Below are 71,205 nucleotides of genomic sequence, written 5' to 3'. Positions count from 1 at the left end.
AAACTGAAAGTATTTATTTATAGCACTCTGATAGTGTTCGTCTCAGCTGGGATGCAGCAGCTGTGTGTGTGTGTGTGTGTGTGTGTGTGTGTGTGTGTGTGTGTGTGTGTGTGTGTGTGACAGAGGGAGGTGTCAGATTCTTCTAGAGGATAAAATATGGATTTGATCACGTCTCAGAAAGTCCGACGTTGATTTCCCTCAGACGTGTGTCATCTGAACGTCTCACGCTTAGACGAGGGACATGCTCTGCGCAGGAACTGGCCTACAGCCCTGTTGACCTTACAGCTGGCGTAGCCTCGACTCATTTTGTGGCCCTCCAAATTCTCCTGCGACAAACCCAGTTTTATTAAAGATGATGTGAAGTTCGTGAAGACTCTCAGTCAGCTATCCATGTGTGCTGTGGTGTGGTCAAAGTTTGTCTGTTCACATCCCGCTTTCCCGTTACGACACATCTCGGTGGTGTTAATAAAATGACACCTCCTCAGTTCACCTCAGACTCACACCTATAAGGTAAACTCACTTTACCTTCTGGAAGCTACTGTATTTGTTTTTGTCTATAAATGTCATCCAGACACCTGACTTGGGTCCTAATTTGGAATAAGACAAATGAAATGCTGTCTTCAGATTTAATTTACAAAGGGTGGGACAGCGCCTCACTTCAGGAGTCCTCCATGGCCATTCCAAGTTTCCTCGTCTGCGTTCGGACAGACGAGGAAACAGAATTGTTTGATAACAACTAATCCTTTTCATTCTTTCTGAATCGAAATAATGGAAATTTGAGGCAGGTAAATGCCTTGCACACACACACACACAAGCAGACACACACACATACAAAGCAGTGTCATGAACAATGCAAGGGCTGCTTGACAGTCTTTGTCACATGATTACTTGCTTGTTCACACAGTTTTATGAGAAACAATGTTCCAGGCTTTGTTTAACACGTGATCTCCCAAGATTCCATATGAAGGTGTGTCTTTGAGACAGTTCTGTAGACAGTTCTGTTGAGCCTAATGGACTGGGGGCTGCTCCCCCCAATCCATCTATCCATCCACCCACTAGAATAATGACAGTTACCTAGACTTCTGGGAGCTCAGCTAGCGTTGTGAGGTGCTGCCTCCATTCATATGGTTCCCATCAGAACTGCTGGAAGAAGGAGACAGAGGCCAGGTGTGAAGATATATATAGCTTGTCTATAAATACTGCTGCAGAGTTTCTCACTTTGTACTGAGACGTTCTCATGGCTGGAAAAAAACCATAGCTGCTGGAGATGCTGATTCATTGACTGTATTAATGTGAGATGAATAAAGATGTAAAACACATGATATCTATACCGTGATATCTGTATATCTTCTTTACAGTTTGGCCTTTCTACCAGTTCATTTCACTTTGTCAGAGGCTGATAACAAGAAGTGATTAGAAACCCGTAACTGAACATATCAGCCATTAAAGGCCTTCAGGAAACAGCCTCTATTTGTATGGACCGCCTGTGTGCAGAACACGATTACATGCTTCATGAGACAGCATCTTGTTTTTGAAGTCTGGGTTTTGTTGATGATGTGAACATGTGATGAGCCAATCCACAGACATCAAAATGTTAATTTAGGCCAGGATAAAAATGTTCATGTTAAATGACGTCAGTTGAATGAGTTGTGTGTCCTTACGGAGCCACGATTCAGGATTCGTTACCCGAGCGGCGAAGCACATCTGGGTGCTGTGTCAGCTTTGTCACCACTGCTGCCAAGAGTTCATTCAAGAGTAATGAGGCCTGGTGGACCGGCTCAAGCAGTTATGTGAGAAGTGCATTATTTAGCACGAACATTGTCTGGGTCAGTGAACTGACACTGGTTGAACTACAGGACATTAGCTGGTTCAGAAACAGGCTGTCATTACTATTCGTTTCTCTCTGTTTAATGCAGGATCTTTTCTTTTACTCCCCAGCTTGTCACATGCTATCCACAGCTCACTCTTGATTTCCACAGCTGAACCATTGCAGAAAAATAATTGGGCGATCCAATAATCCTGATGGCCGTTAGAGAAAAAGGATTACTTAGTCAAAACATCAGAATGTTTGAAGTAAGAATGATGTATTTAACTAATGATGTAAAGCAGAACCTGGGCTCCTGTGAATAACATTATAAACCAAATGTCTCCTTTCTACGAACGTTATTAAGCTGATTAGAAGATAAGACAGACTTGAAGACTTTCGTCTGTGTTTTTGTGCTTTCTGGGGTCCATTCATGGTGTCAGCCACATCAGCAGAGTATTAAAGACGTCCCTGAACCTACAACACTCCTCAGCCACTCCTAGTGGATCAAAGATAGATGAATAGATTAACTTTATTGATCCCAAACTGGGAAATTCCTGATCCTGAGCGAGTCCCAAACCAAAGAAGCTGGATAATCCCTCCAGTGCCGGACGTTAATCTGGTGCTTCCTGTCAGGCTTGCATGTGGATTTGAGTTATTATTGTTTGTCGGTGTTGCTGAGAAATGCCACAGATGATTGCTTTGACCAAATTGCTGTCACAGGAACCGTTTTCATGGCGGCTTTGTGTTTTGGACTGATAGCCTGGACATCAGTCACCAACAGCCCATGTGCTGCAAATTCACCAATTTCAGTTCCAGGAAATAGCAGCAACAAAAGAAACAAACTGAGGTTTTTGCAGCAGTAAATGTTGGAGACCAACCTGTCTTCTAAGTCTGGCTGGGCAGGATCACCTTCCCAAAGCAACAACATTGTCGTATTTTGCCAACATCTCGAGTCTCTTGTTTCAGAGGCAAACGAGGAGAGGCGGTGTGGCCGGGGTTATGTAGGAGCTCATCTACTAACAATTCCATTACCGCCTGCCACACCGGTCGTGCAGCATTCTTGAGAAGTGTTTAGATTCTGTTGGGTTTCTTTTGTTTCTTTGTCCCCAGAACCTGAACACAATAGGACTTATTAGCCGGTTGGACATAGCAGTTTGCTATAGCGTCTTCCTCACTCACAGACAAACGTATACGACTTTGTCTCCACGCTGATGCCGTTGGCCACATTGATCGCTGCCACGTGGCTCTCTGGGCTTGCACTAGGAGCTAGTATGACTAAGCCACTGTGGCTCAGTTTAAAAGAATTGAGCAAGCCACAAAAAGCCACACTCTATGTCCAAGACAGTGGCACACAGGTGGACCACCAACGTTCAGCGTGGGGGGGGTTTGGGGGGCCTCCCCCGGGAAATTTTTTAGAAAAAGGGGTTTGTTTTCCTGCATTCTGAGGGCAAAATCTTCTGTTCAGTTTCCCTACAAAAATACACTAAAGTCAACAGTTCAAGCTGAACTATCTTTATTTCTGTCCTACTTTATGCAGGTATGAATGTGAGATTCAACAATTGAAAACTTGCTTTCAATATGTGAAGATACAGTCATACAAAATATTACTCAATGTTTACTTGTAAGTTTTACTTAGACTAGAAGACATTTTAATTTGACCACCACCAACACCATTGGTATGCCATAGTTTATTTTATTTTATTTTTTTAAATTCAATAACATGATTTTTCATTTCAATTTAAAAAGGCATATAAAATGGCAAGCGAGGCGGCGGAAGTAGTGGCGCTAGCACCGCTAGCTAGCGGAAATAGCGAGCGCTAGCGAAATAGCGAGCGCTGCTCGCTAGCGAAATAGCGAGCCTCGCTCTCTAGCGAAATGGCGAGTGCCGCTCCCGATCGAAAAAGTTGTAAGTTTTAGCCTTTTTTCTACAATCTATTATTTTTACAGTCACAGAAACAGAGAGACATTAGACTTGGCTGCTCATATTACTGTATTTCATATTTAACACCCACATGAAGCAAATTGAGGACCTTGAAGTGTTGTAGAGGTCATTCTACCCACTCATGTCAATCCCAACATGCAGCTTAGACTATCAAGTCCAAAAGATGGGCCATGTTATCTTCGTGCTATTATTTCTCCACCTTGCCAGCTATTAGTTTAGTATCGTAAAAACCGGGACAAATCACTCCAGTGGAGTGGAACTGACTTCCTCTGGAAGCTGAGTGCAATCTTAGATTTGAATGTCTTCTGTGGGTGAATGTGTGGGTCAGCTTTGTAAGTGTTGAAACTGTGCATAAACACTTGGTTGAAGACATTTCTGTCTTGCAGAGTAATAAACTCTGTCTCCTAAACATTGTCTACATGCCGCTGATGTCATCTGAGATGCTCTGAGTGGGAGGCATGTGTGATGACTTGCAGAAATACCCACACTGTGCGGTTATTCAGAGGCAAACACCAGGAACGCCGTCACCCAGTTGTGTTGTGCTTTCGGAGCACTTGCATTTTGGAGACGGGGAGCATGACATGAGGAAATTTACTGCTGGAGTCATTCTGATGTTTGCCTGTGTATACATTCACCTGATGAGACATAAAGAGATACAACCCAGTTACTCTGCAGAGGGGCAGTTCTGCTTTCAGTTTCTATGGAGCTCCTGATGAAGTCGTGCAGGTGGTGGTCACGTCATGAGCTTCTTCACGTCAGGAGCCCTGAGTTTCTCAGCATGATGCCTAATTAAGTAGTTAAAGCAAGGAGACGGTTGATGGTTGCATCTTGTCCTGTGGTGACATTGATGATACATCCACTGATATTTACTGTTAATCACCAGCTAATCATAAGTATTTTCAAAATAAAAACATGTTAAGTTTGGCGTCACTGCCTAAAACTATGCTGAAGGATGCATGAGTCTCTCTGTCGATATAAAGTTTGACATATTGTTCTGGGTGAATATTTTCTCTGGGACAGAAATGTAGAGAAACCTGAGCGTTACATTTCTTTATTAAAAAAAGATATTTACAAGCTCATAAATGCAAGATACCAATTTTAACCATGTTTCCTACATAACTAGAGTGTTGTCTGCTTGAGCTTCAGTGAGAGTGATTGTTCACGCCTCACTGGGCTTGCTCTGGCCATTCGCCACTTCGCCATATGCGAAGTAAATTCCATATGGCTACAAGGTTTTTAGCTTGTGTAGCCAGAGTGGCGTTCTTCTTATAGGAAAAAAAGTCTAAAACTTACAACTTTTTTGGACTGGCGAAAATCCCCGAGCGATAACATAAGAAAACAAACGGGTCACTCTGGCTATTTCCGCATGCCGACGGAAATAGCCAAATTGACCCGAACGCTCCCGATCATTAAATATGCACTCGGCTCATGACAGCCTCTCGCCCAATAAAAAAAAAAGGATTCTTTTTTTACAAGCTAAACCCACGAATTGGTGTACGACAAGGCGAGGACGATCGATCGAAAGAAAATGAGAATAGAGTGTGTTATAGTAGATTTTGTGTTAAAATTCTAATTGAACAACAAATGGTGAATGCTGAGGGGGTAGGAGTGGTGACAGACCAATCAGAAGGTAAATGAAAGATATTATCAATACTTTTTTGTAGTCTTAGACTTTTGATACCTATGACCGGCAGGAATAACCAGCTATGCATTTAAATGTGTATGATCACCCCGCTTGCTATTTTATATGCCTTTTTAAATTGAAATGAAAAATCATATTATCGAATTAAAAACAAAACTTAACTATGGCATACCAATGGTGTTGTCCAAGTCAAAGTTAAAATGTCTTCTAGTCCAAGTAAACATTGAGTAATACCAAGAATCAAATTTATTAAAATCAAAGTGTCTAAGTCAGTGGTTCTTAACCTTGTTGGAGGTACTGAACCCTGCCGGTTTCATATGCTCACTCACCAAACCCTTCTTTAGTAAAAAAAAAGTTGTTTTTTTCAAATTTGAGACATAAGTATATGTTTTACTGGTGTATTTAATGAATTGTGCATTAATGTCACCTTTTTCAAAGAACAAAACCAAGACAGTGCTAAGGGGGCGTGTCATCACGAATTGACACGATGTCTCAAACGTACACAGTGATTCGTGTATGTTCGTTTTGTCTTGACCTCCGTCGCCGCCGAATGGGATACCGACTCACGAACACCTAGGGTTCGATCGAACCCAGGTTAAGAACCACTGGTCTAAGTCAAAGTTAAAATGTCTTTTAGTCTAAGTAAAACTTACAAGTAAACATTGAGTAATATTTTGTGTGACTGTATCTTCACATAGTGAATGCAAGTTTTCAATTGTTCAGTCTAACATTTATACCTGCATGAAGTAGGACAGAAATAAAGATAGTTAAGCTTGAACTATTGACTTTAGTGTATTCTTTTAGGTAAACTGTACAGAAGATTTTGCCCTCAGGAGGCGGGAAAACAACCCCATTTTCTAAAAAATTTTCCGGGGGGGGCCCCGGACCCTCACTGTGGGGGGTATCCCCCCAACGGCCCCCCACAACGAGCATGGTTTTGCACCCCCCAAAAATTTAAAACTTGCATTCACTATGTGAGATACAGTCATACAAAATATTACTCTGTTTACTTGTAAGTTTTACTTGGACTAGAATACATTTTAACTTTGACTTGGACACTATGATTTTAATAAATTTGATTTTTGGTATTACTCAATGTTTACTTTTAAGTTTTTACAGGCTATTATAGCAAGTCGCTGTCTTGGACACAAAATTTGGCTTTTTGTGGCTTACTCAATTCGTTTACACTGAGCCACAGTGGCTTAGTCATACTACCTCCTAGTGCAAGCCTAGCCTCAGGCTTCATATTACAGGTTCTGATCGGCATCCTATATCCATGCTCTTTATGACTTATGTAAATTTTTAGCACTAGTAAAATGCAAATAATCATGGTGGTAAACTTTTAAAATTCTATCAGCTTTTTTTACGAAGCAGGAAATGCCTTGGACTCGTTAGGTTTCGAGGTTGCATTCAGGTGAGAAACATTGAATGTGAACTTGAGTCAGCAATCTAATTTAAACTAGTCTCTATAAGAATGCTTTCATTTATGAATTCAGGACCTTCTTGGAGATGATTGGTCCATTTCACAAAGCAGGTTTAACATAGCCTGAGCTTAACCTGTGGTTCTTGTTTGACTTACCCTGAACCTGTAAACCAGGGTTTGTGGTTTCACAAAGGCTGCTCAGGGTTAGTTTTATCAACCCAGAGTAAGTTCACCCACAGTTTAACAGGTGCAACACACGAGTCACCAGGACGACAGACAAGAAGTGCTCAGAGTACTTTACGGCAGTCAAAGTACAGATTTTAATCTATGCATATAAAGACTTTGCATACATTTTTGGAAGAAAGAGCAACACAATGACAGCAAAGAAGAGGGCGATGGCATGGGAGTCAATGCGTCAGTTTAAATGTAGTCTGCTGCAATCACAATAAAAGTTACGGAGGGAAATGGCTTGAATTTTGGTGTGTTAACTTATTTCATTTAGGCACAATCCCACAGGGGAGGAGCGCACTTGGCAGCAGCTGAGAATGAAGTATAAGAACATTGTTCAGACAGGTCAGACTTCTGTATCATCTCATGGGGATAACTCCTTATTTTCATTGTTTGATGTGCGTGATGCTTGTCAACATGAACCGTTACCATCTCCGATAGCAGGCAAGTGGACGGGGTCATCATCGGGGTCTTGTTTGTGTGGTAGGTTGTTGTTCTCCTCTGATAGAGGCAATAGTATGAAGAACAAAACAGTTATGTGACAGGCCCCCTCAGGAATCATCCTGGGGTGACGTAGGCACTGGAAACGGGCTTTCAGCAGACCTATGGTCATTTCCACTTGGGCTCTCGTCTTGCAGTGAACCCTGTTGAAATTCTGTTGGGGGCCTTAGACCAGTGTAATGGGTCAGCAACCTTGGTTACTATGGGTAACACCTGTCCTTCAGATAAAAGCCATTAAATTCTCTAAGCCATCAAAGTCTCTGCTGATGTATAATATATTAGTGGGAGAACAGGGACAAGTGAGTTATTACAAACAACTAAGTTCACCAGGTAAGACTCACCCTACATCTTAGTCATAACCTGACCCATACCACTTTGCCTCCACATCAGAAATGTAGTCTGCAGCATCACATATGATCCAGAAGACCGATGTTAGTTTATCTATGATGGAGTCTTTTATCACGCCCTGTGCCAGCTGAGATAGGCTCCAGCTCCCCGTGACCCGCTGCGGCGAATGAAGCGGCAGGAAATGAATGAATGAGTCTTTTATCATAAAGTCCTGTGTATTCTGTGAGTTCCACATTTATTAATAACTTTATCTTTGTTATGCTAGGGTATTATTGTTATTTTTAATATTTTTGATATTGTTCCCTTTCCCCTTATGTCTCAATTTTCTTTGATGTTTATTCTCCCTGTTTTTGTTTGTCTCAATGATGCTGCAACATGTGAATTTCCCAGGTTGGATGGAGTTTGCATGTTCTCTCCATGTCTGCGTGGGTTCTCTCTGGGTTCTCTGGCTTCTTCCCACCTCCATGAACATGCACTTCAGGTTAATTGGCTGGTCCCAAATTGTCTGTATGTGTAAATGTGTGCATGTTTGTGTGCGTCTCTTTGTGGCTCCGCGGCATACTGATATTACGCCCGGAGTTTCCCCCGCCTCAAGCCCAAGCGAGTTGGCATAGGCTCCAGCTCCTTGCGACCCGCCACAGCGGATGAAGTGGTAGAAGATGAATGAATGCGGATCATTAAAGTATATCTTAACATGTTGAAACAGTAATCAACATACATGTACCTGCACATTTCTGCTGTGGACTTCCTGTTCACATCATCAGCCTCATTATGTGAGTGAGCCTTAATGGGAATGTGGGTGCCATCTATGCAGCCAATTACATTGGGAAATCCTAAAAGAAAATTAAAGTGACTAATCCAAGTCTGAGGTTACAACACAATGTCATCAAGAGAATATACCGTATTTTCCGCACTATAAGGAGCACCTAAAAGCCTTAAATTTTCTCATAAACCCGTGGTGCGCCTTATAATCCGGTGCGTCTTATATATGGATTAATATTCATGTTAATATTGGGTAAAAACATAATCGCTGAAAAAAAGCCGGCAGTCTGGCCGCCAGTCATGCTGCACTCCGCCACCAGAGGAGCCCCGTCACAAGGCACTCGGGCCTACTCCCCCTAACAACGGTAGTCAAGGGGCATCACCGAAGTCCTGGCTCTGACTGAACTGCTCTCAGACGGTAGAGCAGACTGTAGGAGCACCGGTGATTACGTAGCAAAACAGAGGGAACGTTCAACAGTTCTATTAATAAAGGTTGACTGACTGACTGATGTCAGTATTTCCTAACTATTTGGCGTCGGATATAACCCACTTTAAACTTAATTGGTCTGAAAAATGCCATCGTGCTGTCATCTGGAATCTAGTGACGGTCCATTCTATTAGTCTGTCGAAACACACGGAGAAACTGGTATAAAGGTGAATGAAAGACCCTCAAAGCTGAACTTCCAGCCTTTTCTGAAATTTCAAGAGCAGTCAGTGCTAGACGAAGGTGCCAACAGGTGTGCTGCATTGATTTTCAAATGTAGTTGATAGCTCTGGGCGGGCGGCGCAGGGGCGCATTCAGGCTTGTGTATTCTGTCTGCAGAGACGTGCTGTGAGATTCACAGCGGTGAGACACCGACGTTAAAGTCAGTTCTAGGAGTAAAACAGCGTAATATTTGCCAGTAAATTATCAGCCTGACATTAAAAACTAGTTAAAAAATTGTTTAGGACACACAGGAGCAAATAGCTGCACCTCACCTCCGACTGGACTACCGATCGATCGAAACAATATTAATTAATAAACGAAGACGAACGTCGGAGCTTAAATATCTGCTTCGAACTTCAGATCAGGAAATAATCCGCTCTGTTCGCACTGACTGCACTCGTAATGAATTTAACCAGTTTTTAATGTCAGTTTTCTTAATATGCGTGTTGACTTCTTTCTAAGATGGCAAAGGGATCAAGTGATCAGGTTTCCTTGATGAGGATCAGAATGGCTTATTGACATAACAATAGGGGCCATTCAAAGGTAGTCAGGAAGTCATGAATACAATCATGACTGCCTGAGCAGCGCAGCTCTATCTAGTGGACGGATTGCACAACTACAGCCGCTACAGATTATCAAATAAATTGTATTTATATTTATTGTGTGCGCCTTATAATCCGGTGCGCCTTATATATGAAATAAATTATAAAACAACCAAATTATTGAGGGTGCGCCTTATAGTCCAGTGTGCCTTATAATGTGGAAAATACTGTAATTACAAATTAATTTATCAGATTTCTACATCGTTCACCTGGAGTCCTGTGAAACTCCTTCTTGATGATTCTGACGGGTTTAAATCTCCAAGGAAATTGACAAACTGAGCTAAAGGCCGTTTCAAGGCGAGGCATACTGAGCATCTTCCACATTGTATAGAAAACTACCGTTTGCAAGAATCTACATTAAACGTAGTGCTACACACTGTTGGGATGTGAGAGAATGACTGATTTGTTCTGCTGCAGATGTGATGATGAATTAGGTCGTGGATGTGTCTGATCAATCGGGAAATGACCCGGTACCAATCATAAAGATGACTGTCTGGATATGACGGGATATCTGAACACAATGCAATTCTGAGTTAATGCTGCACCTCCATCAATGGGATGGAGGTTCAGTTACCTCACTTCGTGAAACAGATTAGGGTTACTCTGACTCTGGGTTATGTTACCTTCCTTTATGAAACCGGAAACCCTGGGTTTCCCTCATTTCGGGGTTAGCATACCCAGGGTTTAACTAAACCTGCTTTGTGAAACGGACCCGATATGTGCAAACAATAAATGCCTATTCCCCCCATGTTATCACTTACCCTGTTGTGTTGTTTACAAATCCTCCTGCATTCTTGGAGACTTGTAGGTCCAGATGAAATCCAGTGGGCTGTCCCCAACAATGACCTCATTGTGTTGCTGCTGGCTGAAGGGACAGTGGTGGCTGGCGGACTGCCTGGCTGGCTTTAAAGCTCACTCGTGACCCATGTGACAATGAGTGGCCAAGTTGGGTCTGCATGGGAGTTAGACAGCATGACCTCATATCACAGCTATTGTTCGTGCAAGGCACAAGAATGCCGTTGCCACATGTCAACATGCTATTACCGCGTTTCTGTTTTCGTTTCCAGAGGATGCTACACAGATGTTGGAAAGAGACCTTGCATTCTGATGTAACAGGAAGTCTTACCTGTTTATCAGTAAAATATTCTATATAGTCAATACACCAGTTATTAACTGGATGCTGTGTACCTCAAAAATGTCTGACATATTCTAATGAAGTGTTTGAAATGAGGTAGAGTACAGATTAGCAAAGACTTCATTCCTATGTGATTTTATTGTAGAATGTGTTTGTGTACGATCCTCATCCTGGGATGGATAGGCCTTGACTATCTCACCATTGATAGGGAATGACCATTGATACTGAATGATTGACAGCTTTCCTGCGTTCACACCTTGGAACATTTTTTTTTTGTAATTTCATCAGAATCAGATTTATCTCCAGGCATGTGGAAAACAAGTCTGATGTGTGTGCTGCTCTGAAGTACGCCACAATCATTTCATTGACAGATACAACGCTGCATCTGTTCAGCGCCCACCAGGCACACATGGAAACACATTCTGTCTGAGAACAGCATCATTAACATAAACTGGCGGCAGTCATCTTTTGCTTTTTAGATAACTCCTTTCAGTGGAGTGCGTTTGTCTCAGGATACAGACAATCTTTTTTTTTCATCTCTTAGCCTTAACAGATCACTGTTAAGGCTAACTATGATGGAGTCTTAACAGATCACTGTTAAGGCTAAGTGGGATCACTTAACAGTAAAGTGATCCCAGGTCCTTCATGTGCATGGAGACTGGTTTATACAGTCGGACCTTGAGATACGAGTTTAATCCGTCCAGTCACTGAGCTCGTAAGTCAAACATTTAATATACTTACTATAAATTTATTTTAATCTGTTCCAACCTTGATAAAACATCCTCCAACCCTCTAAATTATTTTAAAAAAAAAAATTATCTGCCATATATTTATTGACCAATAGATACGTAGACTTTACCTTTTAATTCAGTATGAGTTATGTCAAATAACTCGTACGTCGAGCAGCTCGTATCTCAGGGTACTACTGTATTCGGAAAAACACCGACTTCTAGATGAACTGCTTCTCATTTAGTGTCTTGTTTTTCTTTCTTTTCAGTGGGAGCACTGCGATGACTAGCCAGCATCCTAGCCATGCAGAGAGTCCTCACTCCACAAAGAAACAGCAGCCCGCTGTGTCCCCCAAGCTCCATGTCCAGCGATCGCCTTCAAAGGAGACCATCACCATCCACTTCTCAGCTCTTGGGACAGAGGAAGAGGAGGAGGAAGAAGAGCTGTGCACAACTGCGTCCACTACCTCAGCCACTCAGGATGACTCTGACATTGTGACAGCCGTAGAAGCCAGCGAGGAGCTGTTTGAAGGGATGCCATCGGCGGCTGCGGTTGCTTCCATTCCTGAATCATCTGCGCTTTCTCCAGTTTCTGGCCCTCACACCAACGATTCTGCCTTTCCATCATCATGCATCCCTGAGCAAAGAGACTCAACTTCCCATTCCTCTCCTTCGAAATCTTTGAGCTTTCCCTTGAGTGAAAAGCCTTTTTTAAGTTTGAAGTCTCTGTCCTCTGACATGGAGTCTCGTGACGGCATCCCTTCTGCTGCAGCTCCTCCGGTAAGACACAGGCACCTCATGAAGACTCTGGTCAAATCGTTATCTTCAGATACTTCCCAGGACTCGTCCTCCACCCCCTACCGTCTTCCAGAACCCCGCCTTAACCTGCAACTCTTCAAGCAATTCACGCAGTCCCGTATGCCATCTTCTGCCACGTCGTCAAGCGGCGATTCCAAAACCGCCCCTTCCTCTCCGTTGACCTCACCAGATAATCGCAGTTTCTTTAAAGTGTCAGAGGTGGAGGCAAAAATTGGAGACACTAAACGCCGTCTCACTGAGGCGATCTCAGAGCCGCTCCAGCTGCTGAGCAAGATCATAGATGACAAGAGTGGCAGCCTGGTCAGCAGCAGCCTTTATCGGCCCAAGGCCCTCTCTGCCAGTGCCACAGAACTGTCCAATATTGCTTCTGTCAACGGTCACCTGGAGAGCAACAACAATTACTGCATCAAAGAAGAAGAGGCAGGTTATTCGGAGTCTGGGAGCCCCAACAGTGTGGTGCCAGTCCCAACCGAATCACCTGTTCCCCTCTCCTCCAATTCAAAGAGCCCCATCAAATCCGCTTTACTCTCCATGTCATTGGACAAATGCTCGATGTCTGCTCTCGCTAAACAAGAGGACGAGGAGTTTTGCATCCTGTACAGTGAGGATTTTGATACGTGCACTGACACAGAACCTGCCGGTGGAAGTGAGGGCTCTAAAGCTGCGGCTCAAACTAAAGAACCACGAAGGGGAAGCTCTGATCCTTTCAGTGAAGACGAATCCAAAAATATTGAGCCAGCACCGACTGTTCCAAACTATACTCTCATAATCCTTACTTTACTGGTGTATGGGTATTTTGTGTTACCTCTGCCCAGTTATATAGGAGGAATGCTGCTTGGGATTGGACTAGGATTCTTTTTAGCCATTGGTGTTTTGTGGTTGACAGGACCAAAAACTTCTGGCAGTAGTTTTAGATTTTCCAGGTACCATAGGAAGCTGGGGAATGTGACCAAGTTGGATATTAAGCAACCGGAAATATACAAGGTCAGTAAATATTTAAAACTTCCTTGTAGGGATTTTGTCAGGCCTTCAGTGGCTGATCTTCATCCCTAGATAATGGTCTCAAAAGGCACATGTATCCATAGGAAGTTCATAAAGATACGTTGATGATGATAACACTGTGAGCCCAAATGTCCTAATTTTTCCACTTTCTGAAGAGATTGATTTGTCTGCTCAGAAAACATTCCGATCTGAATTTAACAGAATTGTCCAACTGGATTGTTTTGGAAGCCAGTCCTTGAAATGTAATCCAAATTATCTGAAATGGTTGTCCATCTCTCCTACCCCCCCAGGGCTGGATGAATGAAATATCAAACTACAACCCGGAGACGTACCACGCCACGCTGACGCACTCGGTATTTGTCCGGCTGGAGGGTTCCATCATTCGTCTGTCCAAACCCAACCACAACATCGCCCGTCGTGCGTCGCACAATGAACCAAAACCAGATGTCACCTACATCAGTCAAAAGATCTATGACCTCACCAACAGCAAAGTATGTTGAAGATATCCTTTAAGAATGAATGTATGAGGAAATGCATTTATAAAACATACAGCTGTTTCTGTAACGGTGTGTATGGTTCAGGTTTCACTAAACGTCAAGGCTAGTTATAGCTTACGAACGCTAGTGAAACTGCAATTATGTGTTCATATATTCTTTATTATGCATGACATTTGTTGAAAAGGTGTCTAACCTCAAATCTGTGTCTCCCATCATCCTCGCCAAGGTACATTTAGTGCCTCAGAACCTGGCTAGGAAGCGACTATGGAACAAAAAGTACCCCATCTGCATTGAACTGGGCAAACAGGACGACTTTATGTCCAAGGCTGAGGGAGACAGGTGGGACACCAGCGAGGGCGCCAACGCAAAGGACGGTGCAGACGGGACGGAAAGAGCGTCATCTTTTTCTAGTAGAGACCTGACCCTCTATCTGTTTGGAAGAACTGGGAGGGAGAAAGAGGACTGGTTCCAGCACTTTCTATCAGCTTCCAAGCTCAAGGTGGACTTGAAGAAGGCTCTAAGTGTTGGGACAGAAAGTGGTAAGCAAACATCGTGCTTTTGTTCCTGTGCAAATGAAAATTAATGTTTGAAGACCAGAACGTTCCTCATCACATCCCAAGCCTTTTTCCGATTTTCACAGCTGTGAGCTCTCACAGTCGCAACAGCAGCCGTAGCAGTCTAGATGAGACGCTAGCATCTCAGCCCTATCCAAGGGACTCCTCGATCTCCACGACAACAGCAGGCAGTGCCAAAGCCAAGCCACCTTTGGACTACAGTGTATACATGGCCTCCATACTGTCAAAACAGGCGGTGGTTCATCCCACATCTGCTCTCCAGAGTCCACAGAGCAGCCCTGGGGCTGATAAGAAGGTGCATGAACTCATCTTCTATACTAATGCAAACAAAGTCATTCATCTCATTTGTTGCAGGCTGGTAAAATGAAACAGCGACTAAAGGGGTTTCAAGCCTGTACCCACCTGAAAGATTCCTGTTGTTATTGCTTCATTCTGATTTTACCTCTCTGTTATTGCTTCAGCTTCAGAGCGCCGCTTCATCTCCACCGCAGCCCAGCGGGGACGAGGATGCTGTTGCCTGGGTGAACGCTCTCCTGGGCCGGCTCTTCTGGGACTTCCTGGGTGAGCCCCACTGGGCTGAAGTGGTCTCCAAGAAGATTCAGATGAAGCTCAGTAAGATACGGGTAAGATACGGGCAGCGTCCCCCAACAGATTTACTGTATTTAGTTCCTGATATGATTGTCATTTTTTAGTGTTGTGCTCGAAGCTAACATTCTGTAAGTGTTAAGAAAGAGAACGGTTGTGAACTACAGTCTGTTTTTTATCATGTGGTCATGTGAATTATTTACAGCTAGGTTGTTTGCTCTGGTCTCTTCCAGCTGCCTTACTTCATGAATGAGCTAACCCTGACAGAACTGGACATGGGTTTGGTCACACCCAAAATTCTCCAGGCATCCAAACCCACCGTCGACTACCGAGGCAAGAGGAAATTTACTTACAATCATGAACACAACCGAACACACCACCATAGTTTTGAGTTTGTCATTAGCTCCTTTGGATAATAATGATAAGAGTATTAAATGAAAGTGGAAAGGGAATTTTTTTTCGCTTCACTCATCACTTATCTGCGCAAATGTCAACTTTGTCCATTTATTTTTGGCCTTTTACTTCAGTAATAATCTGGATTGGGTCACACTTTTTTTCAAAGGATAAGAAAAGCATTTAAAGAACCAATGGGTTCCTCTTTATTACTTCTTCCTAAATTATGAGACCGTATTGACGTCAGTATCAGGTAACCCTGTAAATTCTAAAGATGACACACGGTTGTATTTATTTTGCCCTTTCACACACATTTGACCTCCAGTTGTCTGCAGTGTGACGCAAGACAGAGGTTGGAACTCAGAGTATGAGTGAAGTAAATACCCCAAAGCTTCTTAGATGCAGTAATCTCACTGTATTTCTCAATTCTTTTACATCCGAGGACTGAACGAACAGGCATGCTCCTGTTCTGAATGGGTTCTATGTTTGAGTGTGTATTGGACTCACCCCGGTGTGTTGTTGTCTCTAAACCAACAGCTTATTTCAACGTAACCATGGCACCCGGTTATAATTGAGTGAATATTTATAACACCAAACAGAGCTGAGTCATGATCCAAACACTCGCTTTTATATCTTAGCAGTCTTGTGCTTTTACAATCCACCAAAACGTCTTGACGTGCCAACGGCCCTCCATCCTCCTTCTTTCGCTGGTCTTTCCAGCATGACTTATCACACAGCCCAGAAGAATCTCCTCCAAAAGAGAAACGGCGATGTCCCACATCTCCACAGAAAGCAACACTTTGAGCTTCTTTGAGTCTGAAGTCCCCAAACATGGCAAACGACCGGTTCAAACGCTGCTTCAGATTCAGTGTTACAGAACTAATCATGTGTCCAGTACAAAAGAGGCTTAGAAAACGCTTTGTTTACAGAAGCCTTATTGAATTTGATTGGTTTGTGAGCTCTTAGCGGAGCACAGTTCAGCTGGACCAGAAGCACTTTAGCAGATCTAATGGTTGTCTGTGGGTGGGATACGTCAGGGCTGATCTCAGTCAGATCTCAGCTCTGTGAGGGATGATGCACAACTACCTGCTAACACGTGTTCTCTGCAGAAGCAGCTTTGTGTGTCATTACCATGTGCATTAATTTCTCCATGCCTTTGTGCAGCTTTACTGTTCTCACTCTATCTTACTATCTTTTGGAGATCAGTTTGTCTGACTTCTTCTTTTTCATATGAACTGTGTCCAACCGTCCTCCTTTTGGACTGCCTTCAATTTCAGCTTCCTCTTTTGTCCACTCTCTTTCTCTGTTTTTTCTGTGATTCATCGCCTCATTTTTATTACTGCACCTTTTACAATTATCTATAATCAGAGCCAGAATTAATTGCATGCTCAACTAAGAGAGCAAGACCTTTTATTGGTTTCTAGACTAAAAGCACTTCAACAGCACCCTAACCTTGATCTTAGACACCATTGACAAGTCATTGGTTGGTATTGCAGACCATAATTGAGCTTTCATTGTAAAACTGCTAAAACTTTGTGTATGTTTTGCTTCTTTGTAAGAATCTAAGATCAACGCAATCAGATGGAAACAGACGTTTGTTGGTAGGTCATTCAGCTATTAGTTGATATTAATACTTAAATAACTGCTACTGGGACTGAAAGTGTCTAAAGATATATTTCAACGGTTTCCTTCTTTGTGTATTGAGGTTGTGGTTTCACTTGGTTTTGCATCTGTCCGTCTACATTTTGACATTCACATGTGAGACAGACAAGTGGTCGAGTGTGAACAGAAAAAGACAACAGGACTGCCACACTTCAGAGACCAATGAGAGTTCAGCTGGGGCCAGTGCCGGTTTTACCTGGCCCTACCAGCTATGACCTAGGAAAATCTAATTCAGATTCAGATCCAGTCACTGTCTGTGGGTTTACAGTCGGCATTTCTTTGTAGCAAATGCATCTCACTTACTCCACCAATCCGACCACAGGCAGGTCGGATCAGCTATCGGGAACCATCTGCCATACATTGTTCTCTGCTGCCTCCATGTGTTGCAAAGAGAAACTGCAGGGAATGTTCTTAAATCCATGTCAGCATTTAATCCTGTGTGGAAAACAGGGACCGGAATGATTAGGCTGCCTCACATCTAGCAGAGATGCATCAAACTGGCCGTGAGTGTGGAGGGCTTGTTTTAAACTTCCTCTTTATGTCCTAAAATCTGCATCTGTAGGTCTGTGGTTTGACCTGGAGATTTCCTACAGCGGCTCCTTCCTGATGACCCTGGAGACCAAGATGAACCTCATTCGCCTCGGAAAGGAGGGGGAGAGCGTCCGCTTTGGGGAATTTGGCAAAGATGGGTAAGACGGTGAACACTCAATCTACCCTCACACAGAAGTGTCTCCCTGCTGGATTAGGAGTTCCGTTCTCGTCCGCCGGACTCTGTCTGCTTCCTCCTGTCTGGGTCTCACTTTCTTGTCTTCCCATTTCTTTCCTCTGTCCTTCCTTTCCTCTGCCCTGCGGATTCTTTATCGGTTTGGTAATCGGATATATTTCTGCTCTGGGTGAGTGCTGCTTGACTTTCACCTACAATCTCTTGCTTGGATCTCCTGTATTTTGTATGTTTGTAAATTCCATTCCATCCTACATCCCACTTCATTTTTAGTCTTATTAAATATTCATTTCACTGTGTGTTGCGTGGCTTCATCTGTGTTTTATGCAGACCAGCGTGTGTTTGCTGAACTGTTTCACCAAAACAGACATTAATGCTACAGCTAAAGTGAATTCTACGTTGTTGATGTTTGAAACCTAATCTGATTATTATCAGTGTGTTTTACCAATCTGCTGTATTGGACTGCTCTGTCCAATCAATGGATTTCTGAAATGTGTGTGTGTGTCCAGATACAGACCACGCTCTTACTGCCTGGCTGATAGTGATGAAGAGTCATCTAGTGCCGGATCATCAGACGAGGAAGACTTCTCTGAGCTCTCCAATGACTCTGCTGGGGGAGAGGGGTGAGTTATTGTGGGCTCAGTGAATATCTATTATCACAAGTTTACTGAATGTCAAAAGACATTTGTGTATTAATCAGTTGAGAAGCCAATGAGATTCCTGCAAATACTGCTTCTGACAATTATTTTAACCAAGACAGAAGAACGGCAAGACATGACCAGTTTTCAGTATTTAATCGCTTAACTCCTGTTGACATAATCCATGTTGTTGGATGAAGAAAGAAATGCGTGCACATGATTAAATGTGATGGAAGAACAGTGATACTGAACTCGAGATGTACTTTGAACCCTCCTTTCTCTGCATTCAGCTGGACTGGAGGCCACAAACCCAGCAAGATCATGCGTTTCGTGGATAAGATCACAAAGTCCAAATACTTCCAGAAGGCAACCGAAACGGAGTTCATCAAGAAGAAGATGGAGGAAGTATCGAACACACGCCTTCTGCTCACCGTGGAAGTGCAAGAGCTCCAAGGAACGCTGGCTGTCAACATTCCGCCGCCACCCACTGACAGGATATGGTATGTTGAGTGTTATCCATGTGATTTGACCTAATTAGAGGAATGCCGAGCCGAGTGAATTTCCTTGTTTGTCAGAGTGGCGAATAAACACATGTTCCGCAGTCATGGTGAACAAAACAAGATCTGTTGAGCAATCATGTTAATTAGCTTATATTCTATCTCCTAGCAATGATTTCTTTCTGACCTATGTTACAGGTATGGCTTCAGGACTCCACCTCACCTGGAGCTTAAGGCGCGGCCGAAGCTTGGGGAGAGAGAAGTCACACTGGCTCATGTGACCGACTGGATAGAGAAGAAACTGGACCAGGAATTCCAGGTATTGACAGATAGCACATCAGGAAGTTCCGAAGAAATGAATTGCAGTCTGTGCGCTCCTAATTCACCAGCATTTCTGTGCATCTTATTTTTGGACAATATTTTTGCAATGGTAGGAAAAAACACTCAGCGTCCTTCCATCACTCTTTTCCTCTTTCAGAAAATCTTTGTGATGCCAAACATGGATGATCTATGGCTGACCATCATGCATTCTGCCATGGACCCACGAACCTCCGGGGGACCAATAGTGGGCCCCGCCGTGGACCCAGGGGCCTCTCAGCCTGTGAAGGACAGCACCAGCCAGCCATGAAGATTGTTTACAGTATTTTATAGAGCTTATTAAATCTCAAAATGGGAACTGGAGCCAAAGTCAATCGGTCAGACGCTACTGTAACACGAATACATTCCCATCGTGCATGGGTGTTCTCACTCAGCATCGAGGAGACCCCTGAAACAAACCGTTGCTTGCTGCTCTGTTCACTAGTGTTTATGTTGTCTGAGGAGAATCTGATTGTATTTGAAGGATTTCTTATTGAACGGGGATCGAAATGTGAACAGTCGAGTTCGGCTCGGCGTTTGGTTGGTTTGGAATGTGAGCACGTGATGTTCTCTGAAGTCCACTGATGTGAACACGTTCACCAGATACCTTACAACTTCAGCTTGAATCCCGTTGATGTTTAAAATACAACAAGGGGACATATCCATTGGTGAAATTAAAGGAAGTTGGTGTTGAATGATTAATGTGTGTAATGGAGAGCTGCATCTTCTCTTGTGGAGAAAGAATGAAGCGTACTGGGAAAACTCTAGAGATATTGAACGCTAGGTTTCCGCACAATAACTTTATAGAGATGCACTGATATTAGCTGATGGCTGACTGAAATGGCGAGTCGGGTTGCTGTTCGGCAACAGGCTGGTTTAACGAACGATAGATCCGGCCACGCCCGCTGTGAGACATTCAGCTTGTTAACTAAACGCTGGTGTGGAATGAGTGGATCGGCATTGCTGTCGGGTTGGAACGGGTTGGATCAGTGCATCCTGACTCCAAACCTTAGATGTCTGCAGTTTTCCAGCAGGTGTTAACAGTTGACAGTATTCATTTGTGCTGTGACCACACCCTGAACACCCCCTTCATTTGCCAAGGCCTTTTCTATGCCAACGATGCCCTTATCCATTCTATATGGAAAACAATGTGCGAGAGCGGACAGTGTCTAGAAATGTGATTATGTAAATTCCATGCTAAGTGCAATGATAGAAACGCTAAAGCTATGGTATGATCCTGTATAGATATTGTGTGTGATTGACAGTGATGAGGTCTCTAATATATCTACTGAATGTATGGATGGATAGTATTTGCTTCCTAGGCTGTTATTTTATGACAACGTTTTTACCCAGTCTCATTTTTGACTGTAAAATGGAAATTATTGCACAAAAAAAAGTTTATTTTTGCTTTCTAATGATAATCTCATCTTGCTTACATTTTTTCCAGATGTCATTCAATCGTTATGTTTACGAAGAACCAGTTAGTATATTTATCTGTGCATCATATATCCTAAAGGTGTTAACGTTGATATATCTCCACAAGTGAAGTTAAACGACCAACTTATACGATAGTGCTTTAAGAAGACTGTAGCTGTCAACATACTGTGTAGCAAACCATCTGTGGCCAAGGATGTCCCGCCGTATCTGCAGGTTAGCTTTCTCATCGTTCTTTCTCAGCTGTGTCATGTGTCTTATTTTAACCAAAGTCCTTTGATTAGGCGTGTAGCTCATCGGTACCCATCCTGCGTGACATAGCATTGTGAGGTACTATTTACAAATGTGCTTCAACACTCGTGTCAACATTGTTTACAGGAATTCTTTTAATAGGATGCTTAAACGCTGTAACACAATGGATTGTTTTACGATCGGCTCGCCCTTTACGTCGCGGTTAAGTCTTATTGAGTATTCGTCTTTCAATGGCAACGCAAGCAGGGTTATGGCTGTATTTTTGACTATTTTGGAATAAACAGAATGAAATGGGATTTTTTTGAGGTTGTATGAAGATATGCCATGATTTGTATCTGTGAATTATTGAAGACTTTTTTAAATTTCATGATTATGTGCACCTGCCTTATTTATAGAGAAAAATAAATCTCTGATAATAAAGAATTTTGGTTTTGGATGAATTTCTTCATTTTTCTCTCAAATGACTGGATATTTTATTATGATTCCTTTTAGACTAACAGATTACCACTGACACCCAAATCAATCTTTGAGGTACGTTTTTGTCTTTAACGCTGTTCTTAGGGTTAGGGTTAGATGGAGTTCAATTATGTCCTCTTAGTTCAATTATGACTCTTCATACTACTACTAAAAAAATACAATAAAAATACAATTTCCCCCGGGATTATAAAGTATCTATCTCTCTATCTCTCTATCTCTCTATCTCTATCTATCTATCTCTCTATCTCTATCTATATCTCTCTATCTATATCTCTATCTCTCTCTCTCTCTATCGGAATTCCGCTCCTGCAACAACTTCTTTTTACTTGTGAAGAAATCTTTAAGTCAATTCCATTTTGGACAAATCTTGGCGTAATAAACAGTTATACAGTAAACATAACAAAGAAGCTCTACTTTCCAATTGAAGTGTCTAAACAATAGTATTGAACATAATGAGCGCTAATGACACGGATAAAAGTTTTTTAGTAAATTTATGGCTTCAAACAAACCTTTGCTCAAATTTCCAGGTTGTTGTTTTTTTAAATTAAATATTTTAACAGTTTACAATGAATATATAACAAACGGGAATAATTTGCAAAAAAATAAAATGCGTTCAAATAATTTGTATGTCATACAGATGTTTAAAGTTTTTGAAGCCTTTTTTGTTCAATGAGCCATTGTTCAATATATGCCCAAGTGTATTTAATGATATGGAACTTTACCAAAACAATTAAATTTATAATTTAAAAAAATGTTTTTTGAAGCAAAAGTAATACAGCATGTTTCCATGTTAAGGAAGTTCTTGTGGACTTTCCAAATTAAAATTTCCGGAACACTTCTGCGCTTCCTGCAGCGTGACGTCACCACATTCCCCAGCGGAGCTTTCCGTTGCCTAGCGACGTTGTTGCGCGTACCTGTCACTTCCGACACTTCGTGGAGGAGTACAGAAATACATGTTGCAAATGAAAAAGGTAATAATTGTTTACATTTTTCAGTCATTTTTGGGATGAAGCCGTTTATTGGGGATTAGTTTTCCGCTCATGCAATTGTGGGTAAATATATTTAAAGTCTGTTACTGCTGCTTCACTTGCTAAGCTACCGTTAGCCTGGGAGCTAAGCTACCGTTAGCCTGGGAGCTAAGCTACCGTTAGCCTGGGACAATGACAATGACAGTAATTCTATTTCCCTACGTGAGACCCCTATTGAGGTATGAGAGAACTTACAATGAATCTGACAAGAAAAAGAAATAAAATTCTTTTAACATAAATTACTAATTACAATAGGACTGTAGGGCAGGAGTTATTTGCTGAAAATATACATAACTTCTTTGATAAATTTAACAAGATTTGACAGTTTTTTTATTTAAGGATGAGAATAACTGATTGAATTTTAGGCAAGTCGGACTTTTCCAGAAGTATGGTTTAATGAGAGGTTTTCTGAGATGGTCAAGAGCAGGGCAGGACAAGACATAATGAAGTTCATCACCAAGACTGTCAAAGCTGAAACTCTTCTATCACACATCACACACACATCCATGATTGATATTTACCTTGCTAAAAAGAAAAAATTATCCTGTTGCTTTGTTGACTATGAGAAAGCCTTTGACAGGAGTAATAGTCTCACTATGGCAAAAATTGATTGGTTGTGGCATTAATGAGAATATTATTAGGCTTGTTTACAATCTTTATGGGAATGCTAAGTCATGTATAAAAGTTAATGGGAAATTATTAAATTATTTTTCATGTGAAATGGGTGTACTCCAAGGAGAAAAATGATCTCCCTTACTATTTGCAGTGTATCTGAATGATGTTGAGTATTACATACATCACTTTTATAATGGTCTGGATGTATTGGCAGGTGATTTTAGAAATTTACTGAGTGATTAAAATGTTGAAATATTCTTACATTTGCCTTTGTATAGAGGTTTTATAATTCCAACACGACAAATTCCAACTTGAATTTTACCTGACACTAGAACCAAGTTAAAGAGTTTAGTTACAGCTACAACTAATTCCTGAGGACTGTTTTTTACAAATTTATTGATAAGGCTGTCGACACCACATGCTTTGTTATTTCGGAGATTCTTAACAGCAAGAGAAATTTCTTTAGTATAAAAGGTACGGTTTAACTTGTCATTAATGCTATGGGTTGAAATAATTAGTGTTTCCAGGTGAGTCAGCCCTTTTATTTAGAGCTTCAAAATGTTTAACAAAAGATTCTAAAGTTACTTTACAAGGTGGAACCTTTTGACCCGAGGTTTTATTAATTAATTAATTAATTTCCAGTATTCTCAGGGTCACCCAATTTCAAAATCCTAAGAGTTGAATGGAAACTTTTGACATATGTTTTTTGAGACTTCCTTAAGAGACACTTATAACTCTTACACAGATTATACAGTTTGATCTGGGCCTCAAATGATTTCAACTTTTTACATCTATTCTTACATTTAAAATAATCAGATCTAGCATCACTACATGCAAAGCCACCGTTAGCCTGAGAGCTAAGCTACCGTTAGCCTGAGAGCTAAGCTACTTTTAGCCTGGGAGCTAAGTTACCATTAGCCTGGGAGCTAAGCTACCGTTAGCCTGAGAGCTAAGCTACCGTTAGCCTGAGAGCTAAGCTACCGTTAGCCTGGGAGCTAAGCTACTGTTAATTTGGGGAGCTAAGGTACTGTTATCCTGGGTGCTAAGCTACCGTTAGCCTGAGAGCTAAGCTACCGTTAGCCTGAGAGCTAAGCTGCCTAGAAGCAGCTACTGTTTTTTGCTGTAACATCAGATGTCGCTTAAAACTAGAATTTGGTTTTTACAAAATGACAAAAGACCTAAATAACTTTAGGAACATCTGGTGTCACAAAAATGTCCTATGCACTTTAGATCAAGTCACTCTTGCAAATTTCCTGATATAATGCACTCATTTTTAAATTTGTATTTCTTTTTATTGGTTTTAGTATTTTTGAAGCACTTTAGTACTTTCATCTAATGAAAAATTGTAAAATGTTTGAGTGCGATTGAAGTGTTTTTGCAAAAATCAAAATCATTAGCCTAGGAGCAGAAGCTACTGTTAGCCTCGGTGCTAAGGTACTGTTATCCTGGAAGCTAAGCCACTGCTAGGTGACGTTAGTGGAGTTTTTGACTCTGGTATTTTGTAATTTTTTTGTAATTTTTTTGGTATTTTGTTTTGTTCAAATGAAACTGAACGCGGTAAAAGAATGAACGTTACTGTTTCTGAACTATTTAATGTGTTTTCGTGGAGGAGACGTGTGTAAAATGCATTAACGTCACTATGTTTAGGTGTCTGACGTCAGCGGGTAACATGCAGAGTGATAATCAAGAGGATGAGGGAAGGGAGGAACACTCTGGACCAGATCAGGACGAGGGTGGCAGGGACCACCCCGTGGAGGACAGGGGGGGTTCGGTCTCACCTGTTCAGCAGGTAAGAAATCTGTGGCTCTTCTCCTATGATCAGCCCCGGGATCACGTGGTGTCATGATTCCATCTTCTCTCTGCTTCTCTTTACCTGTATGGCTGACTGGACCAGTCAGGACCAGAATCCCACGTCCTGACCCCCCAGCTTCACCCTGATGACCTGACCCTCCAGCTTCATCCCCACATCCTAACCCCCCAGCTTCAACCCGATGACCTGATCCCCCAGCTTCAGCCTGACGACCTGACCCCCCAGCTTCAGCCTGAAAACCTGACGCCCCAGCTTGAGCCTGACGTCCTGACCCCCAAGCGTCACCCTGACGTCCTGACCCCCCAGCATCACCCTGAAGAGGAAGACCCCACTGCACCCACAGACTCAGGTCAGAACTCTCTTAACCCTGTTTGACATGAACGAAGAAACACCGAAAAACTCTCTTGAAACTGCTAGTTCATGCTAACCTGCTATGGTTCACATTATTACTGATTGTAATAACAATAATACTATCTATACTGTCTATAATTATTGCAGGCTGAGTACAGAACAAAAACTTATCCAAGAGCAAAAATATTATACCTATGCTTAAAGCTTAAAGTTCCACAATATTAATAATTTGATTAGAATTTTGCTTTTAAATTTATTTTCTCCATAAAGAAAACGTTCCTCTGGTGACCTTGACCCCTCACCTTCTAACCAACGGGATATCAGAAGACATGGAGGATGGGGAGCCGCTGCCCGAGGAAGAGGAGGAGTTAATCATTCTGGACTCTGAACATGTCTGCATCAGTAACAACAAAATGATTCATGTCTGTTTAGTCGCTCCTAAAGGAGAATGATGGTGTGAGTGTGTCGTCTGTCAATCCCTGAGGTAAATGTTAGCCGGTGCTCCTCAGCGTTTGTTCTTGATGTTTGGAGATGGGTTTCCTTGTAGTCGTAGATGTTCGTAGCGCCAGGAATTTGTTCTCATGTCACTAAGTCAGTGTTGGATCTGTTGGCAGCCTCTGGTCAGACCGCTTCAAGCTGCTCTGAGCAGCCACTTCAGGAAGAAGCTGGAGAAGATGGACCTGGACCTGAAGGAAAAGGTTGGCTGCTTCAGAAGCTGAACCATCAAACCTCTTCAACATCTGTGAGAAGCTGCGTGACAGGATGATCAACTCCTGATTCTCTTTCTTACCCAGCTGGCGCTGGAGAAGTCCGATGAGAAGCGCATGGAGGACATACATGTTGAGATGTTCAGGATTCAGGAGCAGCTGGCTAGACTCCAGACCCGGCTGGAGGAGCATCACCACGCCAAGTCACAGGCTGAAGCCGAACATCGGCAGGCGCAGGATCGGCTGGAGGAAACCAAGAGCCAGCATTCTGGTATAACTCATCGGCACCTCAAAGCCAAAGCCAGCGGTGAGAAGGCCTTTAAATTTAATAAACCTTCATGTTAAGCTTAGATGAACTCTTTGCATTTATTTAGATTTGTTGTGCCCATTTAATTTTTTTAAAAATTTTATGTACTGTTTTGATCCCCGAAGGGAAATTAAGAATGCACACTCTAGCTACTGATTCAAATATATATATATATATATATATATATATATATATATATATATATATATATATATATATATATATATATATTAGTGTGTACAGGCCCCTGTAGCACACACACACACATACACAAGGGGGCCTGTAGGCATGCAAGGGAGGTAGAGTGGCAGGCAGCTCCATCTTGGTGCGCCTTAAATGAGCAATTTGTAAAGGGGACGGCACCTTGCTCAAGGGTGCCTCGGCAGTGCTCCAGAGGTGAGCTGACACCTCCCACTGTCAGCTCACCTCCGGGTATTTTTGGGCACAGGAGCGGGAATCGAACCGCTGATCTTGAAATCATAGGACGACCCGCTCTACCGCCCGCTTTACCACTGAGCCACTGCCGCCCCTTTATTATATATCAGTGATTTAAGAATTCCCGGTTTAGGTTCATGCATGATTATTTAGGAGCCATGTATGAGTTTTGTTAAAACTCATCTATAGAATAAGAATTAACACTTTCGTTTATATTATTACATAATAGAAATGTGATTTTTATGTTATAAATTGTACAGTTACAAAATACTATATTAACCTTAGTTACCCTGAGCGGTATCTCACCTGTCAGTATTTACCTGATTGTCTATCTTGTGCTAGCAGACACACCTTGGACGTGTGTCTAACTAGTATGTTCATTTAGTGCTCTGTGGGTCAGTTGGCAAGACGGTATCGTTTTCAAACCATGAATATATATCACAAATAACACAAATATTCATAACTGCAATACTAATCGTTTTAGTTTTCCTTTTAGTTTCATTTTCCATAGAAAGAGAATGACTGGATCGCTCAAATAAATATACAGTTATGCTCAAAATAATAGCAGTGTCTTTAAAAAGGTGAGTAAATGTCAAGTTTCATTAAATAATTGGTACTCCAATGAACACAAATAAATTGGGAACACTGCACATTCTATTTCAAAGCAAGAAAATTGGAAAAAGTATTTCACAGAAAGTCAAGAAATGTAATGTTAAAAAAATATAAATGCTGACATCTGCCTTTGGAAACTCAAAAATGTATCCCATAAACTGACAAATTCTTGAAAATCACCTTTGCTGAATATCTTAAACTAATATTTTGTTGCATAACCATGGTTCCTGATAACTCCTTCACACCTGTTTGACCTGTTTGCAACGGTCAACAAGTGTTGCAGCCCAGGTCAATTGTACTATGTTCCACAAGTCCTCTGCATTTGTTGGTTTTGCCTCATGGACAGCATTTTTCATGTCAGCCCACAAGTTTTCTAGAGGATTGAGGTCCAGAGATTCTGCTGGTCACTCCATTAGTTGGATGCTGTTTGTCTGGAACCATAATTTTGTTCGTTTGCAGGTGTGTTTGCGGTCTTTGACTTGTAGAAACACTCATTGGCTCATTTCAAGGGAATTACTCTTCAGCCTACAGCTAGACTACTTTCAGTAATCAAACTGTCAAACTGATCCATGATCCCTGGTATTTGATAAATAGGACCAAAACCATAGCATAAGAACCTCCCGCATATCAAGGTGCTAGCACCATCATGATTCACCATCTTCACTGTGTACTGTGGCTTTAATTCAGTGTTTGCACGTCGTCTGAGAAACTGTCTGTGGCCCTTAGACCCAGAAAGAACAATCTGACTTTCATCAGTCTACAAAATATGGTGCCATTTCTTTTCAGGCCAGTCGATGTGTTCTTTGCTAAATTCTAACTGTTTCAGCACATGTCTTCTTTTTAACAATGGGACTTTGCAGAGGCTTCTTGCTGGTAGCTTGGATTCACACAGACGCCCTCTGATTGTTACAGTACTCAGAGACCACCTGAGATCTTCTCTGATCTTCCTGGAGATGATCATTGACTGAGCCTGTTTGGTTATTCTCCGATCCATTCGAGTTTCTGCACTTCTTCTTAGGTTTTCCTTCTTTTATCCATTTCTTGATTAAAGAGACTTTTCATCGGAACAGTGTCTTGAACGACCTTTTTTACCTTTACCTTTTCAGGACAAATGCACAGCCAGTGTATGCAATATCAGTTGCCTTGATCCTTAAATAAGGACTACCTGTTAACAACTTTTTTTCCCCCACAGAATCAACAACCTCCCTATTTGAAGTCACCACTGCTGTTTTTTTAACATTACATTTCTTGACTTTCTGTGAAATATTATAAAATTTTGTTACCTTTTCCAATTTTCTTTCTTTGAAATAGGATTACATTTGTGTTCATTGAAGTACAATATATTTGATAAATTTTCACATTTACTCACCTTTTTAAAGACACTGCTATTATTTTGAGCATAACTGTCATGTAATTTACTCTCCGTGCTTCATGAGGCAGGTTTCCTCAGAAACGCCACCTCAGCTGTTGGGTTCTGAATGTCCCGTGTGTCTTCTTCTCAGTGTCCCAGCTGCAGGCGGAGTTGGATAACCTGATGCTGCATCTTGTCTTCACGCAAAGAGTCAGCTCAGATCTGCACTTTGATGTCAAAGCCATGCAGAATGTCCATCACAAAACAGGAGCTGAGAAGAACCAGGTCGAGGAGCAGAAACAAAAGCAGGTGGACGCCGAACGCAGCCTGGAGTCTCAGGCCGACACATCCCACATCTTTAATGATGTGTCTGGATTAGGCCTGATCATTGATTACTTACTGCTGTTAATGATTGGAAATACACCTGTGCCACCAGGATTTCTGTGTAGAGCATCTAACGAAGACGGTGGAGAAGCTGACTCAGCAGATAGCCCTGTGTGAGTTGCAGGTTAGAGCCCAAGCAGAAGAAACTCTGGACGCCAACAAGGCTCTTTCTGAGGTGAAACGTCCTGACATCATGTTTACATGAGAGATAAACCTGTCTTTAGTTACCATGAAAGGATGTCAAAATATTACTGTGTTGTAATGACAGTGTTAGCTATGGTTGTAATTAAGGCAGGTAGTCTGGTCATTTGGTTATAGACCAATATTCACTCTCCTGACCTCTGACCTGTGAGCCGGTTGGTTAACGTGTCAGTGTTCAGGCTCCTCTGTCACTGGATAGCCATTAGCTTTGTAAGCTGCTTGCTGGAGGATGTAATCGGCCCAGCATATCATTTCAATGCAAGATGGCCAAAGAAACAAATGTAATAAATAATTATTCATACTTTCATCTCAATTGACGGCTTTGTTTTCACGCGTAGTAATTTCATCTCTGACCTTACAGTTTAGCTCACAGTTTTGGACAAAAGAGAAGAAAAACAACATAGTGTCTGTGATTCCTATGAAGGTACAATTGTGATTGGATGTGAAGAGCTTGATCCGAACGATGCATCTTACATCTATGACTGTCTATCACACATTTTCAGGCTGAGATGGAGATGGCGTCTCTGCTCATGGCGCGTAAACAGCTGCAGCAGCAGTGGAGCAGCAGTCTGGGGGAAATGGGGAAAAGAGACGAGGCCTTCGGCGCAATGCAGGAAGCTGTGCGGTGAGAATACGGCTGAATATTCACCTACCAATTCGCCATCGTATTCTAAATCTACGGTGTGTCTTTATATCCCTATCAATGCTGTTTGATATCTAATAATTTTACTGCTCACCTTGAATCCTCAGTTCTGTCAATCAGCAGCTGGTCCTGCTGGACAGAGAGATTGAGGGATACAAAAAATCCACCACAGAAGAGCAGGAGAAGCACGAGACGCTGACCATGCAGATGAACTGGTCCCAGATGGAGTGTTCCACGTCTAAGAAGCTGATTGGTCAGAAACGGTCCGACCAAGACGCTCTGCAGGCCCAATACAGCGCCTGCCTGCGCACCCTGAGGGAGACGGAGCACACCCTGGCCAGGCTGTCCAAGGTACCCAGGACACACCTCTTCCTACTCCCCTTTCCCTTTGCTAATATTCGACCCTTCACTTCATTTCCTTGATACTGTAGGAAGCCAGCGCTCAGCAGACTCAAGTGAATGATCAGAGGAGGCAGCTGGAGAAAGAGAGCGCTCTGCGTCTGGAGCTGGAAGATAAGATCATGACCTGCATGCAGCAGGCACTCACCCACAGGAAAGATGTCAAGTCCTCCCAGATGCCCATCAATAGGATGACCAGACTCAAAAAGGAGAAGGTAAAATTAATGTACCCCTATACGTTACAGACTGTGGAGCAAATTGCTTGCGATAGAATATATGTAAAAAGACAGAATATTGTGACATGGATGAAGGTGTTTCATCTCCTCCTCTTTAGATCTTTCAGTTGTGGCAACTGAGAAACGACATTGGCGTTGTGGGTCTGGAGTGCAGCACGGTGGACCAGCGTCTGGACAGGCTGGCCCTCACCCTGGAGGCCCAAAATGAGGAGATTGCTGAGCGCAACAAGTTACTGACATCTGCACAGGCCCAAATCTCCTCCTTTTTCACACTCATCGAACAGAAGCAGCACACAATCGCAAACTATAAGAAGAAGATTGATCAAATCGCTGCCAGCACTGGGGTGAGAAGATCCCCAGTTCCCGGTTGTCCGTGGTTTAAGTAGAAAATAAATGTAAGAATTTGTGTGTCCTCTTTCCCAGCATGAGGACTTGAGTCCTCTTGAAATCAACGTGCAGGCTTTAAAAACTCAGATTGAGGAGCTGGAAGGGAAAATCAAGAGCAACAAGCAGCTGTGGATGAAGCGTCAGGGAACTCTGGTGGGCCTGACCCAGGAGATGGGAGCCAACGGCGGGGAGATGCTTAAGCTGCAGACAGAGTTCACCTGCATGGAGCAGAGGAAGATGCGCTTGGAGGGTGTGTGAACCAAACATTCTGCTCTCTACCAGAGGTTCTGTTAATGCAACTCTGATCCCTCCAGGTGAGATGGAGGCGGAGCGCCGTGAGGAGAAGGAGCTGGAGAAGGACGCAAAGACACTGAGAGGAGACCTGCTGAAGCTCAACACCCTCCTGAGCCAGAACGGACAGCTCAGCCTGGCTCTAGAGCAGGAGAATGCACTGATGGAGACAGATTTCCTCTGCAGGCTGAAGGCACGGCGTGACCGCTAAAGTCATCTTTAAATCTCTTCTTTTTACCCTTTTTAAAGTTTTTTTAATTTAAAGTTGATGTGATGTGTTCAGGAGGCGGAGCGTCAGTCCATCGAGATGCAGATGGAACTGGAGAAGACCCAGGATGAAAAAGGGAGGCACCTCAACAGTCTGGTGGAAGCCGAGTCCGTCTCTCTTACTGTGCATGAGTGTTTCTATATCAATGTGAGAATCATGAGACATCCATGAAACGGTGTTGTGTGTCGACAGACGTCACGTCATGCTCTGGGAGAAGAAGATTGAGCTTCTGAAAGAGACTCGCTCAGCCGTGGAGTCGGGTGAGGAGGACACTCAGACGATGAAGGCTGAGGTCCACCGTATGGAGGTGAACAGACTGCGGCTTCACATAGGGGTGGGGGGGTGGTAAACGGAGATCTTCGCTGTTAATCCAGGCGTCTGTCTTTGTCCGTTCATGACCATGCAGAGGAGGCTGGACCAGCTGATGAAGCAGAGGGAGCAGCTGCTGAGGGACAGCGAGGCCACCGTGTCAAGGATGGAGAACATCGACCTCCGCAGGGAGGCCATGAAGGCCCGGGGCCCCCGCAGACAGACGTCGAAGGGCGAGCTGAGCCTCGTCATACGGGGCCTCCAGCGCAAGATCCAGGAGACGCACAACGTAGGAGACGGATCTCCACATTCCGACGTGTACCTGAAGCGTGTCGTTCTTTGGGCTCATGTGCAATGTGTGTGTGTGTGTGTGTGTGTGTTCGTTCAGAACGTACTGGAGTGTGAGGAGGTGATCAGGGAGCTGCAGGAGAGCCAGGCAAGTGTGAGACGCGAGCTGACGCAGCAGCAGCAGCAGCTGACGCAACTCCGCATCGCCGGCTCCGCCCTCGACTGTGAAGTCGTTCGGCTCCAGGAGGTCAAGGACGGGGTGAGGAGCACGTGCAGTCTCATCATCTGCTGAGTCATCATTTCTTCATTTACTCCTGCTGCCCACAAAGTCCAGCCCAGATTCAGTCAGACTGTTGCTGCCCCCTGGTGGGCAGGGGGGGCTGCATTACAACTCACGGACACGCTGATGACGTGTATGCTGTTTCCTGTCCAAACTGGTTCTTCATCCTCTCCTCCTCCAGAACCTGGCTCACCTGGTGGCTCTCCAGAACCGGACCAAGAGGCTGCAGGCGGTTTGCGGGGGAGGCTACCAGCCCGGGTCCTCGAGCCCATTGGTCGGATCCCTCCTGCTGAGTCAGTCGGAACGCGTTCACACCGTCAGCGCTGTCTTGAAACGCGTGTGCGACGAGTTCCCTCAGCAACAGGGGGCGCTGCGGGGGCCGCTGCTCGCACTGGGAGTACGGCAGGCCCTGGAGGAGGGGTGGGGGCTGGAGAGCATGACAACGAGTACAGGAGGAAGACAGTAAGGATGAGATGAAGACGGGGGATAACGAAGAGAGGCCACCTCCTGCTTGTGTTGTTTTATGCTTGAAATGAAATGTGGATTTGAAAAAAACATCAATAAAGAAACAACAAAAAAATCAAAAACAGTTTTCAGGGTCGAATATAAGTAGAGTATACTGGTGGTGTTGTGCTGCGGTAGAATTTGTGGTATAGAACTGGACTCCTAGCTGATGGTACCCGGTCCTGGATAAAAGCTGGGTTTCATACATTTCACACAGTGACTTTATTACCACGTTACTTCTTTTCGGTGACTCCCCTGAATCTCATTCATTCATTCATCTTCCAACCCGCTTAATCGCGGGGTAGCCAGTGCCTATCCTGGCAGTCTCAGGGCGTGAGGCGGGGGACACTCCGGGCACGACGCCAGTGTACCGCGGAGCCACATAGAAACAAACAATTCACACACACACTCACTCCTATGGTCAATTTGGGAACGGCCAATCAACCTGAAGCGCATGCTTTTGGAGGTGGGAGGAAGCCGGAGAACCCGGAGAGAACCCACGCAGACACGGGGAGAGCATGCGAACTCCGCACAGAGCGGGACTCGAACCCGGGTCCGCCGTGTTGTGAGGCAGCAGCGCTAACCACTGCCGCCCTGAATCTCATTCCTCTCTATTTGTGGATGAGCGTTCAGTCGATCGGCCCTGGGGCTCCTGGGACACGACTCGTCTGTGTGGGGGCGCAGCGCAAACTGCAATTTTGTTAATGGGTGGAGGCAGCATCGCTCATTCTCTGCTGCACGTCAGGTGCTCTTAACGCCGTCACACGTGACTCCTGTCTAGAATGCTTTGGAATGCTGCTAGACCAGCTCTGTGTGTGTGTGTGTGTGTGTGTGTGTGTGTGTGTGTGTGTGTGTGTGTGTGTGTGTGTGTGTGTGTGTGTGTGTGTGTGTGTGTGTGCCCAGGGTGTGCATCGTTCTCGACTGAATCACCTCGCAGTGTGATTCCTCCTTGTTTTTCAGCTCAGTCAAACGTGCTCAGATAGAATGTCTGTTGCTCCTATGGGCCTTTTATTACCTTCTTATTTCCTTTGTTGTCATCACAGGTACCTCCGGGGGAAATCCCTCGCTGTGTTTTCTGCTTCCTACAATATATGAACATATACAATGGAGATAATCATGTTGACAGAGGCTGGTCAGGTTCCATACGTCTGGACCGTGTGTTTTAGATGTGATGGTGGGCGTCTTAACGCTGCCTCACGATTCACCACAATCTAATGTCATATTTTAAAATTCAATTTCATTTTTTCCATCAAAACTTCTTATTTCAATCTGTTTCTGTTTTTTTTCCCCGTAGCCTTATGAGGTTAGCAGCTTAAAACCCCCCTGTGCTCTTTGACGTGGGTCGTCTGGAGGTGGTGGGGGGGGTCCCATCCCTTTCTCATTGCAGTTAACGGATAACTCAGGCGGTAAATTATCCAAAGCACAAGAAACATCTGACCTCGCACTGACGACCACGTGGGTCGTGTTTCCTTCTGTGACGGGAGGACTTTGACCTTGGCGGGGGGGGCGGGTTGCTCCTGTCAGAGGTGTGGTATGTATTTTGCCGTGCTGTGACTGGAATTATCAGCTCGGACCGGTCGAATGTCAGTGTTGGCGAGGCTCTTTGTTCGCTGGCGGCCTTTGCTTCGCTGCATTCAGTGATGGCGAGGCGGCGCCGTGTGGCGTGAGAACACACCTGAAGGTAAACAAGGGCTGCAGGTGTGAACGGAGGGGTTTGTGGTTGCTGTGTGTCTGTTTTTTATCTCCTGGTTGATCTGCTTCACACAGGTCTGGTCTTACAGGTTTTCCTACACACCCACACACACACACACTTTAACACAAACACCCAGTGGGCGTGGAGAAAGCCTAGCCCATTGCTGATGTTGTGTGTTTTCCAGTCAGGTCGTTGTTCTACACTGAGAGCGCCTTCGACCTGGCCGTGTCCAACACCTTGGCAACAGCTCTCTGGAAAAAACAGCCAGCGCTCTCCGGATGGCTGACGGGTGTGACCCTGAGGGTCGGGATCTCAAGGAGATGGACGAGGAGGAGCTGTGGGATCTGATTAACGACAACCGCCACCGGATCTCCCTGGGGGTGCGACCGGGCATCCTGATCCCGTACCTGAGGCAGGCCAGGGTGCTCACAGAGATGGACGAGGACGAGATCTTGTCCCGCCACAGCCTAATCAACCGCAGCATGAGGACCAGTGAGATTCTAGCTTATTGGGGTGCAGTTTGAAGCCTCACCAGGGGGTTATGGAGTCAGTTTGATAGCTGACGTTGAGTCTATTTTATCTTCTTTTGCTGCACCTGATTTATTTGATGCTTGAACTTCTTCGTTTGAAGACTGCTGATTTGAAGGTTAGTGACTGCATTGTCTTATTTTCTGCTGTTTGCAGGCTACATGCTTGATCTGCTGAGGACCCAGGGGAGGAATGGTGGTGTGGCCTTGCTCGAAAGCCTGATGATCCACTACCCAATGCTGTACACCCAAATCACCGGACGCAAACCGAGCACCGAGCCTTCAAGATTCAGCGGTGAGTGGTTTTTAAACATTTTAAAAATCCGTCTCTTGGTTTTTCTCGCCACTTGCATGAGTTTGCACCATTTATGTTCCAGGCCTTATAAAATACTCGGAGCTGACGGAGTATCTGGTCAGGGCGGTGACGGGGATGCAGAAGGAGCTCCAGGAGGCACGCTGCGAGGCAGACAGAATGAGCGCACGCTGTGTCTCCCTGGAGTCGGAAATCGGGCAGATCGTGGGGCACCAGGAGCAGTCCCAGTGCCTCCAGTCCGAAAACGAACGCATGCAGAGACATCTGTGCTCTTTGCAACAGGAAGTCACCAAGCTGAAGGATGAGAAGTGTGACTTGTATGTGCGTTACACATCTGTCATTGAGGAGAAGTCAGCTGTGAACATACGGCTTCACGACCTCAACCTGCAGGTCAGTTTCTCACCAGACAGACATCGAACGAGATGCAAACGCAGAGCTGTGATGTCACCAGAATGTCAGCACTACAGATCAAGCTGTTTAGGAAAGTGCTGAGATAGCAGCTCAGGAAAAGTGTTGCTCTGGAGGAGCCATGCTGCAAAAGTGACGTCACTGATTGATGTGGTGTTAGCGACATGAGGTCACGTTTTTCCTTTGCAAGACATTTAGAATGGAAGATGCTTTTGAGAAGCACATTGGGAAGTGTTGAGCTTAAAAGAACTAAAATCTGTTCCATTTTAGACGTCACAAGTTGGTGTGGATCTATTCAAGTTTTAAGTTTCCTACTGCTGTAAGATAAGATCGATAAGAGTTTCTATCAATTTCACTTAACTCCATGACAGATTTTCAAGAAACATTGTGGTTTGTGCTCTAATGAGTGTCCTCTAGTGTTACTTCTACTGTTACCTCACCACCAGAGAACACGGATCCTTTTAACCACAATTATTTAATGCAGGGGATTTTCACTGAGGACCACATCAGCATAATTTCTGTCCTCAAAGGCCCAGATGTAACTAATATATGTAACTAAATGTAACTACTGCTTAATATTAAATAACTCATGATTTATTCTTATTCAAGTTACAAGCATTACAGTTACTCAGGAAAATATGTTTGTTTTTCTGTTATAACATAAATCCTTTTGATTTGTCAGGTTATTAAACCCACAGAAGTCCATCAATCAAGGATCAAACTATCCAAGTAAATAAAGAAAAATAACATCAAACACAAGTTAGAACATTAACTTTGTTTGAAACATTTTTGTCAAAGTTAAAATTAGCTTAATTACTGCATTGTGGGAAATGTAGTTTTCAGTCACAGTACACTTGTATTTTCTATTTATTTTTAGACAGTCTGACCTTTTATGCTCTCGCGGGCCACATAAAATGATGGGACACAGTTGGCCCTCGGGCCTTGAGTTTAACACATGTGATTTAATGAATCAGTTGACCGACGGGAAATTCAACAGGAACAGATTGTGGAGGTGCTTGTTTTGGTGTGACAGGTGTACCAGCTGCAGATGGAGCTGCAGAAAGCTCACTCAGAGACGGAGTTCCATAAGCGGTGCTCCCTCAGGTGCGCCCTCCACGCCGAGATGCCACAGCTGCAAGAAGAGGTCAGGAATCTGCGCTGCCAACTGGTGAAGGCGGAAAAACTGGACCCCGTGAGCGTACCAACTCAATCCTCACCGATTTCTGTAGAAGAGCAACAGCTTCCTGTCGTCTTAAGACGCAGACGGGCTTCATGTGTGGATTCCCTCTGTGTCAGGCCCGGCAGGACATCCTGGCCCAGGACCTGGCTGAGGCCATCGGGAGCCAGGCAGAGCTCGCAGAGCAGCTCAGGTCCTATAGACAGGAGAACGAGAAGCTGCTGGCAGACAAACAAGGGGTGAGTCGGTGTATGTTTAAGTGAAGTGTCCAAAATGAAGACTTCTGGGAAGTGTTGTTTGGTTTGTGCGACAGCGTCACAACATCCAGACCAAAATCATAAAAGCACTTCCTGAGCAAACTTGGAGTACCTACTCGAGTCCGAGCTGCGTCTCGATGAGACTAAAGGGGAACACGCGTGACGCTATGTTGGCATGACGTGTGTGTGTGTGTGTGTGTGTGTGTGTGTGTGTGTGCGTGTGTGTGTGCGTGTGCGTGTGCGTGTGCGTGTGCGTGTTGTCGTTCAGCTCCTGGAGCAGAGGGAAGGACTGAACCTCCAGGTGCAGCAGCTGACTCAGGACTGTGACATGCACCAGCAGAAGAACGCAGTGATCCAGACCCAGATGAGAGACCTGCAGATGGAGAGAGATCACGTGAGTCCCTCATCCTCAGCTCACTGCCTTGGGAGCGGGGGGGTTACACTGATGTCCCCAGAGCACTTAAAGTTTTCAGTTCTATTTATGCCCTTTTCCTGATATCATATTTCCAGCGGTCAGCAGGGGATGGATTGATAAGCAGCTCAGGTGTGTGTTTGTAGATTGTGTGACGCTGACATGACAAACATGTCGCACTACATTTCTCCTGCGGTGAAAGTCAGACTTTCCAGCGTCTTACTTGTCTTACAACTACTCATCTAAATTTGGCCTGAAGAAGGAAGCAAAAAACACGGCCGCTCCCTGTTACATGTCAAGTCTAATGCGTTCCACCGATGCTGGCGACGGTGGCTGATGGCCTGGTGAAGCCGATGGATTAAGGAGCCGAGGGAAGCTTTAAACACAGCAGCCAGATGATGGCCTGCTGTGTTCACAGACTGTGTGATTGGTTGTGTCGTGTGACGGATGGGTTGTTCCTCCAGGCGTACCTGTCCAGAGACGAGGCCCAGGCCATGATCGCCCGCGTCCTGGCCGAGAAAGACGTCCTGAGGTGTCAGCTGGTGGAGCTGCAGGAGAAGGTCTTCAGCCTGCAAGTCACTCACAGCAGCAGGGAGCGCCGGCAGAGCCGTGATGTAACTACGCAGCCATACCGGTACCGGTACCGGTACCAGGACGTATGTAAATACAGCTGCTAATGAACCAATACCGGTGACCTTCTCTCTGTTTGGATCACAGGGTGGTGAGGTTGACTGGGAGAACCTCAGCTCTCTCCCTAAAGAACCCCCGACCCCGACACGACAAAGACTTCGCCGTATGGATGCGGTCAATCCGTCGTCCTTCTGCAGCCCAGAGGTCTGTGAGAGAGAGAGAGAGAGAGAGAGAGAGAGAGAGAGAGAGAGAGAGAGTGTGTGTGTGTGTGTGTGTGTGTGTGTGTGCGTGTGCGTGTCTGTGTCTGTGTGAGTGTGTAATAGATCAGTTACACTCATTTTATCAGGTGATTGATTATTTGTGACTGAACTAAACCCGATGAAGTGATCGTACTTCAGGCTCACAAACCTCACAGAGCACCATTAGTGTAACCGTAGCAACCAGCCACACCTTGCATTGGGTGACGTAACGCTGATCATATGCATTGTGAGTCGGCCCCATACCTACCGCTGTGGTTCTGAATGTATTCCCAAACAAATGACCTACTGTCCCAACTGGAACAGACCAGCTGTTGTAGGAAGTGAAGAACGGGGAGATGAAGAAGACGAAGGTCTAGAGGTGTGATGTGCTGTTCAGGGTTGCAGTAGGGTTTACATTAATTGAGCTTTCTACTGTATTTATGTCAACCATGTGTGTGTGTGTGTGTGTGTGTGTGTGTGTGTGTGTGTGTGTGTGTTCGTGTGTGTGCAGAATGAAGATGCTGCTGTCAGCAGTATCCGATCCAGAAACGCTGAACCTCCCGGTCCAGAGTCTTTACGCAGGAGGGAGGAACTTCTGTACGCAGACAGCAGGTGTGTGTGTGTGTGTGTGTGTGTGTGTGTGTGTGTGTGTGTGTGTGTGTGTGTGTGTGTGTGTGTGTGTGTGTGTGTGTGTGTGTGTGTGTGTGTGTGTGTGTGTGTGTTTATATAATGACGTCCCTCGTTCCAGCTCTCTGGATGCCTTGAAAGGTTTCACATGGCGTCATGCAGCTGGAATCTGATTCCCGGGTTCAAGAGATGAGGGCAATGATTAAATTAACACATAGAGCTGAGTGTGTGAAGCACTGTCAGTGTGTTTGTCACCTGGAACAGGAAGAAGAAGACTCAACATTCATAACGTCCTTTTGTTTTCTTGCAGCTTGGAAACAGAGACCGAGTCTTTACTCGACGACTTTGTGTTTCTCCCCAACTGTGAGTACAGAAAACAGTGTGTGTGTGTGTGTGTGTGTGTGTGTGTGTGTGTGTGTGTGTTTGTGTGTGTGCGCGCGTCTGTGCGTGTTTGCGTGTGTGTGCGTGTGTATGCTTGCTGTTGTTTGTCGTGACCTTCAGACTGACCGTTGCCTGGCGCTGAAGCTCAGGCCTGTGTCGTGACTCATCAACTTGGGTAGGAACTGAACTCCGTCCCTCTGTTTCCAGTGGAGACTGAGGACCAGCGGAGACCCAGACTTCCTTCTTCTTCTAAACCCTCCGGTGCCGTCAGGTGAGACACCTGCTGGATCCACATTACCACCAGCTCATGTTGAACTCCTTTCATTACCTGAATAAAATGTGTTTCGCCCCCCCCCCAGCCTGAAGCGGACCTCGCCCCCTCCGTTCCTGATGCGTTCCCGCCAAAAGGCGTTCCGTGTCAACGGCCGCGTCCTCAGCATCTCCTTCCAGGGGGACACGCTCCTGCACCAGCTGGTGGTGGTGGGGGGCAACAAGTCGGGGGTGTTTGTGCACCGGGTGACGGATGGGAGCCCGGCCCACTCCTTGGGCATCAGCCCCGGTGCGCAGATCGTGGAGGTGGGTTGGGTTGTGTCTGTGGGCGATGGTCCTAATCCCACTGCCTGCTTGGGGGGGTCTCTCTCATGACGCTGCTGCTCTGCAGGTGAAGTGCCAGCAGGACCAGAAGGCCCTGCGGATGGTGCTGGAGGACTCCACATTGGAGGAAGCCATGTGGGCTCTTGGGCAGATCACGGGCTTCTGTCACATCTCCCTCCGGCCAAGGCAACATGGTACGTCCCGTTTGCGTGTTTCTAAGTTGGGTGCTACCGGTACGCAGCGGGTTCACAGCCCTCCTCTTCCTGAGCAGACTACGAGGCGCTGCTTCAGCAGCTGCAGAACAACAAGGCGTCGTCCGGAGACTCTTTCTACGTACGCGTCAACATGTCCCTCCCTGCCGGCCCCGGCGGCACTCTGGCCGTGTCCTGCAACGACATCCTCCATGTGACCAACACGTGGCCTGCCAGCACCGAAGACTCGTGGTATGCCAGCCAGGTTCACCCCTGCCAGATGGTCGACCTCCAGAGTGGAACTGTACCCAACTACTACAGGTCGGTACCTCGATGGAGCTGTAGAGACACGTGAACCCGGACCGGTTCAGCTCAATTCTGGTTGCCTCCGCTTGAACGGCAACATGTTTAGTGATTCTCTGATGCCACAGGGCTCAGCGGCTCCTGATTCGAGCGATTGAAGACATGAGCTTCCGGGCAAAGAAGTCTCAAAAGGTAGGAATGATCTGAAATGCAGCAATGCCGTCCAAGATCTCACCTATTCCCAGGTGTAATTCCCATCTCTCATCCCAGAATAACGAGAAGGCGGTAAGGATCGTCGGCACTGGACGGCAGGGCAGGAACCCCCTCTGGGTCAGTGTGGAGGGTGAGAAGCCCAAGGGCACAGACGCAGGTATGAAATCACCGTTAGGCTCATTTATACATGTTCATCAAGACTGTTCTCAATTAAAAAGAGCAGCACTTCTTACAGTGTGTGTTATTCTTTCTCTATGTAGGTGACACATCCACAGCCAAAAGTTGCGTATCCCTCATGCCCTACACTCTGGTGAACCCCCACTACCCACCCATCTGCAGGCCTGTCCTGCTGCTGCCCACCGTCCTGGGACACATCCTTAACAAGAAGCTGGCAGGCTGGCAGGGCTTTGAGCTCTGTGAGCCCGGTAAGAACAGAAAGTAATAGCTCGAGATACGTGTCGCTTGGCATACGAGTTATTTGAGATACGAGTTGTCGCTCTATCCGTGTTTTTGTATGGCTTACGAGCAAAATCCAAGATACAGGCCGTGAGGCCACGTGTTGGTGGATTGATACAAAATCAGTGAGACCGGATCTCATTCTTTACCACATGTTGGTGGATGGATACAACATCAATGACACCGGATCTCATTCTTTACCACGTGTTGGCGGATGGATACATCAGTGAGACCTGATCTCATTGTTATTGGTGGAGTAAAGACGTAGCTTGTCTGTTCTCGTAATTTTTGCATTTCTTTTCATCATTTATCATTGTTTACGTAACTTACATGTAATTAATTTTACACAGGTAAAGTCTGAATGTCTATTGGTTGATAAAAACATGTTGCTGTTTTTTTAATAACTGAGGGGTTTGGGGGCTTTTTTACAAGACTGGAACAGAGGGGGGAAATTTGTTCAAATTTCAAGCTCAGATTACAGTTAACTTGTATCTCGAGGTTCTACTGTAGGTTCTACTGTAGGTTCTATTGTAGGTTCTACTGTAGGTCCTACTGTAGGTCCTACTGTATGTGTGGTTAAAAACTGGAGTGAAAGCGGTGTGACACTGAATCCACACCAGTAGCACGCCATCCTGAACTGAAAGCTACTCGACGGATCATGTTTGTTTGTTACTGCAAACCAGGAAGAAAATGAGCTTCGTGGATAAACAGCAATAAAACTGATGACAATAAATGTCATAAATAAATAAAAACTGTAAAGACAATAAATGTTTGGTGAGCTTTACGAGGCCGAGTTTAAGTAAGAGAACAAAAGGTTGTAACGTGCAGGAGGACATCAGGCCATACAGGTTGTCAGATATCAATCAATCAATGGTAATGCAAAGTGCAAACACAACTGCTGTTGCCTCTAAGAATGAAGATGCAATTTGCAAATGTCTCATCATTGATCATTTTCCACCTGTGTGGTTGTTGGTTTGATGCTGCAGAGGTGCTGAGCCCCAGTGAGCATGCAGTCCTGCTGCAGAGGTCTGAGATCCTGGAGGAGTGTGAACAGGGAAGAAACTGCTGCTACACCTTGAAGAGCGTGGAGAAGGTCATGAAGAAGGTCAGTGTGGCACGTCACACGCGTGTCATCCATTGCTCCGTTCCCCGTCCAGTTGAGGTTCACACTGCTGGAAGCTTTCAGTTCAGGTGTTTCTGCAGTAACGCAGTGGTTTCCTGGTGCGTCGACTGTTTTCTGCACACTTTCTGCGGTATTCACTCTTCGTGCTCCTCTGCAGTTTTGACTCCCTTCAGAGTCCACGCCTTGTATTCATGACATCACAGCTGGGTCGTAGTCACACAGAAGTGATCTTTGTGGATTGTTACCTGAATTTCAATATTTTCTTTAATCAAGTCACGTGGAATTATTAAATCCATTGAAAGCTCATTAAAAGCAGGAGAATTTTACACGGACCCTTTGGGAGGGGCTTGTAGGAGTGACAGGTAGATGTGAACAATAAGGTTGTTTCTGCTGGCGCTGCAGGGCATCCACTGCGTGCTGCCGTTGGGTCTGGACTGCGTCCGCCGGTTGCACCGGGCCGAGATCTTCCCCATCATCATCTTCATCAGTCAGTCTTCACGCAGCGCACGTAAGCTAAGGTAAACTCCTCTTCCTCGCACCAACCTCGCCGCTCACCACTCTGATAGTCCAGTCACACCAAGACAGTTCAAAAAGACTGTGAAACCAGTGGTCGTTGATTTTTTTCCTTGCTTGTGCACCAATCAGGTCGAAGCTGCAGCGCCACAGCCAATCAGAGGGGCAGCTGCTGGCCTGCTCCCAGAACGAGGAGCCACTGCTGGACAAGCTGCCCTGCCTGTATCACAGCGTGGCGCCCGAGTCCTGGTGCGACCAGGCCTCCCTGCTCACCAACCTGCGCACCATCATCTGGGAGGAGCAGAGGAAGATCGTGTGGGTAGAGCCTGATGTGTGGTGACCAAAACACGACTGCAAAATGAAGAATATGTCACAAGAGCATAATGAAGCTTTACAAGAGATGTCTTTGTAAACATGAGTACGTATCTGTGATACTTTGGAGTATTTTGGTGAACGAAGGATTTTATTAATGAAGCTGTAGCAGGAAGTCCTGAAGCCTCCAGATTGTAAGTTTAAAGCAAACCTTGACGTCATGTTCACGTATCTGCGTAACGTTGTAGATCACTTCCCACAATGACGGATTTTATCTGTTCTGGTTTAAATGGTTATATTAACTGACATGAGGTTCTCCTCCGTCTTCCTTTTTGGTTGCTCCTCTTCAGAACAGAATGTTCATGAAGCCCCCCCACCCTGGGATTAAAGAACAGTTTAACCATACATCAATCTTCTTCTTTTCCTTTTGGCTTTTCCCTTCAGGGGTCGTCACAGCGAATCAGTTGCCTCCATGTAACTCTGTCTTCTGCATCCTCTTCTTTCACACCAACTACCTTCATGTCCTCTTTCACGACATCCTTTGGTCTTCCTCTAGGCCTCCTGCCTGGCAGTTCAAAACTCAGCATCCTTCTACCAATATATTCACTATCTCTCCTCTGGACATGTCCAAACCATCTCAGTCTGGTCTCTCTGACTTTATCTCCAAAACCTCTAACATGTGCTGTCCCTCTGATGTACTCATTCCTGATCATATCCTTCCTGGTCACTCCCAGAGAGAACCTCAGCATCTTCATCTCTGCTACCTCCAGCTCTGTCTCCTGTCTTTTCCAAAGTGACACTGTCTCTAGACCAAACAACATCGCTGGTCTCACCACAGTTTTGTACACCTTTCCTTTCATTTTAGCTGAAACTCTTCTATCACACATCACACCTGACACTTTCCTCCACCCGTTCCATCCTGCCTGTACACGCTTCTTCACCTCTTTTCCACACTCTCCATTGCTCTGGACTGTTGAGCCTAAGTACTTAAAATCCTCCACCTTCTTGATCTCTTCTCCCTGTAACCTCACTCTTCCACTTGGGTCCCTCTCATTCACACACATGTACTCTGTCTTACTGTGGCTAACCTTCATTCTTCTCCTTTCCAGGACAAACCTCCACCTCTCTAGCTTCTCCTCCACCTGTTCCCTGTTGTTACTGCAGATCACAATGTCATCTGCAAACATCATAGTCCATGGAGATTCCTTTCTAACCTCGTCTGTCAGCCTGTCCATCACAACAGCGAACAAGAAGGGGCTCAGAGCTGATCCCTGATGTAGTCCCACCTCCACCTTGAACTCCTCTCACACCTACAGCACACCTCACCACTGTCTTACAGTCCTCATACATGTCCTGCACCGCTCTAACATACCTCTCTTTCACTCCAGACCTCCTCATACAATACCACAGTTCCTCTCTGGGCACCCTGTCATAAGCTTTCTCCATATCTACAAAAACACAATGCAGCTCCCTCTGGCCTTCTCTGTACTTGTCTAACAACATCCTCAAAGCAAATACTGCATCTGTAGTACTCTTTTTTGGCATGAAACCATACCGCTACTTACAAATGCTCACTTCTGCCCTTAGTCTAGCTTCCACTACTCTCTCCCATAACTTCATTGTATGTCTCATCAGCTTTATTCCTCTGTAGTTGCCACAACTCTGCACATCTCCCTTGTTCTTAAAAATGGGCACCAGCACACTTCTCCATTCCTCAGGCATCTTCTCACTATCTAAGATCCTGTTGAACAACCCAGTCAGAAACTCTACTGCCACCTCTCCTAGACACTTCCACTACAGGTATATCATCAGGACCGACTGCCTTTTCCCTCTTCATCCTCTTCAACGCCCTCCTCACTTCATCCCGACTAATCTTTGCTACTTCCTGGTCCACAACGGTCACCTCTTCTAGTCTTTGTTCTCTCTCATTTTCCACGTTCATCAACTCTTCAAAGTACTCTTTCCATCTTCCCATCACACTACTGGCACCTGTCAATAGACTTCCATCCCTATCCTTAATCACCCTAACCTGCTGCACGTCCTTCCCATCTCTATCTCTCTGTCTTGCCAGCCTGTGTAGATCATTCTCTCCCTCCTTGCTGTTCAACCTAGCATACAAGTCATCATAAGCTTTTTGTTTGGCCTTTGCTACCTCTACCTTCACCTTACGCTGCATCTCCCTGTACTCCTGTCTACTCTCCTCAGTCCTCTCAGTGTCCCACTTCTTCTTTGCTAACCTCTTTCTCTGTATACACTCCTGTACCTCCTCGTTCAACCACCAAGTCTCCTTATCTACTTTCCTTCCAGGTGACACACCAAGTACTCTCCTACCTGTCTCCCTGATCACATTAGCTGTAGTTGTCCAGTCATCTGGAAGCACCTCCTGACCACCCAGAGCCTGTCTTAACTCCTTCCTAAAAGTCATGCAACACTCTTCCCTTTTCAACTTCCACCATTTCGTCCTCTGCTCTGCCTTTGCCCTCTTGATCTTCCTCACCACCAGAGTCATCCTACACACCACCATCCTATGCTGTTTGGCTACATTCTTGCCTACCACTACTTTACAGTCACTGATGTCCTTCAGATTACACCGTCTACACAAGATGTAGTCTACCTGTGTGCTCCTACCACCACTCTTATAGGTCACTCCATGTTCCTGCCTCTTCTGGAAGTTAGTATTCACTACAGCCATTTCCATCCTTTTTGCAAAGTCAACTACCATCTGTCTTCTGCGTTCCTCTCCTGGATACCAAACCTGCCCATCACCTCCTCATCACCTCTGTTACCTGCACCAACATGTCCATTGAAGTCTGCTCCAATGACAACTCTCTCACTTCTAGGCATGCTCTGCATCCCTTCATCAAAGTCCAACCAGAATTTCTCCTTCTCCAGCTCACATCCTACCTGTGGAGCATACCCACTAACAACATTGAACTTCTATTTTTTTATTTTTTTATCTATTCTACAACTTCTATTTCTATCTTCAGACTCATCACTCTATTTGACACTCTTTTTACCTCCAGGACATTCCTAACAAACTCCTCTTTCAAGATAACTCCTACTCCATTTCTCTTCCTATCTACACCATGATAGAACAACTTGAACCCTACTCCTAAACTTCTAGCCTTGCTACCTTTCCACCTGGTCTCCTGGACACACAGTATGTCTACCTTCCTCCTCTGAATCATGTCAACCAAGTCTCTACCTTTTCCTGTCATAGTTCCAACATTCAGCCTCCCTACTCTCAGTCCTATACTCTTGGCGTTCCTCTTCTCTCTCTTCTTATGAACACACTTTCCTCCTCTCCTTCTTCGACCAACAGTAGTCCAATTTCCACCAGCGCAAAGTAGGCCAAAAGCGCCGATGGCGGTTGTTGTTAACCCGGGCCTTGACTGATCCATTATGGAAGTCATGTGTTTGATTAACCATCCATCAATATGGATGTTGTATTCATTAAAGTGAATCTAAAACAATGAAAAAAACTTTAAAGGAGAAGATATTTTTAATTTGGTGTTAAAAATTTCAATAAATTCAGTAGAATCCGGAACTTAATTTCATGACGAACTGTAACTTGTGTCAGATTGAATGAACTGAAGCTAAAGTTCACCTTCATGTTTGGAATTAATGTAACTTGGCTAGAGTCCAAGAAGGAATGATGCTCAAACTGTCGTTTGTGTAAGTGTTTTGGTTTGATTTTAATAAAAGTGACTTTATCCAAACCAAGTTTTGCTCTTTTTTCCTCTCCATACGTGAAGCCTGTGAAGATGCCGTAGCTGGACTACAGCCTAAATCCAAAAGCATCCGATTCAGCATCTGATTCCTGAAGGAAAAAAATCAGAATCCTGAGTCCCGTCAGGACGAAGTCTCCACTGAAACACACTTCAGTCATTAATGTGCTGCTCCTCCTCTCATCTGCTCTCTATTTCACACACACACACACACACACACACACACACACACACACACACACACACACACTCACACACACACACACACACACAGACACACACACACACACACATACACACACACACACACACACACACATACACACGTGCGCGCACACACAATGATGCAGTGAACCAGATCCTTTCTTCCTTCAGGCTAACAGGTGTTTTTCCGTGATATAATTCCAGATGGACATCTTGGAAGAATTATTCCAGTTGAGCAGTTTCAGAGTCGCTCCTCACGTAAGGAACATTGCTTTTGGAATGTTTTAGGTTTTAAACAAATGAGTAAGAATGATCACATTGGTGCTTTAGAGATGGTACCATATGTCAGCTTTAATTGTAGTAAAGAAAAAATTGGCGGTACAAGTCATCAAAATTATTTATTATCTATTAAAGTCAATTGATTTCAACAGAGCTCAATAAACTTGTTCAGAAGCTGTTTTTTTTATTTTGTTTTTAGTTTGATTCCTTTTTTAAAATAATGTGTTTTAATAATTTTGACACATTCCAAATCTCAGGTAATGTTTTGTTGAAGTGGTCTCACATGGTGGAAAGAATGAGTCTTGGAAGGATGAAGAGCCCCCGAGGCTCATACTGGCTGTCATGACCGCAGGAGGCCACGGGGGGGCGGCAGAGCGGAGTGAATGTAGGTGAGAGGGAGTGGTTGGGAGACGAAAATGGTCGCTCCTCCGGGAGGGAAGAGACGGGATGCATTGATTTCTGACACAAGCCTTTAACGCCATTGTCTTTTATCACACTGTCACGTGGTTTCTCTCTGGCGGCTTTTCTGCTTTCTGACCCCCCCACCCCCACCCCATGCATCAGAGGGACTGAATCAATTTCCCCTCCATGGACACTGTAGATACTAATATTCTGTTATTAAAGGATTTATTTATTTATTTTTGTTTTTATTTAGATGAAAACAGATTCACTTTCAGATTTCCTTTTCTAATATATTTTTAAAAAACTCATTGATCACTGGAGTAGGTGCAATCCATGGAGCAAGACTGTAAAAATGAACAAAAATCGATTAGAAATAATTCTACATAATTTTTTTTACAGAACTGAGTGGAAATCAATACAAAGAGTTTGCAGAGTTGCAAATGTTTGACATTTTTATTTTGAATTTTTTGTTTTCTTTTGCACTTTGGTGAAGGTCCCCGTTCACTGGTCTGCTAAGAGGAAGGCTAGTTTTGAGGCATTTCATTCAGTTATTGATCCTGGAAATTTAAATCTGGGTTCAAACAAGTATCTTGTGATCAGAAAGTAATAACAGAAAGATCTGAATAGAAAATAAAAGTGTCAACTGGAAGCAAAAAGGATACTGGGACCTTAATGGGTGGTCCCGCCCAGAGCTCCGGGTCTGAAATCAAACGTATTGATTCCCTTAGTGTGTAAACACGGTGTTTGTGTCAGTTCAGCTGTAGACGGGTCAAAATTAATGACATCCAGTAAAACTGATTTATAGCAATCAGGCTCATGAATCATCTTCACGGGTATGACTGGGAGAGTGAAGTGGAGCTCTGAGACGCCCCCTAGTGTTTGGAGCGGTGATAACACCGAGTCAGCAGCAGCAACATGCTGTTAGAATTTAAAAAAATAGAACGTAATGGTATTTTCAGCGACAGCTGACACTAGAAACAGGATGAATAGATGAAGATAGAAATTCTGAAATGTTAAATATTATTTGACTCATATTTATTCAAAGGTGTGTGAATAAAAAATATCTCATGATTTATTGTTTTCTTCATTAGCTGACATATTCTTTCAACTCCTTATTTATTTATTAGCACATGTTGTCCTTTTGGTGAAATGGACCACCGGACGTCCGTCCTCCACCTCTCCCAGAGCTGGAAGGTGACCGTCCGTACGTCTGTCTGTTTCCTCTGGATCACTGCTCTGAACCAGCATGGATCCAACCCTCATGCTCCATCACCAGGAGTTCTGTTTCAACAGAGAGCCCGGCGTCCAGGTTCTAAACCCTGAGGGCTGAGCAGAACACAGCTTCTTGTCTCCATGCACACACACACACACACATGCATGCTGCTGTTCTGCTGCGGAACCCAGAGAACCCAGAAGGAACCCCCGCAGACATAAAGGGGGCCGAGCGAACCACAGCTAGCGTGGAGACAATTAGGCGGTTCGAGAAAATGTGAACGTCACACCGGGCCCCCTTCCGTCCCCGCCCAGGCCCCAATTTCTTGATCTTTAGCGTATTAGCTGGCCAGAAGACGATCAATAACGTCTGATAATGATGTCATCCACTCACAGCAATGAGACCGAGGGGGGGCTCCTGTTATTACGTCGATGCAGGGGTCCCAAACCAAACGTGTGTATAGATATATTTAAGGTGTTGGCTTCCCACACATGTTGTCACCCACACACTGTGTGTGTGTGTGTGTGTGTGTGTGTGTGTGTGTGTGTGTGTGTGTGTGTGTGTGTGTGTGTGTGTGTGTGTGTGTGTGTGTGTGTGTGTGAGACATTCAGGTTGATGCACTGTGGATCTGACAAGAAGCACAAGGAGTCAGAATCAGCCTCCATCCTCCAAACACACACACACACACACACACACACACACACACACACACACACACACACACACACACACACACACACACACACACACAGCCAGGCTGAAGTGGATGTCGGCTGGAATTAGACACCAGCAGACAATTTGATTTCTTTGTCTCCTAGGCTTCCTCCTCCTCCGGCACATAAAAGACGAGCCTGGGCGTGTGATGTCATACACGAACAAGATGCTCTGATTGGAGGATGAAAAGTAGGTGAATGTAAAGAGCGATGGCGGGAACGAGATACAGGAAGAGGATTCGACACGGATAAATCCAGAGGAGGGTGAAGGTGGAGGAGGACACGCGGGTGGTGTGTGTTGTGTCTGTGTTGAAGCGTGTGTGTTTGTATACAGTGTACACAGTGTGTGTGTGTGTGTGTGTGTGTGTGTGTTAGGGGGGAGGCACAAAGGTCAGTGTGTGGACAGACATGGTGCTGCTTGAAGGATGGTGAAAGTCCTCCTGGACAAATTTAAGATGTAAATCTCAGGTCAGACGTGACAGATCGAGGGGAGGAGTCAGAGAGAGTTCGCGCCCTCTGCGTAGCTATGGGTCAGCATAACGAATTCCTTCTCCCCAGACACCCCCTCATGTCCCCCGGGGGTACACCGAGGTGTTCCAGCGCCCAGAGATGTAATCCTTCCAGCCCCTATCAGGTCGACTCTGAGGTCTCCTCTCAATGGGACGTACAGTACACCCAAAGGGGTATCAGCTGACTCCTGACTCTTCTCTGTGTGTGTGTGTGTGTGTGTGTGTGTGTGTGTGTGTGTGTGTGTGTGTGTGTGTGTGTGTGTGTGTGTGTGTGTGTGTGTGTGTGTGTGTGTGTGAGAGGATCCGTGGATGCATCAGTGCCACCTGTGGGCTGCCAGAGCCTGAACTCACCCACAGCAACACCTGAAGTGTTCCTTTCCAGTGCCCTCCATCCCTACTGTACCCCCACACCCCCACACCTCCAGCCAAGGGTTGCCAGGTCCTCAGCAATGCCACATACAGGTTGCCAGATTGGAGTGAGCCCACGCAGCGTGGTGGAGGGCTGAGACGCTGGCTGTGGCCCGGTGCCACGCTGGGCGCAGTTATTATCTCCAGATGACATCAGCATGAGCAGCAGATGCCTTTGTGGCCACAGGGGCAGCAAGACAGACCGCGTGTGTGTGTGTGTGTGTGTGCGTGTGTGTGTGCGTGTGTGTGTGTGTGCGTGCGTGTGTGTGTGCGTGCGTGTGTGTGCGCGTGCACGCGGCTGTCTGCACGCTGTTCCTGGCAGCATTGGTCTATTTATTACCTCCCCTCTTATCAGACAGTCTCCGTCCCTGAGCTGGGTGGGTGGGGGGAGGGGTGGGGGTGGGGGTATTTCAAAACTACCATCATGGTGATAATTATGTAATCATGGAAAAAAACGCACGCGCGCGCACACGCAGGAGGAGCGTTTAATAACCGGGATCGGGATTGTTTTGCGCTGCAATGACGCGCACAGAAACACCCCGACACGGTAATTACCCTCATGAATAATGACGGTGGAGCTGACTGACGGCCTGGAGATGACTGAACGCCTCGTGACGTCACACCGGAATTAAGTTTACATGACAACCAGCCCGGTAACGGCGTGGACACGTAAAAGTATAGGCGATGTGCAGGATACCGGTGTGTGTGTGTGTGTGTGTGTGTGTGTGTGTGTGTGTGTGTGTGTGTGTGTGTGTGTGTGTGTGTGTGTGTGTGTGTGTGTGTGTGTGTGTGTGTGTTTCCTTTGAAGGTGATTTCGATGAAGGCACGTACATCTCACCAAGTTTTTGGAAAGCGCTCGTCGCCGGGCGGATGTGGACGCGCCGCGCTTGGGCCCGTGCGTAAATCAGTTCGCTTCTTTTACAGTTATTATTATTATTACCGTCGATCCCCACGCAGCTACGACCGATTTAACATAGGAGAAAACGGCCCAGGAAATTACATTTCTAATCAGAACGCAGCGAAGGGCCTCTTTTATTAAAGGGGTGGGGGGGTGGGGGGGGTTCTCTCTTTGTCTGCGTTGATAATGACCTCGGACAGCCTGGTGCCACCCTCACAACCGCTGAATGATTTCACACACACACACACACACACACACACACACACACACACACACACACACACACACACACACACACACACACACACACACACACACACACACACACAAACACACAGGCCCATCATTCCCTCCCCTCCACACCAGTGGAAATGGACCCTTATGTTTTTTTGCTCGTTCTTTTATTGCTGGCTGTACCTTTGAAAATATTACATTCCTTTGGGACAAGAGATCACACCTCATAAAAGAATCTCAGCAAGGATGTGCTCTGAGCTCACACCGCTGTGTATGTGTGTGTGCGTGCGTGCGTGCGTGTGTGCACGTGCAGGTGTTTGTGTGTGTGCGTGTGTGTGCTGCATTCACCTAGAGATAGTATAGCAGTGAATTATGCTTTCATTCATTTGCTTCTTTGGTTAATGTGTAAAATGGTATTTATGTCGACAAAGATCACAAATGATTTCCACTGAGAGGGTTTTTGCATGAAACTTCTTTTTTTGGGAGAAATTATTTCATCCAATCCTTTCTTTAAATCCTCCTCTAGCCAAACAACCTTCACAATTCCAGGTCATTCCAGGTGGTTACTGCCGAGTTCAACCTCGATCCTGAGAGGTTCCATCTTTCAGGCAGGTCTTCCAGCGCAGAGCTTTGTTTGATTGAGAGCCTGTGATAGTTCCAGCAGTGATTGTGTCGTTCTTTGTGTGCTATGAAGACACAAAAGCTGAATGGTTCAGGACCCGCCGTGCCAGGGTATCTGTGCCGTGGCTACAATCAACAGCCTTGGTTGTTGGCTTCAAACATGACTCACCTCATTCAGAGCCACCCTCCCACAAATACAGTCACTATTCACCATGAAAGGATGCTGCATGACCAATCCAGGTCAATGTCATCACCATTGGAGCGGCAGTGGCTCAGCGGTAAAGCAAAAACATCTTGAAGACAGGATCACCCAGCCATCAGGGGTTCGAATCGCGCTCCCGCCAGAAGAACCATCGGAGTGTGAGCCGACGGTGGGAGGCGTCAGCTCACCTCCCAACCACTGCCAAGGCGCCCTTGAGCGAGGCGCCGTCCCCCCTACAAGATGCTCATTGGGGCGCGACCCTCGTGCGCGACCCGTCACTCCACCTCCTTGCACCTTTATATGTCCTCTCAATACTAACTGCATGCCTACAGGCCCCTAGTGTGTGCTGTGTTCTGGGGCCTGTAACCACTGTGTAATTAACACATACAGTATATGTACATGTGAAAGTGTGATGTGTAAAAAGAATTTCCCCAAGAGGGACAATTAAAGTAATGGTTATGGTTGTGGTTATTATTATTATTATTATTATTATTATTATTATTATTATTATTATTATTATTATTATTATTATTATTATAGCAACAAGAACACACCCAGGGTTCCCTCACAACAACAATCTTCTCGCGTTTCTAACAAAGATGCTGCAAAGACGACATTAATTACTTGAGCCTATCCCAGATGACTTATGGGCAAGAAGTGGTGGACACTCCAAATGTGACGCCAGTAGACTGCAAATTCGTAACTTCCTATTTATTAAATTTCAATCTATAACCGTCAATTGAGGTTTTTTAAATGTCATTATAACTGTAAATACTATTCCCTCAGACTGACCAGAAATAATGACGGGACATTAAAACAACACATAATAAATAAAATAGAGGTTCTGGTCCTTTAGTTACATCGGTTTCCAAAAAAATATGCATGGAAAAATAAAATTCAAAGTCATCTCACTTGACTTAACGTCTCACCAGCAAAAATACTCGACTTTTGAAATGACTAGAAAACCATTACTGTACAATAAATGAATGATAATAATAACAATAAACATGTAATAATAACTCCTCCGAGAGGTGCCACCTTATCGTGGTGGAGGAGTTTGAGTGCCTGAATGATCCCAGGAGCTATGTTGCCATGGGCTTTATGCTCCTGTTAGGGTCTCCCTTGGCAAACAGGTCCTGGGTGTAGGACCAGATGAAGAGCAGTATAAAAACCCCTATGATGAAAGAAAAATCAAGGACCGTGACGTCGCCCGGTATGTCGCAACCGGGGCCCCACCCTGGACCCAGACTCAGGCACCTGGTGGTTGGGCCTCTTTCCACGGGGCCCGGTCAGGCTCAGCCCGAAAGGACGACGTGGGCCCAACCTCCGGTGGACTCACCACCCGCCAAGGAAACAATTGGGGACGGGTGCGGTGTGGATTGGGTGGCAGTCGTCGATATGGGGCTCGACGACCCAATCCCCAGACAAAGAGTCTAGCTCTAGAGACATGGAATGTCACCTCACTGGGGGGAAAGGAGCCAGAGCTTGTGAGGGAGGTTGAGAGGCACTGACTAGATATAGTCGGGCTCACCTCCACCCACAGCTTGGGCTCTGGAACCCAAACCCTGGAGAGGGGCTGGACTTTCCACTTTTCTGGTGTTGTCCAAGGTGTGTGGCAGCGGGCTGGTGTGGGCTTGCTTGTAGCCCCACAGCTCAGCTGTTATATGTTGGAGTTCACCCCGGTGAACGAGAGGGTCGCGTCTCTGCACCTTCGGGTTGGGTACAGGTGTCTCACTGTCCTTTTTTGCGTACGGGCCAAACGGCAGTGCGGAATACCCGGCCTTCTTGGAGTCCCTGGGAGGAGTACTGAATAGTGCTCCGATTGGGGACTCCATTGTTCTCCTTGGGACTTCAACGCTCATGTGGGCAATGACAGTGAGACCTGGAAAGGGGTGACTGGGATGAACAGCCTCCCCGATCTGAACACGAGTAGTGTTCTGTTATTGGACTTCTGTGCTAGTCACATTTGTCCATAACAAACACCTTCTTCAACCACAGGGATGTCCATATGTGCACATGGCACCAGGACACCCTAGACCGGAGGTCGATGATCGAATTTGTTGTCGTATCATCAGACCTCCGACCGTGTGTGTTGGATACTCGGGTGAAGAGAGGGGCAGAGCTGACAACCGATCACCACCTGGTGGTGAATTGGATCCGCTGGCCGAGCAGGAGGCCAGACAGACTCGGCAGGCCCAAACGTGTTTTGAGAGTCTGTTGGGAACATCTGGCAGAACTCTCTGTCATTGAGGTCTTCAACTTCCACCTCCTGGAGAGCTTTTCCCAGATCCCACAGGAAGCGGGGGACATTGAGTCAGAATGTTATAATAATGTTCTCCGCCTCCATTGTCGAAGCAGCTGCTTGGAGCTGTGGTCGCAAGGTCTCTGGTGCCTGGCGCAGCGGTAACCCCCGAACCCGGTGGTGGACAGGGATGCCGTCAAGCTCAAGAAGGAGTCCTATCAAATCTTTTTGAATTGTAGGACTCCGGAGGCAGCTGACAGGATCTCCTCAATCCCGCCATGTCTTACACAGAGGAAGCAGAGGCTGAGGTCTCAGAGGTGGACTCGTCCATCACCCAAGCTGAAGTCACCGAGGTGGTTGCCAAACTCCTCGGTGGCAAAGTACCAGGGGTGGATAAGATTCGCCCAGAGTACCTCAAGTGTCTGGATGTGCAGGGACTGTCATGGTTGACACGTCTCTGTAACATTGCATGGCAGTCAGGGACATTACCTCTGGATTGGCAGACCGTGGCGGTGGTCCCTCTTTTCAAAAAGGGGGAACGGAGGGTGTGTTCTAACTATAGGGGGATCACACTCCTCAGCCTCCCAAGGAAAGTCTATTCCAGGGTGCTGGAGAAGATTATTAGACCGATAGTCGAACTGCGGATTCAGGAGGAACAATGCGGTTTTCGTCCCGGTCGTGAAACACTGGACCAGCTCTACATTGAGTGCTCGAGGGTTCATGGGAGTTTGCCCAACCAGTCCACATGTGTTTTGTGGATCTGGAGAAGGCATTTGATCGTGTCCCTCGTGGTATCTTGTGGGGAGTGCTTTGGGAGTATGGGGTCCGGGGCCCTTTGCTGAGGGCTTTCCAGTCCCTGTATGACCGAAGCCAGAGCTTGGTTAGCATTGCCGGCAGTAAGTCAGACCTGTTCCAAGTGCATGTTGTACTCCGGCAGGGCTGCCCTCTATCACTGGTTCTGTTCATAATCTTTATGGACAGAATTTCTAGACACTGCCAGGATCCGGAGGGAGTCCGGTTTGGGGACCAAAGGATTTCATCTTTGCTTTTTGCAGACGATATTGTCCTGTTGGCCTCATCAAACCTGGACCTTCAGCGTGCACTGGAACGGTTTGCAGCCGAGTGTGACGCGAGTGGAATGAGGATCAGCACCTCTAAATCCAAGGCCATGGTTCTCGGCCGGAAAAGGGTGGTGTGCCCTCTTCAGGTTGGTGGAGAGTCCTTGCCCCAAGTGGTGGAGTTTAAGTATCTTGGGGTCTTGTCCACGAGTAAGGGAAGGATGGAATGTGAGATTGACAGACGGATCGGTGCAGCTTCTGCAGTGATGTGGTTGCTGAGTCACAAAACGAAGCTCTCTATTCACCGGTCAATCCACGTTCCTACTCTCACCTGTTACAGATGTTACAGAATATGGTCATGTGCTTTGGGTCATGACCGAAAGGACGAGATCCCGGATACAAGCGGCTGAAATGAGTTTCCTCCATAGAGTGGCTGGGCGCACGATTAGAGGTAGGGTGAGGAGCTCAGTCACCAGGGAGGAGCTCGGAGTAGAGTCGCTGCTCCTCCGCCTCGAGCCAGCTGAGGTGGCTCGGGCATCTGTTCCGGATGCCTCCTGGACGCCTCCCTGGTGAGGTATTCCAGGCCTGTCCTATTGGGAGGAGACCTTGCAGAAGACCTAGGACACGCTGGAGGGACTATGTCTCTCGGCTGGCCTGGGAACGCCTCGGGCTCCCCCCAGAGGAGCTGGAGGAGGTGTCTGGGGAGAGGTGGCTGCTGAGACTTTTACCCTCGTGACCCAGCCCCGGATAAGCGGTTGATGATGGATGGATGGTGTTGTGTATGTAGATGGAGGGAAGTAGATAGCAGGACAGACACGATCCGTAACTTTCACAACGTGTTGACTTCTTCTTCTTCATCATGCATTTTTACCTTCAATACCGTAGTGCAGTGCCACAGCTGGATGGGGAGTGTATTGCACGATACCACATATTCCTCTTTTGTTAGAATAAACCCTCGAACAGTAACATAAGAATCTACTCCATTAGCAAGTAGAAATAACAAGTAGATTACCATTAATCTGTAAAATAAGCAGTAACTCTGAGGTAAGTATCAACAAATAGAAAACATTAGTGTCATATTCATTACCAAATTGCAGGTAAGTATTTATCAAAGATAAGCCATAGGCCTATTGTAAACATTGTGAACGTAAGCATACTGTACTGTCGTTTCGCCAGGTCTCTGTGCACGCTGACGGAACTTGCTCCTCACAGCTACGACATTCACCTTCGGCACAAAGAAAGTTTTAAGCGCATCACAGGCGGATTTGTAAGAAGTGTCAGTGTCAGGGAGGGAAAGAAAAATCCGATGCCCTTCCGTGCCTAAACAGTGAACAGCAGTGCGCGCTTTCGTTTGTCCGGCATGTCATTATTAGTAAGTGCTAGCAGGTAATTTTCGAACATCTGTATCCACGTCGTATACAGCATTGTAGGCTCACCCGGGGTTTCAAACAAAGCAGGTGGTTGTGAGATTCCGATACAAGCCATTCTTGTCGCCAATATGTTGTGTATGTAGATGGAGGGAAGTAGATAGCAGAACAGACACAATCCATAACTTTCACAACGTGTTTACTTCTTCTTCTTCATCATGCATTTTTACCTTCAATACCGTAGTGCAGTGCCACAGCTGGATGGGGAGTGTATTGCACGATACCACAGATGGATGTAATAATATTAAAATAAGTACGTAAGGTTACAATAGCTACCGTTCACATGATCATTTTAATCCAGATTAGTTTCTGGTAAACTTTTGCTCTTCCTAATTTAATCCTTGAGGAGAACAATAATTTCCTTCATAAGTGGAATGTTTGTATGTTGAGAACCTGGATCTACTGAAGACAGGGGGTGTAAACCTAAAACGATCGAGTCCAAAGCTCCACTGAAGTGGAGTCATTGTGTATTTGACTTCCTTCTATCGCCACCCCTGCCTGCGGAGTCGTGTGACAGGCGTCAGACAGAGGTTTGCGTGTGTGTGTGTGTGTGTGTGTGTGTGTGTGTGTGTGTGTGTGTGTGTGTGTGTGTTCGTCATGAAGAGAGAGACAGACTAAACAGTTGCTCTGTGTTGCATCAGTGTGTTCCATATCATCATCATGGAGCTAAATCAAACTCACCTCTTAATTACAGGCCGCCACCGCCACCACCTCCACCGGCTGCATGGGCGTCGCCTCAGGGGTGTTTGCTGATTGTTATGGAAGCAGAAAGTGTCACACAGGTAATAACAAATACCTGCTGGTTCCATCTCTGGAACCTTTTGACAGATCTTCACTTTTCATTTTTAATGTCCTTTTTTTTTGCAGTTTGCGAGTGTTTCCTGCTTTACAGGATACGCTAATATTCATAGTCAAACAGACGCTGCAAAGTCGGGCTGGCGTTTCAAGGTTTATGTCGTGGGCGGCAGACACACCCACGCTTTCACAAACACACACACCACACACACGCAAAGTTTGGAATTTGGACATGAAGAAAACATGTGATCATCAACAAACAAACGCACCCCTGCCCTGACCTGACAAACACGGGATGACTCAGCAGGGTGTGGCTTTTGTTTTTCGGATTTGGGAGCAAACCAACGACATCCTGGGCAGTTTGGAGAGCGCTCTTATTGTGTAACGGTGAGTTCCTGATTTACCGGACAACAACATCGCCCAATCACAAGGACAGTTTGCGATCTTTCACACTGCTGTGTGAAACAAATTGTGTAACCACCTCTGGAGGTCATGGGGTCGCCAATCTCTGGCGCTGGAAGTCGTAAAATGTCAAACGAACAAGCGGAAGATCTCAAAGCTGGATATGGTTTTTCTGGAGCGTGACAGGAGGCCATAATCCTGAACTCATTATGGTGATGAGGGAGCCTTACACACCCCCTGACACGCCCCTTGACACGCCCCCGTGATGCACCCTGTAATAAACCACCTTGTCCTTCAAATATTTACAGTTTAATGACACAACCATCAGCACGCCGTAAACAGACGACAGCGGCAAGTTGATGGCCACGCCTTGCGTCACCACGTCTGATGTCGATGCCATTTTAATTGGTATCGACTTGGGGGGTTTAACCCCCCCCCTCTTTAAAGCCCGTGTTCCACTGATTGGCTAATTAAAGCTGCGAGCGACTGTGATCGATTCAGAGGAAGGCCAGGCAGGAGGTATCTATACGTCAATGTGAGATAGTCATGGTAACACACACACACACACATAAACACACACACACGCAGCTCTTCTCTCGGGGCCTAACAGCATCACCAAGGCCTCATGACGTCTGGTTATCGGCTGGGTTCTATTCTGGAGAGTCGTATTGTGGCTACCAGCGGATATTTTTGTGTAGATGCCCAGAAGCTCCGCCCCCCAGGGTTCGATCAGGCAGCCATGACGGTATCAGCCTTCATCCACAATCAAGACTCTTCGTGTTCCGATTCATTCCGTAACATTATCAGAATGATCAACAACATTCTTTATTGATGAGACAGGATGGAGGCTGTGTGCGTGTGAGTGTGTGTGTGTGTGTGTGTGTGTTTGTATGTGTGTGTGTGTGTCTGTGTGTCTGTGTATCTCTATGTGTGTGTGTGTGTGCGTGTGTGTGTGTCTGGACTGATATTGGCGACAGGAAGTGCTGCTGTTTTGATTCGGCCTTTATTGGGTCACAGGTTAGAGAATGAACTGGAGGAGTCTGGGTAATAAATGAGGGGGGCGGGGTCGACTGGGGTTTAAATGTGTGTGAGGCGAAGAATGAACCTCAGATGAGATTAGATGAAATTTTGAGGCAGATTTTTCTTTTATTCTCTCACTCCTGAAGAATTCTGCAAAAGAAAGTACATTTTCTTTCTCATCAGCTGCGAATGGCGGCGCTAAGCTTTACAGCACGGCACCCCCCCCCATCCACAAAATCCATCAAGGGAATTTAAGTAGCTGTTAATTACTTCCCTGCCCCCGATGGAAAGAGACTTTTTAAGAGCTTTCCTGCGGTGGAAATCCTCTCCGCCTCACAAAACCAAATCAATCCACAGCCCTCAGCCTGCGACGCACGCACGCACACACACACACACACACACACACACACACACACACACACACACACACACACACACACACACACACACACACACACACACACACACACACACACACACAGGAAGATGATCCTGCAAAGCTGTGTTCTCCAGGGTCTGTTTGAGTGCTACTCCAGGGCTTTTTAGGGGGGTGGAGTGATTGAAGGAAAAGTGTAAATATCCCCAAATTGCAGCTGAAATGTAACATTAGGATCGGTAAGCCCCACTCTCACCCGTAATCTTCCCCTGCACTAAACCACCGTTCTAAATGACCTCTATTACCGAACCACAAGCCATTAAGTCGCTACAGGAGAGATTACCTGTGAAATAGAAGCAACGACCTGCTGGTCTGACGGGCGCGGCCCGCAACAAAAAGCCTGGGGCACCATTAGATGTGGGGCCCTCCGTGGCGCGTGCCTGCAGGCTAGGATTATAGGATGTGTTATCAACCGCCGCTGCTTGTTATGAGGGCGAGTGTGTGACGGTTGATCACACTGCAGAGGCTAGAGATCGAGTGTGTGACGGTTGATCACACTGCAGAATCTGAGCCACATTTTATCACCTAGTACAACAGGAGACTTTTATGACTCTAAAAGCGTTTTAGGTTTTGTTTTTATTTCCATTCTACAGCGAGTCGCTTTAACCCTTTAAAGACTATCGTATTTGATCCACTCTTCCTTTTAGGAATTTGAGGAATTTGAGACGTCATAAATTTGACCTTTTTTTAATGTATGCAATCAAATGCATGATTGTGCACTTTCCATGAAAAAAAATTCTGACCAAAAAATTTTAACCAAAATAACACGAGCTACAGCTCGTATATACAAATTTATGTGAAAATATTTTAGATAAATTTGACCGGAGGTTCCATTAACCCTTATAGCACTATGATCGCGGCCGTGCGATCAGATCACATGATGTTTTTAAACCATTCTTAACAAAGAAAGTGTGTCACCTGGATTGCTGTGCGCATATTTATACGACAGTATAGATGTAAAACTGTCTTACAGTTTTCATTTGGAGCCGATTGACCCCGAAAAACCGGAGATAAGATTGTTTACATTTAATCTAATACAAGCGGTTCAAACGGCTTCTTTTATTGGTATAATCAGATGGTAGACGTTGTATATCTGTCCATGTAGTATACAAGCGGGGATGCATTTATTCACTTGATTCGAACCTGTCTCGCAATTCGTGCATTTTGTCATGTGATGCAAATATGTCGCAGTTTGTGCATTTCATGTTGTACTGTGTCGTATTTTGAAATGCTCCTTTGAAGAGTGACATGAGCGACACAAACTGTATATAGTTGTATGACAACCTTTTCTGAGCTCAAAATCAATTCACAGAGCATGTTTTTGGTTTTTATGTGCAACAAAATACAATTTTTCCATTTTTGAATTTGACTGTGTGTCTATTTTGCCCCAATATGTCAATATAGTAAGTTATATAAGGAAATAATAACTATCTCTTCATATAGCTGAAGTTATGCTGAAGATAAACGTACCAAGTATGGGTATGTTAAATCATTATTAATGTGGTATATAGAGACAGATATCAAAGGTACCAAAATAGGTCAGGGCTCTAAGGGTTAAGACCTTATTTTCCAAACAATTAGATTTTTATGGTAATTATTTCCTGGTTCAGGGTTTAAAGTGTTAAGTGGTCCCACTCAGAACCAAATGTGTTCCTCTTGGATAGATGCCCAACCCTTATACATTCAAATAATAAAAATCTAATTAGAATAAAAATAAAATGTTAGATTTGATATGAATCAATTAGGTTAATTTAGATATACAGAAATGTATCCAGGAAAGAAAACCAGCCGGCATTTGAAGCAGCTTCTCGGTTCCTCTGTGTATTTCTTTTCTTCTTCATTTAAAAGAAAAGATTTTAAAAGGTAAAAACAAAACTGGAGGATTCTTGTTATTTTGATCGACGTCCCTCTTTTTAACTCTAACCCCTCCTGTTTTGATCTACTCTCAGAACCGGGAGAGAACACACTGAACAAATTTCAAGTACGTTCTTCAGGGCTGCAGTTATAAATCTGATATCTCCTGGAACACGCCCTATGAATTATATATCAAATAGACTATGCTGCTGGTCTTTGCTGTGATGTGTGTTTAGATTTATGCATACATGCTTGTGTGTGAGGAGTGTGTTTGTGTATGAACACACACCACAGAGCTGAAGCAGACTTTCTGCTGCTTTTGTCTCTCCGCCCAAGGGAGAAAAATAGAAACAGCCAACGCTGAAGCGATGCTGTCGATGGCGCTCCAGCCTCCCCCATCAAGTGCTGGGGGGGGGTCGGGGGGGGGTATGTCAGGTTTCATCTGCCCCCGAGTGACACGCGGCGCTCTGACAGCTCAGCTGCACTCAATCGTATCTCCAAACCATCTCCATCACACTTCTCCGTCCTCTCTTCCCTTCAGGCCCTCACACGTCTCCTCCTCTGCCCAGCGTTCACACACCATCTCCATCGTTCTCTCTCTCTCACACACACACATACACACACACACACACACACACACACACACACACACACACACACACACACACACACACACACACACACACACACACACACACACACACACACACACACACACACACCCAGGCTGCCATTTCTCAGCATATGGTTCTCCCACATGTACGTGTTGGTCCGGCGTCACGCCGCTCCGGCCTTCCTCCTCGTCGACTCGCTCTTCCTCCATCTCTCTGTGTGTTTATTAAAATAGCGTCTGGCCAAGTCATTTGCATTTAAATGAGCTAATTAATAAACAGAAACCCGCTGGAGGAGAGGGGATGTGATGGAAGAGGATCCCTAATCCCAATCTGCAGCCTTCAGTTCCACTAAAACGAGTTTTGTAGAGCAAAACTCGTTTTGAGAGCAGCGCTCTGGTCCCGTCAGGAGGGATGATAACGACGCCATGATTCAGTTTCAGTCCTCCTCCTCCTGGTTCCTGATGGCCGGCGCTGTCAGAGGACGTCTATGTTCTGACAGATGGATCAGGTGTGGACGGGTCCGGCACCGGAGACCAACTGGTTCTGGTTAGTACCCAAGATGCTCTGGGAGCTGCAACAGGAAAATACATGCACCGTTATCCTCGTCCTCCTCCTCGTCCCTTTCCTCTCCTTCATCCTCTTCTTCCTCTTCCTCTTCCTCTTCCTCTTCTGTTTCCTTTTCCTCATCCTCATCCTCTACCTCATTCTCACTGCTTAAGGATTTTGAAAAGAATACGGGGCGGCACCCTCTAATGAATTCTATCTCGGCCCTGCTTTCTGTCGTGTGTGTGTGTGTGTGTGTGTGTGTGTGTGTGTGTGTGTGTGTGTGTGTGTGTGTGTGTGTGTGTGTGTGTGTGTGTGTGCGTGTGTGCGTGTGTGTGTGTGTGTGTGTGTTTGTGATTGTTTCTTGTTTCTTGTTTGCTGCATGGATCTGGGCGGCGGTGAAATATGCTGACTGATAAGATGTTAATTAGCCACACACACACACACACACACACACACACACACACACACACATACACACATGGAATACATTAGCCCCCATTCATAATCAATAACGCTGCAGTGATTGATCTGCTGTGTCTCTTTGTTTTGCTATTTGCTCCTCATCGCTCCAAACCTCCTCCTGCTCTGTGTGTTTGTGCCCATGGAGACGGCTACCAGCGTGTGTGTGTGTGTGTGTGTGTGTGTGTGTGTGTGTGTGTGTGTGTGTGTGTGTGTGTGTGTGTGTGTGTGTGTGTGTGTGTGTTAGACAGAGAGGCGGGGGTCTCAGGCGCTCCTGTGGTGAGATTGCATTGACCGCTGTGTTATTGCTCTTTAATTATCAATTATGGCCGACCCCCATCCCGGGTGGAGTGAGGGGGTGTGGGAGGTGGAGGCGTATGCGGAGGTGATAATGAATACAGAGCTGCCATTAGGACAGTAACAGGGCTCTCCGTCTGGGCCTGGGGAGCCGGCGAGGAGGAAGGGGGGGCTGACTGCAGCTCCAGACAAAAGAAAAGCTGCTACCTGCTCCTCTTCATCCCACCTTCATCATCGCTCCAGCATTTCCTTACTCACTTTGCAGCACGCGCGCGCGCACACACACACAGACACCCACACAGACACCCACACAGACACACACACAGACACCCACACAGACACCCACACAGACACACACACAGACACACACACAGACACACACACAGACACCCACACAGACACACACACAGACACCCACACAGACACCCACACAGACACACACACAGACACACACACAGACACACACACAGACACACACACAGACACACACACAGACACACACAGAGACACACACAGACACACACACAGACACACACACAGACACACACACAGACACACACACAGACACACACACAGACACACACAGAGACACACACAGACACACACACAGACACACACACAGACACACACACAGACACACACACAGACACACACACAGACACACACACAGACACACACAGAGACACACACAGACACACACACAGACACACACAGAGACACACACAGACACACACACAGACACACACACAGACACACACACAGACACACACACAGACACACACACAGACACACACACAGGACCAGGAGGCGGGTATTCTAACCGTCTTTCAGTGCAGGGTGTCCGTTTGAAGGAGAAATATGTTTTGATTTAAATGTACTTTGTGAATCTAAGGTAAATACACTCCCTGTTGATTGCTTAAGGGTAAGTGCAAGCTCAGTGTGTGTGTGTGTGTGTGTGTGTGTGTGTGTGTGTGTGTGTGTGTGTGTGTGTATGTGTGTGTGTGTGTGTGTGTGTGTGTGTGTGTGTGTGTGTGTGTGTGTGTGTGTGTGTGTGTGTGTGTGTGTGTGTGTAGGGGGGTATAAGGACTGTAAGGACTGTAGGTGGGCGCCCATTTGATTGCTGAGGAAGAGAAAGGTGCTGTCAGTCATCCGGGGGCAGTCAGATGGGGGCCGGGGGCCGTCACATCTTCCTGCCAGGATCTTGCAGCTTATTACTCACAAAGAAAATAATCAGTTTGTTTTGCAGATCTTGTTTATTTCTTCATAAACAGCATCAGCTGTTAAATAATAAATGTGACGTTAACGAACGTCTGTGAGGACAGCCGTCAATAAATCTGTGGTCCTGTGCTATAAGTGACGCCACATGACATTATGTCAGGAGCGCTCGTGTGGAAATGGCGTGTTTTATTTGGTTGACATGCAAATGCCATTGCAGCGGCGGCGTAAAGCACACCAGGACAGATGAGATGTTCCTTTGTCCCTTCGCTGGATGACGAATGAGAGCAGATTCCTATTTTCTCTTTACTGAGATGAGACACATTAAACGCTTCCTGCAGGCAAAGTGAAAAAATAGACAGAAATGTGTGTGGCCACAGGAAAACAGCTGAATTACAGCCGTGAGGGAAATATCCAGAAGGATGTAGGGGTGTCGATCAGCGGGAGGAACGAAGACCTGATTCAGAAAATGTGACAAAGAAGAGGCCGAAGTCTTCATCAACCTGTCGGGGCAGCGAGCCCAACCCCAGACGGGCTGCCAGACCGCCTGCTGTGTGCCTGGTCCTGGGCAGGAGCACAAATGAAGAGGAGGTGGGTGAGGAGGAGGAGGAGGTGGGTGAGGAGGAGGAGGAGGAGGAGGAAGAGGTGGGTGAGGAGTTGCTTCCCTCAAAGTGAGCAGAATTAAAGTGGGTGAATGTATGAAATAACTTAATAAACTGAACTGTTCAACCCCCCCCCCCCCCACTTCTGTCGGCGCTTCCTCTTTTTGGAGGCAGATGTTTTATTTTACATGACTGTTTTTAAAGATAATTTCCATTTATTGTCATCTAAAACGGTTCATATGGAGATGCCTATCAAATGTAATGAAAACTGAAATATATTTACTTTAAAGATAAAATAAAAAGTCATACATGTAAATATTCAGTTGAGTCTCTTCGCTTCTTATTTGATATATTTTATAGACTTTAAGTCACAGATAAGGAAACGTTTGACAGATTCAAGATAATAAAAGACCAAACTGTGAGAAAAATGCATGTGCAAACATCAGAGAACAAACAAAAAGTCTTTTTTAAGAATCTTTCATGGATCTGTTTGCCTGGTGGCACCGATGAGGCGTGTTTAGTTTATTCCCAACACTTTTATTTAGATAAGTCAAACTTAAGACTTCCTGTTGGGTCACAGGGACGTGGCACCATGTGAGGTGTCAGTTTAGATTCATTCTGTTGCACAGACAGCAGCAGTTTGCTGTCCAAACAGAAGGAAGAAGAAACATCATTTTAGGATCATTTGTCTCAGGAAACTAGAAAGTGTTCAGGCTGCAGAAGTCCTCTGGGTCTGAGTGTGGGTTCTCCATGTGGATGGTCGAAACATCTTAAATTCGAGACACATTTATTTTAAAGGGATTATATACAAAAAAGGGGGAAATATTATCCAATAATAAAAAAAATACCATTTTGCATTAATAACTGTCTGCTGGATAAGAAACACCCACAGACATCTCGAGGTGAACCTCCCCAGACCTTCTAAAATTCCTCTGGCCGTACAGTGAAGTTACAAAAGTTCGAGAGAGACAATAAAAGGTGTTAACCCCACCTCCAAATAAAGATCACTGGGCAGAAATGAGTAATCCAGAACACTTCAGGAGAACATTCTACGGACTCCAAAACAGAGTCAAATTAGAGTTTTGCACTGAACCAACGAGACCTGAAAAGATGAGTTCATCCTCCACTAAAAGCAGTGATTCTTATAGTTCTTCTTCTTCTTCTTCTTCTTCTTCTTCTTCTTCTTCTTTTTGCAAACTTCCTGTTATAATGTACTAATTTTTATATTGTATTTCCCTTTGTTTATATGTGTTTAGTGTTTTTGAGTGTTTAGTATTTTTGAAGTTTCATCTAATGAAAAATTGTAAAATGTTCTAAATGTTCTAAATGTGATTTGAAGTTTCTTTGCATAAAATCTTCTTCTGAAGCACTTTAGTGCTTCATCTAATGTAAAATGGTAAAATGTTTGAATGTGATTAAAGTGTTTTTGCAAAAATCCCCCCAAAAAAATCTTCTTCTTCTTCTTCTTGTTCTTCACAAAAACAAATACAGAAGAACACAACCTTGTGGCCGGAAACATTTCGCGACAGATGACAGATACCCACAGAAGGTTCCTCCAGACCATGATGTCCACCGGGGTCACCGATGAACGAGGAGCGATGGAACTCTATAAATATTGCTGGAGCCACACCTGGGCTGTCTGCAGCGCTTTGCAGAACCAGGACCATGACCCTCCAGCAGCTGGTGGACAACGCCGGGCCTGCGTTGGGGGATCCCCAGGCTGTGAGCTCCCTGCTGAACATCCAGTCCACCAGGGTGGCTCAGAGGGGGCTACAACTGTGGAGGCAAAGACTCTCCGGGAAGGAGAGAAGCCTCCTCCTGGACTATAGTACAGGGACTGTGCCAGACAGCAAAGATCCTTTCCCTGAGGTCCACATCAGTCCCCTGTTTGGAGAACTGGAGGGTCCTCTCCTCGGAGATGAACGACAGATCAGCCTGCACACGGCCAACAAAAAAATACTGTACAAACAATGTGTAAAAGTAATCAACAAGAAAAACCTGTGTAAAAGAGCACCTACTACCTGGGCCAACAGGATGACGGGAAATGGACCTGACCCACAGTGGAGACTTCTGTACAAACCTCCCCTCAAGAAAAAAACAGCCGACCTCCAGTGGAGGATTTTACACGGTGCCATTGGTTCCAATGCTTTTGTCTCTGTTTTTGCCCCTGCGGTGTCCAGCCAGTGTCCCTTCTGTCCCCTTCGTGAAACAGTCTTTCATACTTTCAGTGAGTGTGGGAGACTTGCAGTGCTCTTCACTCTTCTAACGAATGTTTTTAATTTGTTCAGTGAAAATTTCGGTATCAGGAAATTCATCTACGGTGCTGGGTACAATAAATCGAATCAGAGAAAGTGGCAGCTTTTAAATTTTATTTATGGAGAGGCAAAACTCGCAATTTATGTGACCAGGAAGAGGAGAATTGAAAACAATACTGTTCAAGAAGCAGCTACTGTTTTTTGCTGTAACATCAGATGTCGCTTAAAACTAGAATTTGGTTTTTATAAAATGACAAAAGACCTAAATAACTTCAGGAACAAAAATGTCCTATGCACTTTAGTTGATGATCAACTCACTCTTGCAAATTTCCTGATATAATGCACTAATTTTTAAATTGTATTTCTTTTTATTGGTTTTTAGTATTTTTGAAGCATTTTAGCACTTTCATCTAATGTAAAATTGTAAAATGTTTGAGTGCGATTAAGGTGTTTTTGCAAAAATCAAAAAATCTTCTTCTTCTTCATGTTTTCAACAAAGAGGTATACGTTATTGCTTTGAAACAGGAAGAATCAAAAAAAGAATTGGCAGATTCTAAATTTTCTTCTGGGCCAAGCAAAAATGGCCATTTATCTAAGCAGGAAGAAAAAGGTTGAGGGTTGGTCTGACTGCAGTGCAGAAATCATTTTAAGAAGAATGTGTCAAGCAAGAATCAGAATCAATTCAACAATTTCAGAGCTATGAATGATTTAAACATTTTTTAAAACTTATGGTGTGTCAAAGATGTCTTATGTTCCGTGTTGAGTGAAGAACTTGTGTTCAGTCAGTGGTTGGTTTAATTCACGTATATTTTGCTTGTGTTCCTACATTTCATATAATTTGTTTTTGAAATGTGAATTACTGTTTGTGTGAATCTCTTTTGGATTTTGTGTCAACGTGACTATCTTGTATTTCAATTTTAATGAATGAACGTGATTTTATAAATCTTCTTCCATCCTCAAATTTGAAACCAACCTTTTCCATTCGCTCATGTTGTTTCGGTTTTATAGTAGATTTTCATTGAAAGCAGGAGCAGACCAGGTTTCATGCTCAATACGAATGACTTGTGGAGCTCAATCGTTCCACAACAACACAAACACACCTTCTCCACGCTTTCGTTCCCCCGCGCAGCCTAAAACAACCCAACACAACCACACAGCTTCCAGTGGGAGTTCAGACTGTAAGATGAGACAGGTGGGTGGGCGATGTTTGAGTTCATGTCCCGACACAACCTGGACCCCCACCAAGGCCCAGACAGACAGGCAGAGGAGAGGATGTCCAGAGGGAGACGGGAAACAGGGGTGCTTAGGAGAAACCCGGCGTCCTGCCAGCCTCAGCCAGCTGTGCCGGAGAGGAAGAAACCCCCCCCCATCTGTTTCTGCTGCCCTCCCCTCTCTACACTGTCCATGTCTCTGACTTCCACATTGCTGCACTGTCTTCCTTTTTCTCCTTTGTACAAGCCTCCATCTCTGCACTTTTTCACCTCCTCCCTCCTCCTCCCTCCTTCTCACACGGGCAGACGAAAACACCCCCCCACTCTCCTTATCCGTGGAAAATAGACTGGAAGCTTGCGCTTGCCAAAGTGCCTGCGGAAAGCTTGGCCGGGGCTCTGGCAGCAGTAATAGGCGGGCAGAGGAGGAAAAAACACGGCACAATTTGGTCCATGTGTTCTGTTTCAGGAAATTACATTTTAAAGGGCAGCAGGCGTATTTCTGAGCAGGAGTGGAGGGCGAGGAACCTCAACAACACTTTATCTGTGGGGGAGCAGTGCATCCGGTGCACACATGCACGTGTGTTGTTGTAGTTTTAGATCTCCAGACATCTCCAACACAGGCGGTTCAGGATCTGCTCATCAGACTGATGTTACAGCCTCTCTCTCCTTCCGGCCTTCGTATTGTGTTTTCCTGTTTGAAGCTCAGGCCCATTGGGCTCAAAGGCTGAATAGAGACGACACATCACTGTTGCTAACGGAAACATTGTCTTCCTCATGTGATTATTTCGCCACTGCCCTGTTTGAATGGTGCGTGAAAACGTAATTTCCCTAATGTGAATCATTTGTAATGCTGCCTGCTTTGGCAGCGGTTTGGCTGGTGTATGGCGCACTCCAATGGACTCCCCCCCGCCCAGACTCCACTATACTATCAGCAGCAGCAATGCCCGATGGGCATCAGCACACGATCCTGCACCCAGGTCCAGACCTGGTCCTCCAGGACCACTTGAGAGAGAGAGAGAGAGAGTGTGTGTGTGTGTGTGTGTGTGTGTGTGTGTGTGTGTGTGTGTGTGTGTGTGTGTGTGTGTGTGTGTGTGTGTGTGTGTGTGTGTGTGTGTGTGTGTGTGTGTGTAAACAGTTCTGTTACTGTCTGTATAAGCCACGATGTGTGTGTGTATTACAGATGGTACATGATCATTAACCCTTAGAGCACTATTGCTTAAACTAATATACGCAAAAAAAGTATCTATCCATTCATCTATGTTCTCCCGCTTTTTTGTTGTTGGGCCGCCCCAAACTTCCCTTTCCCCGGCCACATCCACCAGCTCTGACTGGGGGATCCCAAGACATTCCCAGGCCAGTGTTGAGATACAATACCTCCACCTGGTCCTGGGTCTGCCCCAAAATCTCCTGTGCCAAGAACACCTCCCAAGATACTTAAACTCCTTCATTTGTGGAAGGACCTCATTCCCCATTTGGAGAAGGCAGTCCACTGGCTTCCCGATAAGGACCATGGCCTCAGATTTGGAGGTGCTGATTCTTATTCCCGTCACTTCACATTCGGCTGCAAACCTGACCAGGGACAACATGCCCCTGAAGGCCCCGGCTTCCCTGACCGCCGGGGTCCACCACGGTGTTCCAGGGTTACCACCCCTTGAGGCATCCAAGACACTGAGACCACAGCTCTCAGCTGCAGCTTCAGCAATGGAAGCTTGAACATCGACCATTCAGGTTTGATGTCCCCAGCCTCCATCGGGATGCGAGAGAAGCTCCTTCCGTGGTGGGAGTTGTAGGCCTCGCGGACAGAGTCCTCCTCCAGACTTTCCCAGTTCACCCGCACTACTTGTTTGGGCTTA

At 45.4% G+C, this 71,205-nt stretch overlaps 3 protein-coding genes across 4 annotated transcripts in view; all 3 read left to right on the top strand.

Moving 5' to 3' along the window:
* Window positions 1-21,696, top strand: part of LOC137600498 (testis-expressed protein 2-like) — a 23,634-nt gene extending 1,938 nt beyond the window's left edge. Inside the window, exons 4-14 of the mRNA XM_068322162.1 lie at window positions 12,094-13,627; window positions 13,936-14,136; window positions 14,369-14,681; window positions 14,783-15,012; window positions 15,179-15,340; window positions 15,536-15,635; window positions 17,920-18,046; window positions 18,588-18,701; window positions 19,007-19,216; window positions 19,412-19,532; window positions 19,692-21,696. Coding sequence (XP_068178263.1) covers window positions 12,107-13,627; window positions 13,936-14,136; window positions 14,369-14,681; window positions 14,783-15,012; window positions 15,179-15,340; window positions 15,536-15,635; window positions 17,920-18,046; window positions 18,588-18,701; window positions 19,007-19,216; window positions 19,412-19,532; window positions 19,692-19,841 — 3,249 coding nt within the window. The 5' untranslated portion in view covers window positions 12,094-12,106 and the 3' untranslated portion in view covers window positions 19,842-21,696. The remainder of the gene's footprint in view (window positions 1-12,093; window positions 13,628-13,935; window positions 14,137-14,368; window positions 14,682-14,782; window positions 15,013-15,178; window positions 15,341-15,535; window positions 15,636-17,919; window positions 18,047-18,587; window positions 18,702-19,006; window positions 19,217-19,411; window positions 19,533-19,691) is intronic.
* A 932-nt stretch (window positions 21,697-22,628) lies between these two features.
* ccdc40 (coiled-coil domain 40 molecular ruler complex subunit) lies at window positions 22,629-33,198 on the top strand. Of its 2 annotated transcripts, XM_068321932.1 has the most exons (19): window positions 22,629-22,704; window positions 25,024-25,165; window positions 25,271-25,535; window positions 25,808-25,929; window positions 26,152-26,235; window positions 26,332-26,551; window positions 29,101-29,258; window positions 29,386-29,508; window positions 30,038-30,159; window positions 30,285-30,528; window positions 30,609-30,791; window positions 30,911-31,156; window positions 31,236-31,449; window positions 31,514-31,683; window positions 31,774-31,865; window positions 31,951-32,065; window positions 32,165-32,356; window positions 32,456-32,614; window positions 32,817-33,198. In XM_068321932.1, exons 2-19 carry the CDS (start codon window positions 25,046-25,048, stop codon window positions 33,099-33,101), a joined length of 3,114 nt encoding a protein of 1,037 aa, XP_068178033.1. In that variant the 5' UTR covers window positions 22,629-22,704; window positions 25,024-25,045; the 3' UTR covers window positions 33,102-33,198. The 2 variants fall into 2 exon arrangements, with proteins under 2 accessions (XP_068178033.1, XP_068178034.1); XM_068321933.1 differs by lacking the exons at window positions 22,629-22,704; window positions 25,024-25,165 and having other exon boundaries at window positions 25,513-25,535; window positions 25,808-26,021.
* Window positions 33,199-34,691: 1,493 nt separating this feature from the next.
* Window positions 34,692-47,217, top strand: card14 (caspase recruitment domain family, member 14). Its single transcript, XM_068322512.1, has 21 exons — window positions 34,692-34,820; window positions 35,017-35,324; window positions 35,517-35,654; window positions 35,737-36,062; window positions 37,114-37,272; window positions 37,377-37,496; window positions 37,783-37,908; window positions 38,391-38,540; window positions 38,644-38,760; window positions 39,307-39,407; window positions 39,733-39,785; window positions 40,011-40,074; window positions 40,163-40,379; window positions 40,465-40,591; window positions 40,669-40,909; window positions 41,020-41,083; window positions 41,162-41,261; window positions 41,365-41,529; window positions 42,547-42,665; window positions 43,086-43,201; window positions 43,329-47,217. Exons 2-21 carry the CDS (start codon window positions 35,111-35,113, stop codon window positions 43,534-43,536), a joined length of 2,925 nt encoding a protein of 974 aa, XP_068178613.1. The 5' UTR covers window positions 34,692-34,820; window positions 35,017-35,110; the 3' UTR covers window positions 43,537-47,217.
* The last annotated feature ends 23,988 nt before the right edge of the window (window positions 47,218-71,205 follow it).

Source organism: Antennarius striatus, chromosome 8 (genome assembly GCF_040054535.1).
Source record: "Antennarius striatus isolate MH-2024 chromosome 8, ASM4005453v1, whole genome shotgun sequence".
In the NCBI taxonomy this organism is placed as follows: Eukaryota; Metazoa; Chordata; class Actinopteri; order Lophiiformes; family Antennariidae; genus Antennarius; species Antennarius striatus.
The sequence above is the reverse complement of the archived record's forward strand: the minus strand, read 5'-3'. Positions and strand labels throughout refer to the sequence as shown.

Excerpts from the sequence above, each read along its gene's own strand:
- ccdc40 (XM_068321932.1), top strand. The coding sequence starts at position 25,046 with ATGCAGAGTGATAATCAAGAGGATGAGGGAAGGGAGGAACACTCTGGA. Across the intron at positions 25,930-26,151 it reads TCATTCTGGACTCTGAACAT|CCTCTGGTCAGACCGCTTCA; the intron begins GTCTGCATCAGT and ends ATCTGTTGGCAG. Across the intron at positions 31,450-31,513 it reads GAGGAAGATGCGCTTGGAGG|GTGAGATGGAGGCGGAGCGC; the intron begins GTGTGTGAACCA and ends TGATCCCTCCAG.
- card14 (XM_068322512.1), top strand. The coding sequence starts at position 35,111 with ATGGCTGACGGGTGTGACCCTGAGGGTCGGGATCTCAAGGAGATGGAC. Across the intron at positions 35,655-35,736 it reads CGAGCCTTCAAGATTCAGCG|GCCTTATAAAATACTCGGAG; the intron begins GTGAGTGGTTTT and ends TTTATGTTCCAG. Across the intron at positions 40,075-40,162 it reads AAACCCTCCGGTGCCGTCAG|CCTGAAGCGGACCTCGCCCC; the intron begins GTGAGACACCTG and ends CCCCCCCCCCAG.